The sequence below is a fragment of the Euprymna scolopes genome, chromosome 46 (assembly GCF_053919585.1).
Source record: "Euprymna scolopes isolate OS-2025 chromosome 46, ASM5391958v1, whole genome shotgun sequence".
Taxonomy (NCBI): domain Eukaryota; kingdom Metazoa; phylum Mollusca; class Cephalopoda; order Sepiida; family Sepiolidae; genus Euprymna; species Euprymna scolopes.
The window spans coordinates 191,865,354-191,937,442 of NC_136527.1; the positions used below are offsets into that span (position 1 = coordinate 191,865,354).

General features: G+C 32.4%; 3 protein-coding genes and 1 non-coding gene across 4 annotated transcripts; 1 reads left to right on the top strand and 3 right to left on the bottom strand.

Moving 5' to 3' along the window:
• Window positions 1-1,575: 1,575 nt before the first annotated feature.
• On the top strand, window positions 1,576-1,738 carry LOC145271535 (U1 spliceosomal RNA). Its single transcript, XR_013865946.1, has one exon. It is a non-coding gene; the product is annotated as a U1 spliceosomal RNA (small nuclear RNA).
• Window positions 1,739-17,320: 15,582 nt separating this feature from the next.
• On the bottom strand, window positions 17,321-18,220 carry LOC145270308 (uncharacterized). Its single transcript, XM_080125955.1, has one exon. The coding sequence runs from the start codon at window positions 18,218-18,220 to the stop codon at window positions 17,321-17,323; it is 900 nt and encodes a 299-aa protein (XP_079982081.1).
• Window positions 18,221-18,244: 24 nt separating this feature from the next.
• Window positions 18,245-19,030, bottom strand: LOC145270309 (uncharacterized). Its single transcript, XM_080125956.1, has one exon. It carries the CDS (start codon window positions 19,028-19,030, stop codon window positions 18,245-18,247), a length of 786 nt encoding a protein of 261 aa, XP_079982082.1.
• LOC145270310 (uncharacterized) lies at window positions 19,031-21,802 on the bottom strand. The gene has a single exon (XM_080125957.1). It carries the CDS (start codon window positions 21,800-21,802, stop codon window positions 19,031-19,033), a length of 2,772 nt encoding a protein of 923 aa, XP_079982083.1.
• Between the last annotated feature and the right edge of the window lie 50,287 nt (window positions 21,803-72,089).

Below are 72,089 nucleotides of genomic sequence, written 5' to 3' on the forward strand. Positions count from 1 at the left end.
GGTGGAGCGGCTACATCTGTCGAGGGGGGAAGTTCTCTCGCTGTGGAGTTGGGCGCCTGCCAGTAGCTATATTAACAATGCTGAATTTTCGCTTACGTGGAGGCTAGTCCGAGACGCGCTGCCACTCTTCGGCAAACTAGCCAGGGACGATCATGATAGGGATTATTACTATCCCCCGTGCCCACGCTGCAATGATGAGGAAGAGGAGGAGACGAGAGAACACGCGTTCTTTCTTTGCAGCGGGGTGCGGAGTCTCTGGGAGTATGTCGAGGGGGTAACGGCTCGCATCGACCCCGAGCGGTCGGTGCCACTTGATTTAGCGTACGTAGTCGATAATGTGGATCCGCCGTTTGACAGGGAGAAACGGTTGGGGTTTCTAGCGATCCTAGCGGTGGCTAGGTTAGTGACGTGGGTTTCACGTCTGGACATTGTCTATAGGGGGCAGTCTGTTTCCGATCACGATCTGGTTGTTCGTTTTAAGCATCAACTTAAAACGAAAATCAGATGTGATTGGAAAAGATTGCCCCACATCGACTTTGATAGAAGATGGGTGCACAACACTAGTTTGTGCATCCGACGAGGCGCTAGATTTAAGTTCGTGTTTCCACCCTAGTGGTATTGATCCTAGGGTGCTGAGGTTTCTTTTTTCTCGGAACCCAGCCCAATCAAGACAAGTAATATAAGGTTTACCTTATAATATTGGGTAGTTTTAAGGCTAGATAGGCAGTAACCACCAAGAGTGGATAGCTTGTGCTTTTTATAGGGCCTAGATTAGGGTAGTATGCGTGTGGATCCTGCTCCCATAGCTTTTTATTTTTTGATAGATTGGCACTAGGAGAGCTTCCAATGATGCCCAATAGTCCACTTGTTTTATTTTGTCCCAGGCCTATTTTGCCCATTACGTACATTATCTTGGAAGACGCCATCCATCCCTATTATCCCCAACCCTAATTTATTTTCCATACATGTCCCTAGTTCCTCCACTCCCCTTTAGGGAACGACCTGCTTGCTTTCACCCTTTCCCCCCGGGGGAAGAGGACCGGAAGACAGTGGGCGTTTCATATGACAGACCAGCCGTTAGGTAGGGAGGGTCCCCTTACTAACCCGCCCCCATAGGCATTTTGTTAATTTGTTTTCTTTTTCTTTCTTTTTGGGTGTATTCTAGTTTGCCCCCCTCCCCATCATCTCACCCCCATTTAATTTAAAACAAAAAAAAAACAAAACCTCTTTAGTTTGTACATATTTTTTCCCTTTTTAGTTTTTGTATATAACGTTATATGTGTTTCTTCTTTTTTATCACAGCATGAATGTCGCCTGCCATCCCGTAAGCTGGGGAGCTGTTATTTTAAGTAGGTCCGGGTAAGAATTTTAGGCGAAACAGTGTATGATAGAAACTCTAGTGTAGGTTTTATAATAAAGTACTTGCTATCTTACGCAAGTCTAGCTAAGGACTAGAAAAGACCCCCCTTTTTTCCCCACTCCCCCTTACTGGCCTTTGTGCCTAAGCTTCCTCGTACCCCAAATGAGGCCTTGGCAGTAGATAATGCCAAGGCCGGGGACGAGGGGCTAAATATCATACTTACCTTGCATAGAGGTTACGGCGATCAATAAGGTCGTTCCTCCAGAGTGAGACCCTTCCATTGCACTGCGGTTGGGTTGACCTTTGCGATCTTCCCAAATGTGGACGATTCGGATGCATCATTTCTAAGTGTGGGGTCTGCGTACGCGCTCACCCCGATAAATCAATCAAAAACCTAATTCTGGTCGGTAGGTCTACAACTCTCACCGACGTTGTGCAAAAGCCTCTTAGTTTCCCTTTTCTCCAATCGCCCATCTCTGTACGCGCCACAAAACAAGCGAGTTTTCCAGATCAGTTTATCATATTTTTTATATTAGTAGAAAATAAATGATAAAATACTCAATCTCTTAAGGGTAAGGAATCGGCCAAGGTGTCACCTACAGCTACTGAAACTGTTTTATTTTGATATAGATTGATGAACGGAAACGTCTAACAATCTCCAACAGATTTCGTGTATCTATTGGTTGAATCCCCCACCCATGACCCTACAGTCTTTCATTATTTATTATTAATTGATTGTGAGTTGGATTTGTACCGAATTATTGATTTTTTGTTTAACATTTGCAGTGGCGGCTCGTGCATGAAGCTGTGGAACTGCAGCACCCCCCTCCCAGTTATTTCTACACAATATTAATGATAAAATTAAAAATAATACGTTTGTTTTTAATATTTTATTTTTTCTATGTGTACATTATAAAATCATTAAGTTTAATGTCGGTGTCTAAAGTCATATAAAAACAAAATAAAAATTGCTTGGAGCTGTGAAATTACACTTTCTTAATGAAATTCTCTTGTGCGCATGCGCGGATTAGACGTTTTAGACAGCCGATGAAACCCTCTTGAGGAACTGTCACTTGTCGCAGCTCCGCGTCGTGAAATTCGTTGTTTGCTTAGAGTGTGTGCCTGTATAGATATGATAACATTGTTATTGAAAAAAAAGGGGTTTACTTACATTTTTTTTTAAATTATTATTAAAATCTGCATATAACGTATTCTTGTACATAAAATACTGTGCTTTTTTTCTTTTAGCGTTGCGATTTGATTCGGTAGCAGACGGAAATATATAATATGCAGAAACTTTTTTATTATTATTAAAAGTATTCGGGGATTTAGCAGTGGAGCTAACACGCGACTAAGGGTAAAAATCAAATATACAATAAATAAATCTTACCATAAAAGTTACTTTTCCATCTACCTGCTTTTTTGTTTGTTTTAAGTAGTTTTAAATGCTATTTTTTTTGCAACAACTAAACTTTACAAAAACAAACTGTTTACATTTTCCTACAAGCGAAGAAACAGTTTATGTTGAAAATACTTTTTAGTTAGAAATATTGTTAACTTGTATGTTTTAGATAAAAAGAAAATTAGCATTTATTTGCCTCCAACAAGGACAATGTTAGAAGTTTTACACTTTGAAAAACGGATTTTTTAATTAAAATGTGTTTGTAAGTAAAAAAAAAACACACTTTTATAATTATGCATTTTAAACTTTACATTGAATTTGTTAGTAGATGGGGCAGATAACACGCATTAAAAAAGTAATTAGAAATCCTTTTGGACTGAGACAATTTTAATTTTTTGTTTTGTGGGGGGAGAAAGCTACATTAAAATTCAATGTTTTATAATGCTTATATATGACATCCTATTTTCTTATAATAAATCTCCACTTTATGTCGATCTTTACCGGCATGAGAAGGTCAGTAAATAGCCAAGTTTGTTCTTTTTATATAAAATGCACGTTGTTAAAAGATTTGTAAATAAAATTTTGTATCTTTAAATATTTTTGTTTGTTTGCTCACTATATAAAATTGTAAACTTTTTTATCCTGTATTTTATTTGCAAATACGTTTTGTTATAAATACATTTAAAAAAATAATTTAAAATACGTAAAATGTTCGAAGCAGAACCCCCACTAATCTCAGTCACGAGCAGCCACTAGATACAGGACAAGTTTTAATCGTTTATCTGCCGAAAATTTAGATGTCAAAGTTCAAACGATTTTATCTTTACTGTCTCTAGTAAACTATGTATCCAATTTTGGGTCTAAATAGTTGAAATTTTACATAAAGGGTATTCAGAAATGCAGCAAGCTTATTAATCAGTTTTGTGCGATAATGTAGCTGCCAAGAGGTCAAAGTTGAACAAGTTGACCTTTGCAGACTCTACCAAACTCCTCCGCAAATTCTAGGTTTAAACACTTTGAATTTTAGATGTAGGTTATCTGAACTTGAGTCACACATTTTAATATATAAACATATGCACATAATGTTATGAACAGTATATACATGCAAAGCCGAGCTGAACTGTTAGTAATGAAAAAGTATATGTAAGGTAATGAAATATAAATGAAAATAAAAATATTAAAAATCCCAAAACGTTTGAAAATAAAATTGGTACACATGGAAATTTTACAAAAATTATGAAGTTTTGTTAAAAATCGATGATATTCACCAGATACTTCAATTCATGTAAAATACAATTCAAGTCATGTATTGATAATTTTTGTCAGAATATCGATGATATATACAGGCAACTTCCAACTTAGATTGCCGAGAATATCCACCAGAACCTTCAATATATGTGTGGTGATTATTGAAATAAAATCCAAATTACATTGCATTGTAATTATTATAGATGATGGTTGTTAAAATTCCTTACAATAAAGAGATTGGTGAAACAACCAGAGTTGCTATAAAGAAACTTACTGGATGCTATATGCACGGATTTGTACTTTCTAACCGTCATTTTAAAAGCAATTGAATTTGATTAATCGATTATATTGACCAGTCTTTTGCAATTGATGTCTTTTCTATTTTTCTTTCATTTCGATACATGAACTATCATATGCATAACGAGACTTGATTATACAAACTCTCTTGTTTATAGTCGATTAAATAAAACAGTTCTTGTTTTGTTACAGTTGGAGATGGGGCATCCCACAAGATTCTAGACATTCAGCCACTATCTTATACATTCCAATCGTGAGATCGTTTTTAGATTCTAACCGTCTCTTTAAGCGATTTCTAAAAAGTATCTTTTGCACTTAGTTCATAGAATATATTTGCCAGGTAGTTTTTGAAATGATTATCTCAGTGTTAAATCTCATATGTATGCCTAACCTTTATTTCTCAGCACAGAACTATACACGTGTTGCAAGATTATGACTTGTCATTATTTTTCACAACACTTTATTTATTGAACATGAATTTATTTGCTGAACATGAATTTATTTATTGAACATGAATTTATTTACTGAACATGAATTTATTTACTGAACATGAATTTATTTATGAACATGAATTTATTTATGAACATGCATTTATTTACTGAACATGAATTTATTTACTGAACATGAATTTATTTACTGAACATGAATTTATTTATTGAACATGAATTTATTTATTGAACATGAATTTATTTATTGAACATGAATTTATTTATTGAACATGAATTTATTTATTGAACATGAATTTATTTACTGAACATGAATTTATTTACTGAACATGAATTTATTTATGAACATGAATTTATTTATTGAACATGAATTTATTTACTGAACATGAATTTATTTATGAACATGAATTTATTTACTGAACATGAATTTATTTATGAACATGCATTTATTTATGAACATGAATTTATTTACTGAACATGAATTTATTTACTGAACATGAATTTATTTATTGAACATGAATTTATTTATTGAACATGAATTTATTTATTGAACATGAATTTATTTACTGAACATGAATTTATTTACTGAACATGAATTTATTTACTGAACATGAATTTATTTACTGAACATGAATTTATTTACTGAACATGAATTTATTTATTGAACATGAATTTATTTACTGAACATGAATTTATTTACTGAACATGAATTTATTTACTGAACATGAATTTATTTACTGAACATGAATTTATTTATTGAACATGAATTTATTTACTGAACATGAATTTATTTATTGAACATGAATTTATTTACTGAACATGAATTTATTTACTGAACATGAATTTATTTATGAACATGAATTTATTTACTGAACATGAATTTATTTACTGAACATGAATTTATTTACTGAACATGAATTTATTTATTGAACATGAATTTATTTACTGAACATGAATTTATTTACTGAACATGAATTTATTTACTGAACATGAATTTATTTACTGAACATGAATTTATTTATTGAACATGAATTTATTTACTGAACATGAATTTATTTACTGAACATGAATTTATTTACTGAACATGAATTTATTTACTGAACATGAATTTATTTATTGAACATGAATTTATTTATTGAACATGAATTTATTTACTGAACATGAATTTATTTACTGAACATGAATTTATTTACTGAACATGAATTTATTTACTGAACATGAATTTATTTACTGAACATGAATTTATTTACTGAACATGAATTTATTTATTGAACATGAATTTATTTATTGAACATGAATTTATTTATTGAACATGAATTTATTTACTGAACATGAATTTATTTACTGAACATGAATTTATTTACTGAACATGAATTTATTTATTGAACATGAATTTATTTACTGAACATGAATTTATTTACTGAACATGAATTTATTTATGAACATGAATTTCTTTATTGAACATGAATTTATTTACTGAACATGAATTTATTTATGAACATGAATTTATTTACTGAACATGAATTTATTTATGAACATGCATTTATTTATGAACATGAATTTATTTACTGAACATGAATTTATTTACTGAACATGAATTTATTTATTGAACATGAATTTATTTATTGAACATGAATTTATTTATTGAACATGAATTTATTTATTGAACATGAATTTATTTACTGAACATGAATTTATTTACTGAACATGAATTTATTTACTGAACATGAATTTATTTACTGAACATGAATTTATTTATTGAACATGAATTTATTTACTGAACATGAATTTATTTACTGAACATGAATTTATTTACTGAACATGAATTTATTTACTGAACATGAATTTATTTATTGAACATGAATTTATTTACTGAACATGAATTTATTTATTGAACATGAATTTATTTACTGAACATGAATTTATTTACTGAACATGAATTTATTTATGAACATGAATTTATTTACTGAACATGAATTTATTTACTGAACATGAATTTATTTATTGAACATGAATTTATTTACTGAACATGAATTTATTTACTGAACATGAATTTATTTATGAACATGAATTTATTTACTGAACATGAATTTATTTACTGAACATGAATTTATTTATTGAACATGAATTTATTTACTGAACATGAATTTATTTACTGAACGTGAATATTTACATACTGTACAAGAATATGTCTTTCTTTTTATTTACATCATTTAGAAGAAAACAAGTGATTTCCTCTTGTTGTTACATATATAAATGAGTTTGTGATTATCAGTTTTTATCGGCCGTATCGATGAAAAGTTATTTTCGTTTTCAATGAATAGAACTGACGCTTTTGAAGATTTCAAATATGGCTTGTTTATTTTACAGTCATGAAAATACAAGTGAAAATCACACATAAGAAAACGGTGGGTCAGGATGCATGTGACGTGAATTGCAGAACTCTCGTTCAGTTTGTCTGTTTGTGTCTCTCACTCTTTACTTGTCATTTGTCCGTTTATATTGTCGATTCTTTTTGTATTTTCTTTATTGTTTTCGATTGGGTTTCTTTTGACCAACGTTTCCATTCATTACAATTGACATGTGGGTCTTACTTCCCCTGGCGATTGACGTCATCATGACGCATTTCTCTTGTGATCCAGACACCATAAATAACTTGGTCAGCTTTTCCCTGATGATTGACGTCATCAGGATTCATTTCTCTGACAATCCCGGAACCATGAATATATTGATGACATCATTGTGTCCTGGTGATTCCCAGGTTCACGTCGCTTATATAAATCTCTCTCTCTCTCTCTCTCTCTCTCTCTCTCTATATATATATATATATATATATATATATATATATATATATATATATATATATATATATAAGTTGCTTGGCAAGGCCACAGGAGAGACAACCAAGCAGAGAGACCCCCTAAACCAAATTTATCTTGTAGTTCTGGTTCAGTTCGTCTGCTCTCTTATGTTGCCATCCTTCTGGTCTTGTCTTCAGTTCCCTTTTTGTATACTCCCCTCTCTTCTTTCGGGGTATTAGGGTTACTGGGTTGTCATATTCTTCTATTGTGTTTTCCAGTGTGTTACCACTGAAAATTTCACCAAGCTTTGTAGTTGACGTCTGCTGAGGCAAACATTTGGGGTGATGATTCACCATTTTTATTTTGGTCAGAAGAACATTTGATATATTGGGCCGTGCTTACCATTGAAGCTCGGTATGCATGGTTAATTTAAGTGAGGCCTAAATCACCTTCTGTCCGTGGTAAGTACAGCCTGCCCATGCATTGATGTTTGTAAATGACTTTATGAAGGGCAAGCATTTTCCGAGTTTTTACGTCAAGGTTATTGATACAGTTTTTTTGGCCAATTGATTATGCCAAATCCATAGAAGACAACGGGTATTGCCAATTGATTGATGGCAATAATTTTTTTCAGTGATAGTTCTGATGACAGGATTTTATAACTCGCTTGAAGTATTCTCCTTGCTTTTTTTCTCTCATCTTTCCATGTTCAAGTGTCTTATTCTCCTCTACTCACAGGTATTTATAGACATCATCCTCTTCAAGTTCTTCAATAGAGCCATTGTCAAGATTAAGATGTTCTGATGTTGTCTTTCTTCCTTTCCTTATGGTGTACTTAGCGCATTTGTCGAATCCAAACTCCATGAAGATGTCCTCTGTATAATTTTTAAAAATGCCTATCAGAGAGACAAGTTGGTTCTCGGATTCCGCATAGAGTTTCAAGTCGTATATAAAGAATATATGGTTTACTCTTTTATTTTCCTTCTTTCTGCCAAGGCTTAGATTGTATCACGCATTGGATCGTTTTAGTAGCTCATTTAGTGGATCCATTGAGGCAGAAATGGAGCGGTTAGAGGCTGTCTCCCTGGAATATTCCTCGCTTGATCTTTATGTTTGGGGGCTGTATCCTTCCTTCCGTGTGCTGTAGTGTAATTGATGTGCATCATCTGGGCATTTGTTTTAGAAGGAATGATTTAATATCAGTGTGCACATTGTACAGCTCCAACAAGCGAATTATCCAGGAATGAGGCATAATGTCAAAGGCCTTTTTGTAATCAATCCAGGCCATTGACAGATTTCTTTGTCTTCTTCTGCAGTCTTCTAATATGGTTCTGTTTACAAGGAGTTGGTCTTTTGTGCCAAGCTTTTTCATCGCACACGCCCTCGGCCCACTTTCGAGGTAATCATCAGCAATCAGAAGGTCGTGTGTTGCATCAGGAGCTTGTTTTGAGGCAGCAGCTTTGTCTATATTTGCTAGTCATGTTGATGTCCTCATTTTTGGGAATAAATGATGTAAGCCAACTAGTCAGCTCTTCATCTCCACTGATGATTCTATTGAATGGCTGGGCATAGTGATGATGAAGTGCGCTCAGTTTTTTTAGCCAGAAATTTGGTATTTGGTTTATTCCTGGGGGTTTTAAATTACTGCATTGAGCTACCTTCCTGCAAACAGCTTCCTTGGTAATTTTTAGAGCTGGCATCTTTTCTTTCTCCTTAGTATCCTCTTTGATGGTATTTATCCAATTGTTTTCTTTATGTACTTTACTGTCCCCATAGAGTGGCCTCCAAAAGTGTTCACTCGCCAGTGTGAGTTCTCATATGTCTTACTAAGTTTCGTTTTTCAGAAGAACGATAATCACACACTTTACAAGAATATGGCTTTTCCCCAGTATGTATTCTCATATGTATACCTATCTTTGATTTTTCAGAACAAGAAAATCCACACACTTCACAAGAATGTGGCTTTTCTCCAGTGTGCGTTCGCATATGTCTAACTAAAGAATATTTTTCAGAACAAGAATATTCACACACTTCACAAGAATATGGCTTTTCGCAAGTGTGACGTCTCATATGTCTCACTAAAGATGATTTTCTAGAACAAGAATATGTACATACATCACAAGAATATTGCTTTTCACCAGTGTGAATTTTCATGTGTCTCACTAAATTTGACTTTGCAGAATAAGAATATCCACAAATTTCACAATAATGTGGCTTTTCACCAGTGTGTGTTTTCATATGTGTCACTAAATTTGACTTGTCAAAGAAGGAATACCCACACACTTCACATGAATGTGGCTTTTCTCCATAGTGAGCACTTAAATGTCTGACTAAAGATGATTTTCTTAAACAAGAATATGAACACATTTCACAAGAATATGGCGTTTCCCCAGTGTGAATTTTCATATGCCTCACTAAATTTGACTTTGCAGAAAAAGAATATTCACAAACTTCACAGGAATATGGCTTCTCGCCAGTGTGTGTTTTCATATGTGTAAGTAAAGATGGTTTTTCAGAACAAGAATATCCACAAACTTCACAAGAATATGGCTTTTCCAAAGTGTGAGTTCTCATATGTCTCACTAAATTTGATTTTCTAGAACAAGAATATTCACACACTTCACAAAAATGTGGCTTTTCTCCAGTGTGCGTTCTTATGTGTCGAACTAAAGATGATTTCAGAGGACAAGAATATCCACAAACTTCGCAAGTATATGAAGTGCGTGGATATTCTCCAGTGTGAGTTCTCATATGTCTCACTAACATTGATTTTTCTGAAAAAGAATATCCACAAATTTCACAGACATATGGCTTTTCCCCAGTGTGGGTTCTCATATGTTTCACTAAATCTGATTTTCCAGAACAAGAATATGCGCACAGTTCACAAGCATATGGCTTTTCTCGAGTGTGAGTTCTCATATGTTTTATAAAATTTGATTTTTGAGCACAAGAATACGCACACAGTTCACAAGTATGTGGCTTTTCTCCAGTGTGAGTTCTCATGTGGGTAACTAATGTTGATTTGTGAGAACAAGCATAATCACACACTTCACAAGTATATGGTTTTTCCCCAGTGTGAGTTCTCATATGCGTTACTAAAGATGATTTTACAGAACAAGAATATCCACACACTTCACAAGAATGTGGCTTCTCCCCTGTGTGAGTTCGCATATGTCTCACTAAACGTGATTTTGTAGAAAAATTATTGTTACACACTTTACAAGTATGTGGGTTTTCCCCAGTGTGTACATTCATGTTTTATAGAATAAAGTTATTAACAGTTTTAAATAATATTGTATTCTTTTAATTTTAGTCTCACAAGAGATCTGTCCTGTTACTATGCATAATATTCACACACTTCCCAAGAATATGGCTTTTGTCAGTGTGATTTCTCATATTTGTCAGTAACAAATACTTTTAGTGCTATAGTTTCTTGTAAAAACACACACTTGTCTGCAATTTGTGATTTCATCACTTTATAAGTTTTGAAGTATTTATACATTAAACATATTTCATTACTTTTAGCTTTTAAATGTATGATTTTTTCACTCTTCCAGGAAATATATTATTACATAGCATCAGGAGATGCAAATATGCATATAAAGATCTATTCTGTCTGCCATATAAGCCATAATTTTTAATAGGATTACGTTTAAAGAAAATGATGAAAGTGTTCAAGCTGGAACATCTGAAAATAAAAAACAATAATTTAGTATTGTTAATATCACAGCTCGAAAGTTAGTATTCTCTTTGTTCCTTGTTTCTTCTAATATTATTGGAGTCATGATTAAAATAAATTTCTTGATTTTCTTTGCAAGTGTTGTATTTTCTTTGTTTAGTATGCAAATGACGTAATTAAAAGAATATAGTTGAGATTATAATACGTCGAGGTATCTTTTCCATTCTCTGCGTATTATGGCTCATTGTTGTTTGGCCATAATCTTACCTCCAGCACTTTTTATCGGTGCATCTGATCATCTACAGTAGTTAGCGCTTTTCTTTATTGGGACTTCTATATATTTAGTGCACGAGGTGAGAATATGGCCGAACAATGAGGAGGCAAGGAAGACTGCTTGGCGAATGTAAATATATCTATTACCTATTCGGTATTGATTGACCAACCAACCAAGCTGCAGATTCATTGCTAATTCATATGGATGTAAAATCATTTGTAACCACAAGTATTTACCTTATCAGCATGTTGAATGTTTTTCATTAAATATTAATGAGAAACATATATATTTATTTATTAATCCAAACAATTTTTGACAATATCCGAAACGCATATAGATTGATTCTGTTATTTTCTTTGCTTGGTACATTTTGTATTGCTTTACATATATTTCTCAATTGATCAATTTACAAGCTAATTATTTTTATAGGAAGTATTTGTTGAACTCTAATTCATATGGGAGTTAAAAGTATTTGTAACCAAAAGTATTTAACTAATCATTGTGCTGAATTCTTTATCATTAAATATTAATAAGTATATATATTTAAATTACAGATAATAAACGTTTAACTTCAACATATTATTTACGCTTTATTCAAACAATTTCTGACAATATCCCAAACAGATATAGATTGATTCTGATATTTGCTTTGCTTGGTAAATTTTGTATTGATTTTCATGTATTTCACAATTGATCAATTTAAAGGTTAATGATTTTTAAAAGAAATATCTGTTGAACTCTAATCATATGATCATTTTGCCAAAAATCAAAACATGTTCTATAACAAACCCTAATGCATATGAAGATTAAAATTATTTGTAATCACAAACGCAAATAGATTGATTGTTATTTTCTTTGCTTGTTACATTTTGTATTGATTCTCATATATTTCTCAATTTATGAATTGTATTATTTTAGCTAATGATTTTTATATAAAATATCCGTTGAACTCTAATTCATATGAGGGTTAACACTATTTGTAATCACGAACACATATAGATTGATTCAGTTATTTTCTTTGCTTGTTACATGTTGTATTGTTTCTCATATATTTCTCAATGTATGAATTCTATTATTACAATGATTTTAAAAGAAATACCACTGAACCCTAATCCATATGAAGTTACAATTATTTGTAATCACAGACGTTTGACTTATTAGCATGTTGAATCTTTTATCTTAAAATATCGGTAAGATTTTGTTTTTAAATTACGTATAATAGATAATAAACGCCTAACATGATTTCAGTCAGTTAGCTTCCTTTCATATAGAAATCATTGTTATTTTGGGACGCTTTTTTCAATAGTTAACTTCCATTAAAGACCATTCTCATTCACACAAAACAAGACACATTGCCAGTGAAACGTAGAAAATATTATTTATAGTAAAGGACCATAGTAACACAGGCATGTCGCGATATATTTGTTCATATCGCATTTAAATTTCTGCATGATCATACAGTCAGAGAAACTAGAAAGAGATTTTTATTAACGATTTATTCCTTTCTTCGATAAGTCCTGATGAAAAGGGAAGAAGGGGAAAAACATGAAATTAAAAGACACAGACATTAATTTAAAACATTAAATTAAGGGAATAAAATACGATAAGAAAAAAATATGAAAAGAATTTGTAAGGCTTTGATATTTGCAAAAATTGGTACTTATGCCGTTATCAAACAATATTTCAAAACATGAAAGGAATAAAATATGATAAGAAAAAAGAAAAAATATAATAGGGAAAAATGAAAAAGATTTGATTTTTGCAAAAATTGGTACTTATGCAGTTATTGAACAATATTGGTATAAAAATGTGGCGATTCAGAAGAATGGGCGACCCTTAATCTGGCCATACTGGTGTCAGGTAAAAACTTTGATTTGACAAAAAAAAATTATCTGGTTACCAAACAAATTAGCGTGAAATAAAATGTAAAACTTTAGTAAATAGTTTTATTATATGACGTATATTGTACAAAAATATCAAGTAAGAAAATAACAGGATAATAAATGAAATAATACCTGTTTTTAATAGAATTCAATGTTTTTAAATGGTTTGCATCTGCTTTAGTATCATAAATATTTAATGATGTTTTTATATTTTTTAGAAAAAAAAAGAATTTTTAAAATATTTATTTTGTAAAATAGAATACAATGTTTTTATACGTTTTTGTATTATTATTGCTTTTTTAAATAGATTAAAATGTTAAATTATATTTTTGTATTATTTTTCTTACAAATTAAAAGGTTTTGTATTATGTTCTGGGAAAGTAAAATACAATGATTTTTTTTAAATGTTTTCTATTACTTTTTGAGAAAAATTGAATATTTTTAATGTAAATTTTCGAAATATGAAATACAATTTTGTTTTTGAAATACTTTTTAATTAATAATTTTTGTATTATCATTTTTTTTTAGATAATAGAATAAAATGTTTTTGTATCATTTTTTAGAAAATAAAGTACAATGATTTGTTAAATTATAAAAATAATTTTTTGGAAAAAATGACTATGGTTTTATTTTTCTTAAAAAATAAAATACAATGTTTTTCATTTTGTAAAATAATATTTTTTGAAAAATAGAATACAATGGATATTTTTGTATAATTATTTGTTTTAAATAATGGAATAAAATTTTTTGGTCGAATCTCTTCTAGTATTAAATAAGTATGATTCCAAACGAGACGAGGAGCATGTTCAGAAAGCATGGGTTAACTGTTTTTTTTTCTGATTTATTATTATTATTATTATTATTTTTATTATTATTATTATTATTATTTAAATAATGTAATAAAATGTTTTTCAGTTGTTAATCTGTTGTATTATAAAATATATTACTTTATTAAATATTTATTGATTCCAAACGATATGAGGAACTAGTTCAGAAATATTTAGAAAACTATTCTAAATATAGAGAGAAGGGTTTTTATAATTATTATGTACTTTTACTTAACAATTAAAAAAAATCTCGTAAGAATTGTAATTACAAATACTATTTACAAAAAACATCGTATGCATAAAAAAGTAATGTTGAAATATATGTAAGTCCCAAAAAATGTCAGACATGAGACGGTCATCTTAAGAGTTCCCATAATCGCACAAAATCGAAATTAGAAAAAATACTAGAAAAATCCAATAAATTTCACAATAAAAGGTTTGTGCAAAAGTTTTTACAGTATCTTTTGTTTATTAAATTGTTATCTTGAATTTATTAAATTGTTAGATGAAAGTACAAAACACTTGAAAAGTGTAATCTTTAACCCCCACAAATATAAAAAGTCAAAAATCGACAGGATTTCAGGAGCACTGAAAACGAAAATAACGTTTAAAAGTCTAGGAAACAAGTAGTTTCCAAGTTATGGAGAAATTATAGTTTCAAAAAGTGTGGGATCATTTTTCTATATTAATTTACCTTAAAATAATCACCTGCTTATGGCCACCTCTTATTTGGGAAGGGGGTAAACTTGCCTTCTAAGACTTTTTGGTGTGCTGAAAACGAATATCGCATTTAAATTTTCTATAAATCAGTAGTTTTCCCGATATTATTCAATGTAATTATTTATTATAATTGGTGGTCATTGCTGTACACGTAAACGCACATATTTTTTTGGGTTTGTTTTTTGTTGATCTACCAGGTCACAATTACCAAATAAACACCGCCCTTAAAAAAAAATTACCAGAATCTCCCCACTCCTGAAAAAGGTGACCATAAAGGTGACCGTTTTTACGGTAAATTAATATAGAAAAATGATCCCTCACTTAAAAAAAGAAAACTATAATTTCTTCATATCTTACAAACTATTTGTTTCCTGAAATTTGACACGTTATTTTTGTTTTCAGCACCCTGAAAACCTTTAAGAGTAGTAATTTTAATGGATTTTCAGGGTGGAAACACAATGTACCTTAACCTAAAAAGAAAACAAAAAAAACAAAAAACAAATCAAATGAAAACAAAAAAAAACAAAGCTATTTCGTTTCATTTCGAAAAAAAAATAGAAAATAAATAAAAACATCTAATAAAACTGTTTTGTTCATTTCGATAATAAAAAAAAAACAGAAACATGGGAAAAGGGTAAATGAAAATATCGAAATAAGTTTAAATTGTATGTATTCGTTATGGAATGAAGTTCTCCGAAAAAAAGTTCACTTAATTTTATTAAGTAGTTTTTGTTTTATAGCGAAAAAATCATTTTGTTATGATACCGAGCAAAAGGTTCGATTTTTAAGATGAAAAGCTAGTATTAAAGATGAGGAGGGTGAGGGAGTGTCGGCGCTTTAAATTGAGTTATTGTCGATATTTCCTACCGACGAGTGGGGTGGGGGGAAGAAAAGACGTTTAACTTGCAACGAAAAATTACCTCGTTGCTTACAAGCAAACGTATTCTTTTAAATGTAACGTACTGTTAACAGTTGTCGTACCGGCTTGATAGCTCTCTAACAACGATAAGAACAAAATAAACTACAACAACAAGCCTACCAAGGTGACTGTTTTTATAGTCTCAATCTCTCGTTCAGCGAGACTAAAACGAGACTGGAATGTCTATTTAAGCTATAAGGAATAGACATCCTATTTTCTTCATTAACAAACACCAGGCCGGCCCGTTCACAGCCATGAGTGTCTTTCCCACCGACCCACCCTCGGTAAGTCAATCAATTTAATTATCACATATTCCCCACAAAAAAATAAAAATAAAAAAAATCTTGATTAAGGGAATAAAAGTTCATTTAGACTCCCGATAAACTGGGTCTACCAGGTACAACTCCTTGAGGGTCACAAGTTGAACAGAACCATTGTTCATCTTCTGGTGGTACTTCAGTTAGACCCACACAGCTGAAGTGGAACCAGTCATTACATCTATCGCAGGCTATCATAGGTCTGCTATCCTCAGGTCTGTTACAGGTAGGACAGATCCAAATTGTAGTACTCTCTCTCCGTTGTGGGTCCTGACTCATATCCTGTGAATTCGGAGGTTCCATGCTTATAGAATCGGGTTCTCCAGGCTGTGGAGAGAATTCCAGAGGAAAGAGATGTTTAATAGAATATATGTCTATAACTCCATTACCTTTCCTCACTTTCACCATACGCACCAAATTGTCACTTCCTTGGATTAACTGCAGAACTTCACCTAGAGACCAGAAAGGTCTCGTCTTCAGAGGGCTTTTTATGAGTACTATGTCCCCTGGTTTTACTTTATCTTCAAAAGAACAATCAGCTAGGCTCAGAGCCCTTTCTCTGAGACTCAACAAATAGTCCTCATTCCAAACCTTCCTAAATTTAGTTAGGCTTTCTTCCCGGGAATGCAGGGTTTGAATCAATTCACTTCGACTTAGAGGGTCCATTGTTTCCAGGTCCTGGTTTTCAACCCTCATCATTATTCCCTGACCAATATTTGCATTCATGAGAGAGTTAGGGGTTAAGATATTTAGCTCAGAGTCCTCAGAGCTCCTATATGTCAGGGGGCGGCTATTTACTGCCCTTTGCACGTCAGACAACATTGTAAGTAGGCCAAAATAATCTATTTTACCTCTCCCTATTGTTTTATATAGGCAGGATTTTATGGTCTTGATAGACCTTTCCCAACTACCACCATACCAAGGTGAAAACAGTGGAATCGTACAATGCTTCAAGTCATAAGAACTGAATCTTTCTTTGAATTCGTCCGCTAGCATCCCCCGGTTAATTATTCTGGCAGCAGCATTGAATGTGCGAGCGTTATCCGAATAAAGGTGCGTGGGTATTCCATTCGCGTTCGTGAACCTAATGAATGCTTGAATAAATGATTTTACAGTCATATCTGGAACCAGTTCCAAATGCACAGCCCTAATACTCATACATGTAATCTCTTTCTTGTCCTTTAACATAGATATGACTGGTAAAATCCACACCAGTATGTAAATAAGGCCTGACAAAATTCACTCGAGGGGCTGGTAAGTTGGTCGAATTTGGTACTGAGAAGGAAACGGCATTATATTTTTTACACTTCATACAAGTACCAACCACATTTTTAATAGCCTGTCTGGCTTGTGGTATCCAATAACCGCCTAACCTTATTTCATTCAGAGTAGTGGCTAAGCCTAAGTGTTGGCTTCTCTGGTGGTATTCTTGAATGATCAATTTTGTCAGGTAATGTTCTTTTCCTAATAAAATAGGATTCTGTATTTCATATGGGTGATATTCAGAGTTTCCTATTCTTCCTTTTGATCTTATGATGCCTTTGGGGTCTAGAAAGAGATTCAAGTTTTTGACCAGTTTCGGCATGCTCTTTCCTCCAGGGTCTAGCAGGAAGTCTAACTCTCTTGAAAGGGATTGTTTTTGCATAGTCTTGATCAGGTAGGCTTTTGCCTGTAACTTGGGATCCATCTCCCTCTTTCTTAACCTGTTGATGAATTTAAATACCAGTGAAGTCACACTGATCAACTTACTCAAACTAGAAAATTTTTCCAGTTTGATTTCTGATATAGCCACCTCATTCTCTGCGGCATAATTTACTGGAGCACTAATCCGTTCCATTTGAGCCTTAGAAAGGCAGCCCAATTCACGATGGCACCAGGAGGATTCTTCTTGCTTTATCCATTTAGGTCCCTCATACCAAAGAGAAAGTTTTTCCTTAAATTTTCTGATGGTCAAACCTCTGGTGATGTAATCCTCTGGGTTTTCAATTGTCGATGCATACTTAAAGTTGACTTTTATGTTGAAATCACATTTGATTTTCTCTGTCATTTGAGCTATGTCCTGTAATCTATGTTATACAAACACGTTTTTCGTTTGGACGAAATCGGACAGAATCCAGGACAGAACCACTTGCGCATCCGTGATTACGTAGACATCCTTACTAGTAATGTCCTTTAGTGACTCCTTTATAAAAGGGAGGCACTTCACGGCTAAAAATACCGCTAGAAGTTCTAACGTCGGGAGGGATTTTCCCTGCAGAGGAGACATTTTTGCCTTTGCAAAGACCAAGGATGAGTTCCCATCCTGTACAGCGTACACCGCAAACTCATATGCGGCTTTAGATGCGTCGCAAAAGAAAAATAATTTGGTATCCTTTCCTTCATCTAAAGCTCTCCTTGAAAATGATACAGTGTTTAACGCGGACAGATCCTTTGCCAGCGTTCTCCAAACTGAACTCACACTTTGAGGAACCACATCATCCCAATTTAATTTCTGTTTCCATATTTCTCTCATCAAGAGACGACCTCGCGCTGTCACAGGTAGATGAAGAGACAAAGGATCAAATACCTTGGAGGTCTCAGACAATATTTTCCTCTTAGTAGACGCCTCCACGTCGCATGATGGTGGGCAAACACTTATTGAATCCTGGACAGGGTCATATTGATATCCTAACACTTTTTCCCAACAACAGTCGAATCCTGACAATGTTCCATCTGCCTTCATTTTCTTTTGGAGTGTTACATAGTTGGAATTGCAAGATTGCAAATCAAAATTTCCTTTCTGTAAACGTTCTCTCACAGTAGTATACAAGGCAGATAGGTTTTCTGCATTATTTGCAGTTTTCACCAAGTTATCCATCTAAAAATTGGATTTCAATGTTTCTGAACAGTCATCCAAAGGGAACTTATCCGCATGAAACTTTAATACATAATTTAAAATAAAGGGGCTTGCATTGAAGCCAAATATAATGGTTTTGTACCGGTAGCAATGCAAGTTTTCACCTTTCTTTAGAAAAAAGCAAAATCGATTACGATCCCTTTCAGATGCCAGTCGAATCATCAGAAATGCTTTCCTAATGTCAGCTAGCAATGCGTATCGGTTTGTTCTGAATCGGATCATCAATTTTATCATGTCTGTCATTAGGTTTACTCCAGGATATGCTGCTTCGTTCAATGATACCGAGTCCTTATTCTTATATGAACAATTAAACACTGGTCTCACTTTGGTAGTAGTCTGGTCAGTTAGCTTTAACACTGGCCTATGAGGTATCCATATATAATATTTAAATTGTTCAGGTGGCACAATTATCTCTTCGATAATGCCCTCATCTTCTTGTTGTTGAAAAACTTGCAGATATTGATTATACAAGTTTTTCTTCTCCAGATCTTTGGTAACCCTTTCTAGAACTCGAATAGCAGCATTGTGATTCGAAGGTACTGATTTTATTTTATCGTCATACCACTGAAGTCGCACATGATAAAGACCATCTTTAAATGTGATGGAATCTCGGAATTGCTTAACTTTCTCTTCATCCAAGGTGGAGAATTTCTCGTCAGTGGGCAATCCAATGGATTCAAGGTTGAACATGTTCTCCAACCCTCGCTGGACATTACTTTCTTCGAACCAATTTTTTAAAGGGTCTGGGTAGGATTCCTTTGGGTGAACCACATAATTGATTCTGGCAGGTGGAAGTTCAGGAGTTCTAGCCAACACTTCTGCATAATTAAGCTGTGTTCTTTTTTGGGTTTTAATCTGGTATTTATAGAGAAAAGAACACCTGTTTCCAAAGGGGATTAATCCTTTTTGTGTCTCGAATGCCACTCCATACATGCAAGGGATTACCTTTAAAGGTTCCAGGTACTGGATTGCGTCGAGTCCTAGTAACCTATCTATTATAATCAAATCCCTCTTGGCATCAAACTTTGCAGCCAGCCTGCGATTTTTTAAATTGCCAAGAATCTGAGTAAGTCCTTCAAGGCGATAGGATAAGTTCAACTGGGTTGCTAGAATTGGGAGAGTATGAGTTCTCCCAGTAACCAAATTTAATCCCACAGAGATTTCCTTAAAATTTTTAGGACTACTGCCTAAAAAGGTTTTTACCTCCATTTGTTTATCCTTGGCTAAGGAGAGGCAATTCAGCTTTTTTAAAATTAAAGTGTCAAAATAAGTCCGTTGACTGCCAGTGTCCAACAAGCAGTTCACCTTCACCTTTTTTTCGCCTCTTTTCACTATTATGCCAATTATGGGTGACAGGAAAGCATCATTATAGCCCTTTGTATGCAGGCAAGTATCAACCTGCATACCTCTTGTAATGGTTGAGCACATAGCAGTTATGTGTCCCTTCGAGTTGCAATGATGACAACAAATTTTTCTTGATGTTTTTAATGGACACATATTCCCCCAGTGAGACCTCTTTAGGCACCGAAAACAGAGACGCAACTCTCTACACCTTGTTATCCTTGCTTCATGAGTAGAATAGCTGTCACAATCTTCAGACAAATGTTTATTCGTTTTGCAAAATTCACATTTTGCCTCGGATATTAACTTAGTATTAAAGGTTTTGAGAGACGAGGTTTCAATTGTCTGCTCTGGCTTAAACTTAGGTTGGAGTCGAGTTTTGGCCATTAGTATCTTGGTCGGCTTCCTGGCAACCAGCATCCATTTTACTATACTTAGGGTTTCCTTCAACAGTGTAGACAATGTTGGGTATGAACTCCCGGAAATTCGTAAGAGTTCTTCCCTTATTTCAGGAGGGAATTTCGTAAATAACACTTGTGATATTATTATCGTTCCAGCTGACTTATCGTCATATAAGTCACAATTATAAGAGGCCCTTAGTTCCCACATATCTGCCTGGGTCTTGATCATAAATTTTTTTAATCCTTCCAGGTTTTTGGGATTGTCCAACTGAAAATCTAATATTTCCTGAATTATTTCCCCTCTTATCTCCTCCTCGTCTAAATACTGGTCCTTCAGTAGCTTCAGGGCCATTAAGTAACTTTCGTCAGAGGGTGAAAGATGATTTATAAGTTGGAGTGCTCTGCCTTCCAAGGAACATCTAAAAAAATAGAGTTTTTCAGTGTCAGACGTAATGGACTTGGCACAATTTTCAAATTTTGTCAAAAAGTCCTTGAAGCTCCTATTGTTGGTCTCAAAGTCCTTCTCATCAAAGCGTGGTCCCTTCAATTTTAATTTGAATGGCTCCACTGAAAATGAAGAATGGGCTTTTGGTTCGAAGGGTGGTAATCTTTCAGTGTTTGGAGTAACCGGGTTCTCCTGACTTGGAGTAGAGTCAATATGTCCTTCCATAAAAGTGGCTGCTGGGTTCTCACTCTGGTCAGCTTTGTGCAGAAAACTTAAACGTTGCCTGGCTTCATATTTGAAGCGGAAGGAAGCTAGACTTAAGCTTGCCAACGCTTCTGCTTCTCCCCTTACAGCAAAGTGTTCCTCCATGCCAAAGGAGACTCCTTCCAGCTCTTCTAACCAGTCCTCTATTTCACGTTTAAATAGAGAAACCACTTCTTCAGAACTCTTCTCCTCCTTTTCTAACCCTTCCAGGGTAGTCTGTATTTTTCGTTGAAGAAGTTTCTGTTTCAGCGTCAGTTCCTCCATCGAGACTGAATCCTCCATGTTGTTAATTCCGACTTATCTCGAGAATAATTAAATTCGAAAGTTGGTTGAAATTCACAGCCGGACGATTTTTTCGTTGCAATGTGTCGATATTTCCTACCGACGAGTGGGGTGGGGGGAAGAAAAGACGTTTAACTTGCAACGAAAAATTACCTCGTTGCTTACAAGCAAACGTATTCTTGTAAATGTAACGTACTGTTAACAGTTGTCGTACCGGCCTGATAGCTCTCTAACAACGATAAGAACAAAATAAACTACAACAACAACAAGCCTACCAAGGTGACTGTTTTTATAGTCTCAATCTCTCGTTCAGCGAGACTGAAACGAGACTGGAATGTCTATTTAAGCTATAAGGAATAGACATCCTATTTTCTTCATTAACAAACACCAGGCCGGCCCGTTCACAGCCATGAGTGTCTTTCCCTTCCCACCGACCCACCCTCGGTAAGTCAATCAATTTAATTATCACATTATCTCTATGTGGTGTTTCTAAACTTCAAACAAAAATAAATAAAAAAAATCAAAGATGTCTGCCTTCAATGCGCTCTCATTAAAACGTGTTCTTTTCCGTTGAAAAAACAAAAACAAAAAAAAAAACTACTCGATCAATTAAAGTGAGTTTCTTCAGTTCAAAACGGATGCGTACGTACGTTATAACCTTTTTACGATATTTTCATGTTTTAATGTCTTGATTAAACTGCACAAGTACCGAAAAAAACGAAAAAAAAAACCAAACAAAAACGAAATGTTTCGTTTCGTTTCATATTTTCATTTCCGGTGCGGTGCGATGCTTTTGCTGTTTTAATTCGAATTCAAGGCAAACTATTTCCTTGAACCGAATTACACCCATGATAAGTAACCAATCAAGGTTTCCATGTTTTTTTTTTTTTCATAACAAATAAAAACCGAAGAAGCAGTTTTTACGATCAGTTGTCTAACAATTCAACCAACTTTGAATTAAATTATTGTATTGATGGCAAACATTATTATTTTCTCAGAAATCACAAAAGTTTTACTAAAAATTGCGTATATTTTTTACCAAAATATAAATCTAGAATTAGATAAAATATATTTTAGATTTTTTAATCGGGAATTTATATTTTTTTATAAAGCATGACTGAATTAATACTTTTATAGGGTTGCAAATTAACACCAACAACAACAACAACAACAATAACAACAAACACTTATATTAAAGTTTAAGATTATGTTTTAAATTATTAAATGGAATTTTTAACAAGTCTTAAAAAACTTACCTTTTATTCCAGGAATTAAGCTCGATTTTTCATTTCTGTTCAAAACAGGAAATTTGTTTTGTTTGTTAAGATTTCTTTAGTAAATTGATACAACTTTTATTTTGTGTGTCCAATTCATTAAGAAATAAATTATATGAAAATATAAAAGAATAAAATTAAAAAGTTAAAAACACGATTTAAACGTGACATTATTTTTTAAAGAGAAAATCAACTGCTAAAGAACAATGAATTAACGTTATAGTAACACGGTGTAATCGTTATTTCGTTCCTCGTGTAAACAATTTCCATTCATTAGTTAAAATAATCTAAAAAAAAACAAAAACAACTCATCCAAATGAAAATTACACCAGGAAAGTTGCAACTTATTGTTATTAAACCTGCCTTAATAAAATTTACGATAGATTTCCTGTTTTTGCTTCTTATGTTCACGTGAGACATGTTTCGCATTATCTTAAATCTGGCAGAGATACACAAAGGCTTTACTTGTCATGAATCGCACATTTCCAGGCACTACCTCCTCCTTTGAAAGAAAACTAGCTGAATTTTAAAAGCTGAGACGCCACCACTCAACGCTGCGTCACCGTAATTTAATCATTTTTTTTTTTTTCAGCTGAGAATGTCTCCTCAAGTAAGTAGCTCGTTCTATATGAAACGTTGGGTGTGTTTAACTGTACACACGTATTCGAAAAAAGTTGTCACAAAACAAATATATAACAAATAAACATTATCCAAGGCAATATAAGTTACTTTTCTACCTAACTGGATATGTTTTTAGTGTTTATATTTGATGTAACATGTTTATTCAGCTCGAAAAACATACAGTGTTTTTACCCATGTATTGGAAAAATTAAAATGGTGGCCGACTCTCTCTCTCTCTCTCTCTCTCTCTCTCTCTCTCTCTCTTTCTCTCTCTCTCTCTCTCTCTCTCTCTCTCTCTCTCTGAGACGGTAAGTTTGGGAAAAGGAGTTATAAGTAAATAAAAAAAACAGTCAAAATATTGTTAAACACTCGCCGAATATATGTCAGCGTATGTCACAGTAACATATATTGAGCGAGTTTCTATTTGGTCTATGTTTGTTTTGTGACAACTTTTTCGAATCTATGTGCACAGTAAAACAAACCCGAAATGCTAAATGGTTAAACTGGGGTGGGGGGCAGGTAAGTACTTTTTGATGGACCGCCTTTTTAAAAATCTACCAAAAATCGGGTAATTATCCGATCAATACGAAATTTTCAGCGATTATTAAGAAAAGAATAAGCTTTATAACAGTGTACTAATTTTTCATAAACGAAATTTATATATATATATATATATATATATATATATTGCTTACAAAACCCCCTTGTTTTGAGGGGGTACAAATATGCTTAAAATAATCATCTGAAACTGAACACAACATATTGTGTTGTTGTAAGGGACAGAATTATAGATTTAAAAAAAAATTGTTTGCATACCTTATTTTGACGTCTGAATATCAGAACTTCGATTGTGTTTAATTATCCCGCTTTTAAGTTTTGAAGTGTGAAATTCGGTTAATATATTACGTAAAATAAGTAATTTAAGTTAAGCAAAACAACAACAAAAATATTATAATATTTATACGAAAAAAGGCCATTTTAAAATCTTTGATAAATAAATTAACAATTTTGTTTTAGCGAGTTGAATAATGCACGAGTGGACGACCATTATTAAACAGGGCTTGCTTTGAAGAATCGATACAAAAAAAAATAAAAATTCGATAAATATTGTGCTCTTTGTGTTAAAAATAGCATCATTTTTTTCGATCCCGTTTGAAAACGTTTGCCGCCTTTCGACTACGGTGGACCAAACGCGCTGAAATTTTTTTTTCTTCTGCTTTAAATTGCCCCCCCCTCATTTTGGGGAGCCTGGCCCTCACACACATACACATTAAAAACCAAACTCATACAAATGGTCACCCATCTGGTACTGGCCAGCCTCAGCGTTAATAATAAATTGAAATTTTCGTCACTGAAAAATAAGTTTTTTTGGCCTGTTTGGTCTTCCATAGTTTGCTTTTTACCAAATACAAACGTATAGACTCTAGATCGACGCGAAGTAACTGGTTGCCTATATGAATAAGTGGAATTATGTGAAATCCAGGTACTTATATTATAATATTTTTGCATATTCTCATAGAAAATCGCCATAAATCTTAGTTAAACAATAAATAAACAAATTATTTCAAACCCCCTTTTTTTTTTAATTTTTTTTTATTTTAACTATTTATATACATTTTTTGTGCAATACAAAAAATATCAATTGTTAACTTTTGGGGAAATTTTAACATTTAAAATTTAATTAAAAATAGTAGAAAAAGTTTTACATTATTCTGCTTTCTATATGATAAAATTCAGGGTTTTATCTTTCTGGAAAAAAAAAGTTACTCAGAAATCATGGATTTTAATAAATGTAATTTCGTTTTAAAAAACAACAACAACTTGATTTTTCGATCATTTTTTGGCGGTGCCTAGTTAAATATGTTTAATCTTCACAAAATCATACAATCATAATAACCAATTGTTTGTGTTTCTTTTTTCTTTATGGTTTTTAACCTTTTTTTTTCACGGTTAATAAATTTGTGTTTAAAATAAATTATGTTTTAATGTTTTTGATTGTTTTGAAATGGTTTTGAAATTTGTTTATTTGACTGTTGATGTTTGTATACGTTTTTATGAAATGTATATATGTAGTCGGATACAGAACAGTAAAATGAAAGTATAGTAACTGTTCCTTGTCTGTGTACTTATAACAACCATGTTTAGCATGATCGTTATTATTGCAAATTAAGGCTTTTCTTGTTTAAATCGGACATAATTTAGCTGAATCTTACGGGTTGTATCATCCTAGGCATTATTTCCTCCTTTCACATGGAGATGATTACTTAGAAATATAAAACGACCATGGTTGTTTGTTATATATTTTTTGTTCATGTGAAAATGTCATGCCAGTTAAATTGTCTTTTCGCCATTAAATGATTTTGTGATTCATTTTTATATGTCATGAATCGCACATTCCAAGGTATTACCTCCTTCTTTTAAAGCTAAGACGCCATCACTCAATACGTCAACACTGCTTCTCGGTAATTTTTTTTTTCAGGTGTGGACCCCCCTTCAATTAAATAGCTCGTTCTATATGAAACGTTAAATTGTTAAATATATTAAATTTTCACAAAATCGTAAACTCATAAAAACAATTGTTTATGTTTTTTCTTTCTTTATTGATTTTAACCTTTTTTCACGGTTAATAAATTTGTGTTTAAAATAAATTATGCTTTATTGTTTTGAATTGTTTTGAAATTGCTTTGAAATTGTGTCTTAATTTCATTCTGGGATTTTCACGTGCGTATTTAAGTTGACCTAATTATTAACGCTAACTTTCGCGCTTTTTGTCTGGGTCAGTTTGACCTTGCTTTTCAAATTTAAACTTTCACCGTTTTTTTGTTTTGTTTTTTAAACCTTAATTTACTTGATTCTTCCGGCCTTGCCAGACGTGTTTTAAATATTCTCTCCAGTGCCTTTTCTGTGACAATTTGAACTTTTCTTTTAATTATTTTGAACTCATTCCATGTGTGATTTTTTCCAAGGAATTCTGCCTTTTGGATCATTTTGGACCATTCGGAACTTACCTGTTGGATTGAAAGTTTTTAATTCGACCGTGTTTGGATTTTACCATTCTTGGATTTTTTTACCCTTCACCGGACTATCCATTCATGTGAAATCTTTTTATCATTTTTTCTTTTATTTCACCTTTTTTTTTTTAACCAAGTAAGATCTGTGACTTACTTGTGGTTTCATTAAATACTTTTACATGCAAAATCCGATCCCGCATTTTGCTAATTCCTGACCTCTGATTAGAAGGAGAGTATTTCTTCGAAACTCCGCGGATTAAAGACTATCCACTTGTGTTTCCTTTTTAAAATTAAGTATGTTTTTAACTCTTCTTCAAGATGTTTTTTAACATGTTTTATTAATCATTTGTTCATATATATATATATATATATATATATATATATATATATATATATATATATATATATAGCGTGTCAGCAGGCGATGAAAAAAATCCAAGAAAGTGCTCGATCGTGGATGTGAGACCTGAAGATACAATATTTATTTCAACACTCTATATATATATATTTCAAAGTGGCTGAATCTAAACTTCTACCACCAGATAACCGCGCACGATTGTTGGATTATCGCGTTTTTTATGTAGATGGTGTTTATTTGTTTTTGTGTGCGATATTTTTGGATTAAATTCAAACAAAAACAAATGTTATACACTGTTTCTCTAAAAAGGTGTCTGTTGTGTAATGTGTACATGAATATGTTCTATGACGACGTGCAGGTTGAATAGTGGGGTTTATCTTTTTCTGTATATTCATGTACGTGTAAATGTGTGTATGTATATACGTCGTTGATCATTTAGTTGATCGTCCAGTGTGTATATTTTAACATTTATGCAACAGTTCTAACAGGAAACGATTGAACAACAACAACAACAACAACAGCAACAATAATAATAATAATAATAATAATAATAATAATAATAATGTTTTGACCCTTGGCCCCGCTTGCCACAGTTAACTCAGATACTACGCTATGATCACAGCCCAAGGTTCACAACATTACACAAATAAAACATCTACATAAAAAAATGCGATATATCTAGCAGTCGTGAGAAATGGCCCAGTGGTAGAGGTTTAGGCTACTTTCGAATCACGATTTCGAATCACGCTTGATTCAGCCACTCTGATGAGTCGTAAATGACGAAACACGAGTCAATTGACAATTTTAAAAACAATACATATGCCGCTTCGGGGGTAGCAAATTGGTCAATGGGAAAATTATTCCCAACTTGCATTCTTCCGTATAAATAATTTTAATGTCCACGGTTTCGCAGAATTTTCAAAAAATCATGTCTCACATGTGATTTTCAGGTGAACTCAGGCACCATAAAATCAGGTTGCTGGGGGCTGAAGCGTTCAATTATGTGTAGAGTTAACATCGTCACTTTTTTCCAAACTTGTTTACATTGGACTTGAAAGCAAGGATATTGTAGCCACAACAGTGTTCCATAGGCGGGCAGTTCTAACAAAGAAGCGTTCAGACCTGTATAGAGTAAACATCGCCAGACTTTTCGAACTTGTTTACATTGGACTTGAAGGCAAGGATGTTGTAGTCGGTCAAGAAGCAAGTCAGCAGAACAGTGTTCCATAGCTGGGCAGTTCTAAGAAAGAAACGTGTAGAGTGAACATCGTCAGACTTTTCGAACTTGTTTACATTGGAATTGAAGGCAACGATATTGTCAAGCCAGCAAAACAGTGTTCCATGGGCGGGCAATTCTAAGAAAAAAGCGTTCAGACCTGTGTAAAGTGAACATCGACGTGCGGCTCGTCAGACTTTTCCGATTCAAACAAAAAAGAAATCATCCAATTTTTAATTGAATTGCCTACAAAGAAAGGTAATATTTTTATAAATATTTTATTTGCTAACTTTTAACAATCCAATACATTTTAAATCAGTGTAATTTTTTGTATGTCAATCTTGATTTCCCCGTTGTCCGTAGACAGCCTTACTTAAAGAAATTTAAACGGTAAAAATGTGTAGTTTTCCATTCAAAATGGCTGCCGACTGTGAAGTCACTTTAACGTTTTTTTTATTTAAAATCGGTGCCTCCAAAATATATATACACGGATTAAAATCGTTTTCTCCAAAATATGTACATGAATTTATATAAATCAATTCGCTAAAAAAATGTTCCTTTTTATTTTAATTTTATTATGAAAACAAAAAACAATCGTCTTATAAATTGATCTGAAATTGAACAAACATTAATTTAAAAAACATTTTTCTTCTTTCAAATTAAATTACAATTTAATTTTTTGGTACTTATACAAAACACGAACCGTGCTGAAATAATAACGTTATCATTTAGAAACATATGCTGAAAAGAAGGTTGCTGGGGGGTTAGAAGCGTCCAGATCGGTGTAGACTTAACATCGTCAGAGTTTTCCGAACTTGTTTACATTGGACTTGAAGTCAACGATATAGTAGTCGGTCAAGAAGCAAGCCAGCAAAACAGTGTTCCATAGGCGGACAGTTTAAAGAAAGAAGTGTTCAGATTTGTGTAGAGTGAACATCGTCGTGCGACTCGTCAGATTTTTTCCGATCTAAACAAAATAGAAACCATCCGATTTTTTATTGAATTGCCTACAAAGAAAGGTAATATTTTTTTCAATATTTTATTTGCTGACTTTTAACAATTCAATGCATTTTAAATCAGTGTAATTTTATGTCAATCTTGATTTCCAAGTTGTCCGTAGACAGCCTTACTTAAAGAAATTTAAACGGTAAAATGTTTAGTTTTCCATTCAAAATTCCTGCCGACTGTGAAGTCACTTTAACGTTTTCTATTTTAAATTAGTGCGTCCTAAAATATGTACATGAATTTATAGAAAACAATTCACTATTAAAAATATATTAATTTTTTATTTTATATTTATTAGGGAAATAAAAGTAAGTGCGTCTTATAAACTGGTCTGAATTTGAACCAACATTTATTTTAACAAACTTTTTCTTCTTTCGAATTAAATTACAATTTCACTTTTATGTTCTTATACAGAACACGGACCGTACTGAAATAGTAAGGTTATTATTTAGAAACACATGCTTAACATGGTGAGAGGGAACATAAAACATTAATCTGTCGTTTCATGAATTTAACTTGAACATCTTATCTAAAGTAAAAGACAATATAATCTGTATAAACATAATCTGTCATACACGCACATTCTATAGATACGTTACACACGTTTAAACACACACACGTAAATATATATACTCTTTATATACACCCAAATATATAACAGTGGTTCCATAGCAAATAAATCAACATAGCTAATTAAACTCCTTTAAATATAATTTTCCCTTCGATTACAGCTCTCCACGTCAAAGTGACAGTGTACGTTGTTTGGGGAGAAAGCGCAATAAAAATATTTTTTTCAATTATAAATATATTTTTAAATATATGTATATTTATAAATATATACCTTATAGTATATCTGATTATATAAATAAATATGTGTTTTAACACACGCACGCACGCACGCACACACACACACACACACACACACACATATATATATATATATATATATATATATATATATATATTAAAATATATGTAAATATATCTATACATATTTAATTTAAATACATATATTTACATATTTAAACACCCCCCCACAGACACACACACACACACACACATATGTATATATATATATATATATATATATATATATATATATATATATATATATATATATATATATATATATATGTATGTTAACCGTTAACATAAAACTAACGCAGAACAGATGCCTTAGACGTATTCGATTCACCACCGTTATTCATCATAGTTTTATGATTGGACAATACGTTCTAAACTTGATATGAAAACATTTCATCACACGTAATTAACGAACTTTTAAAAATTGACAACGTTTTATTATAATATTTTTATTGTTTTTTGTTGTCTTTTAATCTTTTTTAATCTTCATATTTTTATATACTCATTGTATCCTTACGTTCTTCGTTCAGTTATTTAAAAAAAACACGTTTGGATCAATTTATTAAAGAAATACAAATCGACCAAAGTTCCTGTTTTGAACACAAACAAAAAACAATTCATCCGATTTTTATTCATTTTTAATTTAAAGGTAAGATTTTTTTTTTGTTTTTTATTTCCTAACTTTTAACAATCCAATGCCTTTTAAATTATTGTATTTTGTTCCATAACTTTTAACGATTCAATGCATTTTAAATAAAGTTTGTTTTTTAAATTGTATTCCTATGAAATTCCCATTTCCCCTTTATCGGATGACAGTCTTGCATTGATTTAAATTTTAAATTTAAATTTTAAACAAAAAAATTTAAATGATGAATTCGTAGTTTTCCACTAAAAATGGCTGCCGACTGAAGTCACAATGTTTTCAATATAATTGTTCCAACTCATGTTTCCTGTGAACGTTAGGCCAACCAGTTTGAAAGATGTACTCTCAAACAGGGAGTTACTGGCCATTGCTATTGGTGGCAGAGAATGTTTCTTGTAATTATTGAAGAAAACCAGTTTAGTCTTGACAGCATTGAATGTGACCATCCATTTTTGTCCCATTCCACTACAGATTGAAGCTAATACAGTCATCCGCGCTATTTTTTAAATCGTATTTCCACGTTTAATTAAAGTTTTATGATGTTTTTTTTATTCAATTGTGTAAGGTATAGAATAGGCACAAATCAACCTCCCCCTCCCCATGTTAAGAATGGCTTTTTAAATACTAACGTTATTTCAGAACGGATCACTCTCTGCATAAGTACCGAAATGTGTGTTTATGACCATTTTCATCAAATTCTATGTATTTCCGCTTTATTGAATGACAGTCTTGCATTGATTTAAATTTTTATTTTAAACAAAAAAATTTAAATGATAAATTCGTAGTTTTCCACTAAAAATGGCTGCCGACTGAAGTCACTTCAACGTTCGCTCAAAAAAAAATGTACATGGATTTATAGAAATAAATTTACTATTTTTAAAAGAATGTTCCTTTTTATTTAAAATTTTATTGGGAAAATAAAAATCTACTTGTTATATAAATGCATGCGAAATTGACCAAACTTTAATTGTATACACTTTTTCATCTTTCGATTTAAATAACAATTTTACTATTTCGTACTTATACAAAACACGGCCCGTGCTGAAATACTAACGTCCTTATTTAGAAACTCATGCTTAACATGGTGAGCGGGAACAAAAAAAAAAAACTATGCCGAAGTTTCATCTAAAATTTAATAAACAACAGAGGCCATAAGAATAGAATTTAATCTGAACATCATATCTAAAGTAAAAGGCAATATAATATGCAAAAAAAACTATTCATATGAAAAAAATGGTCCGATTGTGACTAAGTGTTTCCCATTCTTAAAGAACAATCATAAAAAGTTTATAAAAATTTAAAGTTATTTAGCAACGAAGACAACAAACAAAAAAAAAATTAAAAATTAAACAATTAAAAAATATAACAAACAAATATAAGACAAAGTTACTCTTCTACATAGCGGAATTGTAATTTAACCTATTTTAATGTTTTCTAACGTATTTTAATGTGTTATTTGGTTCGAAAAACAAGCAATGCTAAATTGCAAGGTTAAAAATCAAACATGTCCGGCAAATATAAATTTCTGTTTTGTTTTTATGATTTGATCAATTATCGAAACATTCCAATTGGATGTTTGAATGTCGGCCATCTTGTTCTAACTTACCAATTTGTCGCTACTTATGTTTTGAATTAAATGTTTTAAAATATGTTCTACAACACCAATCTTATCCAGGTAGATGAAATAATTTATTTTGCCTTTGGCCATATTTAGTTGTCTAGATTTTAATTTTTTTTACTTATTTTTTATTTGTAGGTTTCTCTTCCTAAATATATTTAAAATCATGTTATTATTTAAATTTAGTGTTTGATTTTTTTTTAATTAAGTGTTTAAAAAATATATTGATTATTAAAATGTCAAAGAATATGAAATAAATATATTAAAAAAAAATAATCATTCTATTTATATAACAAAATGTTTAAGAATATTCTATATGGGATGGGTCATTTTTAAAAAAGTAATTTTATTGCTGTTTTTTCTAAAACTATTTCAGAATAGATGATCTAAGCTACGGCAATATTATTAAAATATACGGAATACGGCATTACTATAAGGTGATATAAATAAATATATATATATATATATATATAACAGCTTTTTTCTTTTAATTCGGAAAAATGCTTTTTATAAAACTTTTAAATTGAAATAATAAGGTTATTATTTAGAAAGAAAAGGCAAAGGTGGACATAACATGTTTAGCCTTTATCGACAAGGAGTTAAGCAGATTTGATAAAACTCCTGTTCAAAAAGGGGATGGCTGTTTCTGAGGGCGAAGCTGTTATTCTGAATGAAGGTGACTGCGAACTAAATAGACACTCTACACGTTGCAATTTTAACGTTCACCAGCTGACTAAACATATGTATAGAACATGTTCCTGTTTCCCTGGAACGTGTTTCGTCGTCTACGACTCATCAGAGTGGCTGAATCTAGAGCGACCCGAAATCGGGACTCCATGAAAAGAAGCCTAAACCTCTACCACCAGACCATCGCGCAAGACTGTTGGATCATCGCGTTTTTTTCTGTAGACGTTATTTATTTCCTTTTGTATGCGATCATTTTGGAATAAATTCAAACAAAAACAAATAAACAACATCTACATAAAAAAAAACGCGATGGTAGAGATTTACGTTTCTTATAAAGATTGCGAATCACGTTACATTCAGCCACTCTGATGACTGGTAGACGACCAAACACGTGTCAGTGGATAATTACATTTTAAAATCAATGCATATTATTCCCAACTCGCATTTTGGTAAAAATACAATTTCGTATAAATAATTTTAATGTCCATGGAGTCGGACAGTTCCCGAAAATCACGTCTCACACGTGATTTTGAGGTGCGCCATGTCACCATGAAAGCAGGTTGCAGGGGGACAGAAGCGTTCAGACCTGTGTAGAGTGAATATTGTCAAACTTTTCGAACTTGTTTACATTGGACTTGAAGGCAACGATATTGTAGTCGGTCGAGAAGCAAACCAGCAGAACAGTGTTGCATAGGCGGGCAGTTCTCAAAAAGAAGCGTTCAGACTTGTGTAGAGTAAACATCGTCAGACTTGTTCAAACTTGTTTACATTGGACTTGAAGGCATCGATATGGCCAAGCAAGTAGAACAATGTAAAGTGAACATCGCCGAGCGACTCGTCAGATTTTTCTGATTCAAACATAAAAGAAATCAACATATTTTTTATTGAATTGCCTACAAAGAAAGGTAATTCTTTTTTCGATATTTTATTTGCTATCTTTTAACAATTCAATACATTTTAAATCAGTGTAATTTTATATGTCAATCTCGATTTCCCCGTTGCCCGTAAACAGCCTAACTTAAAGAAATTTAAACGGTAAAATGTGTAGTTTTCCACTCAAAATGGCTGCCGACTGTGAAGTCACTTTAACGTTTTTTATTTAAATTCAGTGACTCCAAAAATCTATACGTGAATTATAGAAATCAGTTTGCTAAAAAAATATGTTCCTTTTTATTTTTATTTTATTATGAAAATAAAAATAATTGTGTCTTATAAATGGATCTGAAATTGAACAAACATTAATTTAACGAACTTTTTTTCCTTTCAAATTAAATTACAATTTCACTTCTTGGTACTTATACAGAACACGGACCGTACTGAATAGTAACGTTATTATTTAGAAACCCATGCTTAACATGGTGAGAGGGAACATAAAACGTATAATGTGTAATATACGTATGATTTTTTTTTTGTCGTTTCATCTAAAATTTATTAAACAACAAAAACATTTGAATTTAACATTAATGTCTTATCTAAAGTAAAAGCCAATATAATCTGTATAAACACAATCTTTCGGTTCATCTACAATTTAATAAACGAAAACCATAAGAATTGCATTTAACCTGAACATCCTATTTATCATGGAAAAGTTCAAGTGTAATGTAAACATATATCTTGTTGCTCAACTCCCTACATAGTATTTTTGTAATTATGTCCCAGTTCTTTACGGCAAAGTGACACTGTGCTTTGTTTGGGGAGAAAACGCAATAAAATATTTTTTCAATTATAAAAATATATGTAAATATACATGTATGTATATTTATAAAAATATATGTAAATATACATGTATGTATATTTATAAAAATATATGTAAATATACATGTATGTATATTTATAAAAATATATGTAAATATACATGTATGTATATTTATAAAAATATATGTAAATATACATGTATGTATATTTATAAAAATATATGTAAATATACATGTATGTATATTTATAAAAATATATGTAAATATACATGTATGTATATTTATAAATATATACCTTATAATAGGTCTGAATATATAAATAAATATATGTTTTTAACACACACACAAATATATATATATACACACACATTTTAATGAAATAGATATATTTACATATTTAAGCACCCACACACACACACACACACACAGATATATATATATTCGTTAACCGTTAGCATATAACTAACGCAGAATAGATGACTTAGACGTATTCGATTTACCACCTTTATTCATCATAGTTTTATGATTGGACAATACGTTCTAAATTTGATATGAAAACATTTCCTCACACGTAATTAACGAACTTTTAAAAATTGACAACGTTTTATTGTTTTTTGTAGCTTTTATTAATCTTTTTTTTAATTTTTATATATTTTTATTCTATTCTTACGTTCCTCGTTCAGTTATTTCTTTTAAAAACACGTTTGGACCAATTTAGTAACGAAATCCATTCAAATCTATCAAAGTGACTCTTTTTAACACCAACAAAAGTCATCCATTTTTTTTTGGCTTTTTTTTTCTAATTTAAAGGTAAGATCTTTTCGCTATTTTATTTCCTAACTTTTAACAACCCAATGCCTTTTCAGTCATTGTATTATTTTCCCACAACTTCTAACGATTCAAAGCATTTTAAATAAGTGTTCTTTTTTATTCCCATGAAAATCCCGATCCCCTTTTATCGAAGGAGTCGCTCTTTTATTTAAATTTTAATTTAAATTTCAAACAAGAAATTTTTATTTTACTCAAAATGGCTGCCGACTGCGAAGTGACTTCAACGTTCGATATTGAAAACTGGTGCTTCCAAACATTGTGTACATGGATTTATAGAAAGTAATTTCTTATTTAAAAAATGTTTCTTACTATTTTCAATTTTATTGGGAAAATAAATATCCATTTGTTTTATAAAATGGATCCGAAATTGAACAAACTTTAATTTTACAAACATTTTTATTCTTGCAGTAAAATTTTAATTTAACTTTTTGGTACTTTTGCAAAACAGAGACCGTGCTGAAATACTTACGTTCTTATTTAGATTCTTATGCTTAACATGGTGAGCGGGGGAGGGGAAACTGTTCGATATTTTATTTCCTAACTTTTAACAATCCAATGCATTTTAAATCAGTGTATTATTTTTCCCATAAATTTTTACGATTCAACGCATTTCCAAAGGTGGAGGTTTTAAAAATTTCATGGAAATCTTGATTTTTCCTCTTTATTGGTTGACAGTCTTGCTTTTATTAAAACGTTAACTTAATATTTAAACAAAGCAATTTAAATGATAAATGCGTAGTTTTCCACTCAAAATGGCTGACGATTGTGAAGTCAATTCAACGTTCGCTATTTTACCTCAAGATGTGTGTACATGGATTTATAGAAAGAAATTTGCTATTTAAAAAATGTTCCTTTTTATTTTCAATTTTATTGGGAAAATAAAAATCTGTTTTATAATTGGATGCGAAATTGAACAAACGTTATTTTTACAAACTTTTTTCTTTCAAATCAAATTTAAATATTTGGTACTTCTACAAAACACGGGCCGTGCGGAAATGCTAACGTTCTTATTTAGAAACCCATGCTTCATATTGTGATTTGGTAAAAAAACTATCCTGTAGTTTCATCTAAAATTTAATAAACAACAGACCATAAGAGTAGAATTTAATCTGAACATCATCTCATATAAAAGGCAATATAATCTATAAAAAAAATCTAGTTTCATCTAAAAAATGGCCTGCTTCTTACTAAGTGTTCCCAATTATCATAAAAAAACTATCATAAAAGTTTATAAGAATATAAAGTTATTTAGCAGAGAAGAAAGCAAACAAAAAAGGTTTAAAAAAATTAAATATAAATTTAACGAAAGGCAAAAAAGTTACTCTTCTACATAGCGGAATATGTTTTGTATTTTAACTTATTTTAATGTATTGTTACAAGTAATTAAAAAAGAAAACAACGTGCGGCAAGTAAAAATTTCTATCTTTTTTTTTGTTGTCAGTATACATTTCTATTTTTACCCTATGATTTAATCGATTACTAAGACATCCTAATTGAATGTTTGTTTGTCGGTCATTTTATTGCAGTATTTCTAAAACTATTGCAGAATAGATTATGTGAGATACCGCAATATAATTAAAAACATTATATAAAAAATATCAATATAATTAAAAAATTTATATAAAATAGCAATATGATTAAAAAAATATATAAAAATAGCAATATGCTATATAGGGAAATGGAAATAATGAGGTGTTAAAAACTTTAAATTATAAATGTTTTGCTTGAGAAATACTGTTTTTAAAATCAGATTTTATTTAAATAATTATTTCATTATTTAGTAAAAAAAAAATAATTTAATATATATTTACATTAACAGAAAAGATCCTAAAACACACACACATACACACACAACCCTAATAAAATTTATATCATATGGAATACGACATTACTATAATGTGTAATATACGTATGATTTTTTTTTTAATTTGGAAAAATGCTGTTTATGAAAACATAGATTTAATAAATTTTCTGTTACGTAAATTAAAAAAATTAACAAGTTATGTAAACGAAACAATTGTAAATTGAAATAATAGCGTAATTATTTAGAAAGTCAAACCGAAGAAGACGGGGGGGGCTTTATTTAACTACTTTGTACATTCACCTGACAATAAATACGATATATTTGAATTTAACCTGAAACCCCTATCTAAGAAATAACACGGTTCGTAAACCGCAGCAGTTCTGAAGGAAAAGTTTAACTTTTCTTTTTTTTATCGAATTATGCATAAACCCTTATCTCTGAGTGGCTTCCGGGCCTTGATAAGTAGTGATCACCTTGTAAAAAAACAAAAAAAAGAAGAATAAACTCCAATAAAAAATAATGGCAACTCTAAAAATCTGTATTTTGATTGAAAATCTGAACTAAAACTAGTACGGTCCGTATTCTGCATATACTGAGGAAAGATGTAGTATTTTTTTTACATAAATCCCAGCGTCGTATGAAAAACAATAAACTAAGGAATATATATTTTATAGAATACTGTATTACTATCAGGTGTAAAAAAATATATTATGAATTTTTTTTAATCTAAAAAAAAAATGTTGTTTATGAAAACATAGATTTAATAATTTTACTGTTGTACAAATTAAAACTCTATGAAACAATTTGTTAAATTGAAATAACGTAATTATTAAGAAAGCTAAAGGTAATTGGACGGGGGCTTTATTTAACTATTTTTTAATTTCATCTAACCGTAAATACTATAAATTTGAATTTAACCTAAATAGCACGATTTATAAACTGCAAAACATCTGAAGAAAGAGATTTTACATTTTTATTATTCACCTGAAAATCGAAATATTGAACTTTAACAACAAACAATGGGATCTATTTTGTCATATCGCAGTAATAAACTTATCCGAAAATTACGAAAAACGGTGAAGTAGAAAACTAATGATTATCTAGCGGGACATGTGGACATTCCACAGGGGACACATTCATCTTCTCTATATAAATAAAATAAACTCATTTTTCCCGTCGGATTTTGACCTTAATAGGATTAAAAATCAAAATATTTCATGCAAATATAATATGCACAAACGGCAGAACAATATCTGAGGTGTGTTATAGGCTTATTATTTCTCAAATTCCTCGATAATCTTAGATTTCTATACTTTTTCTGCTGAGAAGTCACGGCCAAAATCGGTTAAGATCAATGGAAGTGGTAAAATATTTTCTCTCTAATAAATTCCTCCTCCCCCTGCCACCACTTAACACCGTTTGGGGGATCGTTCACAAGGAACAGTTGAGAAGAGAACACCGGTTTGGCTTCGTAGTTCTTTCAGGTGAAGTTATTTAAAATCACTAAACTAAGCTGCAGTGCTCTGTGGCGTAGTGGTTAGCGTGCTGGACAATTCACATTATATTTTCACGTTCGCGCCGACCTACCGTAGTCGTTTTTTTTTTGTTGTTTTTTTTCCCTAAACAACTGGAATGGACTTTTCTTGGTGGCCGAACTGTTAACGTTGCAGATGTTTTTTTTTTGTTTTTTTTTTCACACTTTATTTTCCTACTTTTACTCATGACTCCGGGTTTGATCCTTCCTACTTACCTACCATAACATTTTTAAAACTCCCCCCCGTCCCAGAAACAAACACTCGGGCAACGCCGGTACCCCCGCTAGTATGTAATATATTGGTGTTCACATTCTGTAGATGTTCAGTTCAAATTGAGACGCTCTGATATTGTAGCTTTTTTGTTAAAACTGAAAAAGTATTTATCTAAGTTAGAAGGGACGCGCGGCGTAGCCCGGTCGTAAAATATGCTTAAATATATTTTAATTCTTGCAGATTTCCTAAATATTACTATAGAGTTAATGTTCTATGCAAATAAAGAAAAAAATTACGAAACAATTTGCTGAATTGAAATAATAGCGTTATTATAAAAAAAATCAAAAGAGAAGGTGGAACCCAGCCAGCCTGAATGATCGGCCCATCATCGGCCCATTACATAACCGACGATCAGCCGACAAACACTGTAATGGGCCGATGATGGGCCGATCATTCAGGCTGGCTGGGAAGCGTCATTTAACTATTTTGTACTTTCATCTAACAATCAATACTATAAATTTTAATTTAATTTTCAACTCCTACCTAAAAAAAAAATAACCCGGTTCGTAAACTGCAGATGTTCAAACGAAAAAGTTGGTTAAAAAATGTATTTCCATCTAAAATATATCTAATTTTCTATTTTTGTCTTTTAAATATTTTTATTTTGTTCAACAGATTTTTTATCGAATGGTCACTAATCTACCAGATTATCCAAAATAAAATTTAAAAAATCAATATTTAACATTTTTAAGATGTGATCTGTTTCTAATACAAAGTTTTAGTAAATCCATACGTTATTTGGGGCCAAATTTAGCCTTTTATTGGTAGGTTTTGAAGGCTGCTTTTTTTTAAAACTTGGAACTTGTACACTATAGGACGAAATTTTGTAGTCGACAATTGGAGTTTTCAGATGAAAAGAAAATAGTTTCTACTTATTTTTTTTGTAAATTTTCATAAATGACAATGATAGCTTTCAATTTATGCAGTCGAAATTACCTGAATATTACTGACTTATAAAAAAACAACTTTAATTATGTTAAAAAAAAACAACTTTAATTATAAGCAGGTGAAACATTGCAACCATCTTGTTAAAATCGAAACTGAAAAATTACTTCCTTTTTGAAATCTCTGTATTATCGTTTTCATTCAAATCTATGTATTATTTTCTTTAAATAATTTTCTACTTTCTAGATTTTCGTAATTTTTTAATATAAACATCTAAAAGATACGAGGAAAACGTAGATACTACTGGTTTCATGTGAAATTCAGTATTACGATTTCCACAATTTGACTCAATAGTGTAGAAGTGCCAAAAAGTCTATACTTGTGAACATTTGCCGAAAAAAAATCGATGTTTCCAAAATGGGGAATCTATTTACGAGTACGTTGTATTAGAAACGAGAATTGATCTTTTTGTTTTGGATAATCTGTGATCCTTCGGTGTTGAGAAAATTAAAAAAAAGTCACACGTGCGAAAACATTTAGTCATACGTGCGTCATATATATAATTTTTAAAATCGAAATATTGAATTTTCAGTAAAACCAATGGAATCTACGTTAGTCATGTGAAAAAAAATCACGAAAAAAAAGTACAAAATTATTGAAAACAAATTTCGAAGATAATTAGCGAATCTTTATTTCTGATGAAATGGTTAAGATTTACAAAACTTTCAGAAAAACAGCTTCTTTGTTACGATTACATTTTTTATTTTTATTTAGCAAATCTCTTTTTTTTTTCGTTTTTTTTTTCGTATTCGAAACGTAATTTCCTTAATTTCCTTACCGTTTTTCGTTATTTTTTATATGTCCATCACTGTTACATGATAATTAAGTGTACACAATTGGTTTTACTTGAAAGTTTATAGTTCGAATAGAGATCTAATAAAAAGCAACTTATCAACTACAAAATTCTGTTTATGAGATTTTATTATTTAACAATTTTGAGAAAAAAAAAATAAATTTGAATTGTATTTTGTATTTATGATCCGGTTATGGAAACCCCCACTAATTTATTTTATTGTGAAACTAGCAGGGGTAACCGGCGTTTCCCGGTTGTTTGGACATGTGTGTAAGGGGGGTAAAGTAAAGAAAAAGCGGTGTAATAACCCTGGTTAACTATTTTAAAAAGAACCGCCCCTCCCAAAAAATAGCGAACAAAAGTATAACTTTTTTTAAAAAAGAAATTGGAAAAACAAAAATCCAAAATCAATGGAGGAAATACGGAAAAAATGGCATAAATAACCCTTCCATTCGCTTAAGTAGAATAGTGCTTTTCACCCAGTAGAAAATGAACGTTAAAATTCCATTCTAGTTTTTTTAGTCAATTACAAAACCAAATTAAGCGTAAGAAAAAATGGCATAAATAACCTTTCGATTCGCTTAAGCCCATGGTGCGTTTCAGCCAGTTGGGGGGGGGGATGACGAAAAGGAAAAAAATTACATTCCAGTTTTTTTTGGTTAAGCAATTACGAAGTAAGGAAAACCCAAACCGGTGTTACTTCGTACTGAGAACGATCCTGCAACGGTGTAAGTGGTAGCGGGGGTAGCAGGAATTTATTAGAGAGAAAAGAGTTTACAACTTACATTGATTCTAACCGATTTTGGCAGTGAACTCTTAGCAGAGAATATAGGAATCTACGAACATCGATGAAGTGTAGAGATAATAGGCCTATAACACACTTCAGGTAATGTGCTGCAGAATGTGCATATTACATTTGCATGAAATGTCTTGATTTTCAATCCTATTAAGGTCAAAATCAAAGGGGAAAAATGAGTTCATTTTATATATATTTTATTATTGTGAAAAAAATTTACAAAATGAAAGATTTTCTAATAATAAATTGTTTTCTCTAATCAGCAATTGTTTTCTATAATAATTATTTTTATAATCCAGAACACAAATTTTTAGGGACAAAAAAGTTTTAAAATAGTTGCCAACAATAGTGAATGAAACCGTTTCAATTTAACATTTATATTTCTGGTATAAAAATGTTTTTTTCCAGAATTCCCCTACATTGAAAAAGTCAAGCTGGTTCTTGCGTAGATTAGTGATTTTATAAATTCATCTATTTCAGATAAAAACAGAATTACGTACTTTCCTGTCATGGCAAAATAATTATAAATTCCAAAAATTACGAAATCCATTAAAAAAATTATTTCAAGTATAATAGAATTTCTCAAATTATTGCGTTTTATGGTGAAGAGTTATGAGACCAATTCAGTATGACAGTCTTATCTCACTTGACACATTGACTAAAATTAAAGGGTTCGTCCTTTTTAATCAGAACGTAATTTGAGGTTTTTTTTTTGGTTTTTTTGCTAAAAATACATCTAGCACATTTAAAAATGAATATGTACGCATTTAAATTAAATAATTTCACGAATAAGCTATATGTTTATATTGTTTTTAAAGGTTTATGTTAATATTAAAATGTCAAGGAATATTAAAAAATATATTTAAAAATATATTATTTATATTAAACATTCTTTAAGGCATATTCTAAAATAAGATATATTATTAAAAATCATTTTATCTCTTTTTATATAAAAATATTTTAAAATATTCTATATGAGATAAGTCATCATTATTAAATGATAATTTTATTTCTATTTATATAAAAATATTAAAAAATATTCTATATGGGATAAGTCATTATTAAAAGATAATTTTATTGATGTTTGTACAAAAACAGTTAAGAACACTTACTGATCCGCGCTTCTTCCAATCGTATTTCCAAGTTTAATTAAAGTTTTATGTTTTTTTATTCAATTGTAAGGTTAAAGTATAGAATAGGTACAAAACACCCTCTCCCATGTTAAGAATGGCTTTTTAAATAATAACGTTATTATTTCAGCACGGATCAATAAGTGCACTAGTCCAAAATTAATTATACGGCAATATAACTATATATCTAAAAATAGTAATGTGTGCTGTATGGGATAGGAAAATAATGTGGTGTTAAAAGTTGGAAATTATAAATATTTAACTTGAAAAATACTGTTTTTTTTTTTAGCGCTTCTACATTGTAGGGACGAAATTTCAGAAATTCTAAAAGTGAATTCCACACGAAAGCAAGGGTATCTACATAGTCTACGTATTTTTACGATGATTATATAAAAAATTACGAAAATCGATGAGGTAGAAAATTATTTATTAAATAAAATACAAAAATTAGACTTGATCAAACTGATCGTAAGATACAGGAGAGTTCAAAAGGGAGATAATTTTCCGTTTCTATTTAAACAAGATGGCGTCAATTTCCCAACTGTTACCACCGTAATTTTTTTTTTTTAATAATTCAGTAATATTCGGGTAATTTCGACTGACTAATTTGGAAGCTATCATTGTAATTTCTTAGAATTGACAAAAAATCAGTTGCGACCATTGTTTTTTTTTTTATCTGAAAACTTCATTTATCGACTACAAAATATTTTCTTAATAGTGTAGAAGCGAATCCAATTTAATTATAAAAATAATTTTATTATTTAATAAAAAAACATTATGTAAAATATATTCTCATTAGAAAAAAAAAAATGGCAACCATAACAGAAGGGCATGAGTGTTTTTTTTTTTGTTCTCAATAAACAAAAATATACGGCAAAATCTTGAAAATCCTGACTAAAACAAAAACGGTTCATATTTTGCATATACTGAAGAAAAAGGTAACATTTTTTTACAGAAAAAAAAATACGATTTATTCAGGAATAATCATATGGATTACATTATTACAATTAGTTGTAACAAAAAATAAAGGGTAATGTTTTACATTACGTCCACAATGTTCTTTAAAATGACGACTTACAAGGTTTTCGACTGATTACGAAAATCGCATTGAAATTTTGGAGAGATAATAGTTATCGAGATATAAAAAAAAACTGTATTATTTATTGTATTCTTTAGCGGCCATGTTTTTACCAAATCTACTTCTCTACAACCGACAGTGCCACCTAGCGGAAACATGAGACCCCTCCCCCGCTACCTACCGGAAGAAAAATACGGCGGATCTGTACGAGATTTTTCATCCTCTAAAATACGTGTTTTACAATTTTTTTCAAAAAACTTTCTTTTGACCATTATCACAAATGACACTCTTAATAAGAAAAAAAAATTCTTTAGACTATTATCAGAGATGACACACCTAATAAAAAAACAAAACTTTCTTTTGACGATTATCACAGATGACATAATAACTTAATAAGATACAAAATTAATGAAAATCTACTTCATTGCTACCTTACGATCCATTTCTTTTATAGGTCCGGACAAAAATGGGCGGACAGAAATGAAAAAAAGTTTTGAAAGCCGATTTATCAAATTTGTTTTAAGGTTTCCGACTACTTTTTGATGGTGTTTGAAAGATTAAGGACTGAACTTAATTTCCAAAAAGAAGAGAAATATTTGTACACGTGGAAAAAGTTATGAAAATGTTTTCACGGCGAGCTACCTAATTCAGCTAAATTTTTAAGTTAAATAAATTCATTGTAAAAAAAAACTTTAAAAGATAAATGGTAGTTTTCAGAGTCTATTTATAGGATAATTAGTAAAGTCCGAAGATATTGAATTGAATGAAAAAAAAACACCTTGTTTGTACAAAACCTTAATTAGCACCAAACCGATTGATTCTGGTGTTCACAAAACACAAAAAACTAAAATTTTGTGAACACGAAAATTACGAAGGCCCAAAATTTCAGGCAGTTGAAAGATTGTGAAAATGACGTCATGTAGTTAAAAGGGAGGAAGTTCTTCCCCCCCCCCGTAGCGCATCCGTACATTCCATTTCTGAACGATTGTATTAATTTTTGCATTTTTTAATTTAATTATTTTTTCAGGTTCCTATTTTTAAATTATTATTTTTTCTTAATTATTGTTCAATATTATATAAACACATATGCTACGCCGAAAGTTTCACATTCTTGCGGGCAAGGAAATTATTAAAATCTTGCATAAAAAAATTATGCAAAACCCGTAATTTAAAAAAAAAGTAGAAATATTGTTTTACAATTCTAAATCCGTATTAATGAATTCTATATATAGAATTAATTAATACGGATTTAGGGGTTATTTCGTAATGTTCCTATGAAAATTTTTTTCTATTGTTAAAAATTACGATGGTTTATTTACATAAAAAAATAGTCTTGCGTTTTTTATTTACTATTGAAAACTATAACTTTAGTAAACGTATTTTTTGTTTAAACAAAATAATACATTTTCACTCAGATTTAAATAAAAAATAATTAGTTCATTCTATTTCGCGATTATTTTTTGGTAAATAATGAAAATTTCATAAATATTGGTTATTTCCCTGATTTTTGGTGATTTTTTTTTTTTTAAGTAAATGGAAAGGTCAAAATGTTTATACATTTTGAGCATCGGCATTCATTTTGCCCGTAGTTATCTTTTACCGACCTGTCATGTAATTAGCATCCCTTCTTAAAAGGCATTACTTTATTTTTCAATTTTTTTTTTGTTAATTTGATACTTAAGTCTAATTTATGATAATCGTCGTTAGAAAAAAAAACGGTACTTGTACAGGTGCAAAAAACATGTACAGTTTAATCAAGACATTAAAAAATGAAAATATCGAAAAAAAAAGGTTATATTGTCCGTCGTTAGAAAAAAAACGGTACTTGTACAGTTTAATCAAGACATTAAAAAATGAAAATATCGAAAAAAGATTATATTATACGTATCTGTTTTGAACTGTAGATCTCCGATAAAAATTTCACTTAATTTTATCGAGTATTTTTTCTTTTTTTTTTTTTTTTTACAACGGATAAACACGTTTTTATGACAGCACATTGAAGGCAGACATCTTGGATTTTAAAAAAAATGTTAGTATTTTTGAACACTCCACTGGAGATAACTCCATGTAAAGCGCCGATACTCCCTCCCCATCTTTATTCCTAGCTTTTCTCCCTTAAAATAGAACCTTTTGCTCGGTATCATAAAATTATTTTTTCGCTGTAAAATAAAAATTACTTGATGAAATTAAGTAATTTTCTTTCTGAGAACTTCATTCCATAACGGATACGTACAATATAAACTTTTTCGATATTTTTGTTTTTTAAATGTGTTGACTAAACTGTACAAGTACCAAAATAACTTTTGAAAAATAGTGAAAGACTTTTTTAGGGGATGAGCATTCTCGTACAGGTCCGCCAAAAATCCGCTTTTCTGAGAATGACATTGCCCCATCCATAGAATTAGCACTTTTTTTTAAAACCAATATTTCGATATAGATTTAATAATTTTGTTCTTTAAAATCTGCCTAAAATCATCAAATTCCGTCGATTTCTGGGGTTTCGCAATCCCCGTTGGATCATGTCCGTAATAATCATTAGACCTTACTATGATTTAATCAATGTTAAACTAAAGTTAGTTTTCTTATACATTTTAATAACATCAAATATAAACTTAGGAAAAAAAATAGCACAGACAAATATGGCATAAAAATGTAAAAGATTATACTGTCCAACGTTTAAATCACTTGGTAAGCTGGGATTTTACTTTTGTAAGCGATTACGTGTTAATACATAATTAAAAACGTGGTATCTGGTGAACAAAAATGCAGCAGTTCTCCGATACTCATAAAATTTGATTTTCTTATTTTCAAAGAAATGTACATGTAGCATTTAATTGATATATATATATATATATATATATATATATATATATATATATATATATATAACCACAACTGTTCTTTAGCGGAGAAAAATATTGAAAGGTCGTCAGACTAGATACAAAAATAGAACGCGTTTCTAGTTTGTTTGCGCATTTATGCCATGTGTCGCGTTGTCGCCATTCTGACTTTCCTTGTCATGTTTTGCGCCATCCCATGCATTACCTCCTCCTTTCATAAAGAAGTAGTGCAATGTTGTAAAATTTCCTCATGTCCCCACTCGCGGATGGGAATATGAGACAAAATATGCAGAACACAAATCGATAACAACATTCAGATCGCCTTGTAATTTGCTTGCACCCTAATATATATATATATATATATATATATATATATATATATATATATATATATATATATATATTATTCAGGCTAACATTATTAAAAACAACAAATACCTTGCTTAATGATTCTTTTTTTTTCATTTTTTTCGATCTTTCGTAAGATTTTTTTTTTTTTTTTACTTCAAGATGGAAGGTATTTACAAATGTTCCATGGTTCACACAGGCGCTTTCGATTCTTTCTTGAATCATCATCAGGTGGAGATAAAATATTAAAAATAGAAGTGAATTATATAGTTATGAATGATAAAAAGAGTCAATGAAAAGTCGATTAAAATATACATTTACGAGTGGAAAAAAACACTATTAAAAATTAGGATAAAAGGAAATGTTAGTAAAACCAGTCCTATACTGGTTATGCTAAACATTTCAGCACATTATTGCTACTTTCAAAATTAATGCTATTTATAGATGGGTGCTTGGTTTTTATATATAGTGCTTCAAGTATTTTTAATTTTTTACAATTACTTTCTCGTTGCAAAATCCTTGTGTTGTCTATATATATATATATATATATATATATATATAATGACCACAACTATTCATTAGCCGAGAAAAATGCTACAAAGTCGTCAGACTAGATACAAAATAGAACGCATTTTTAAAAATTTTTGTTTTTATTAAAAACAGATGGTTTTTATTTAATCATATTTTCACTTATCTTCCGGGCCTTGATAAGTGGTGATCAACTTGTAAAAAAAAAAAATCATAAAAAAACCTAGACACCTCAAAAGCATGTGGACCCGATCTCATCCCAGCTGTGCTATTAAAAAAAGCTCCGCTGAGGTTACTCCAGTTCTATCTAAACTTTACAAGAAATGTCTCAACGAATCTTGCTTTCTTGCTTCTGCGGTGTGGTGCTAGTTTCCAGAATTTTGGCGAAAGAACTGATACAGTAAATTATCGCCCCATTAGCCTTCTCCCGCTTTTCACCAAAATATTTTAGTCTTTAATTAATCAACCTCTAGTCCATCACCGTACAGCTGCTAAACCCTTGACCGACAATCAATATGGATTTCTGCTAGCCCATTCCACGGCAGATATCCTAACTGTAATCTCTGAACGTATATACTGTTAACTGGACAAAACACGGGGGTGGGATAGAGCGGTAGCTCCCGATATATCTAAGGTTTTTGACAGGGTATGGCACAATGATTTTTGAAGGAAGATTAGATTATATGGTATCACTGGAAGAATACATAAAGTAATTATATCCTTCTTAAATAACAGAAAACTCTAGGTTGTCCTTGACGGTTGTAACAGACATGACAAAAATTCACAAACACGGTATCATATCGAAGCCTCATCCTTCGCTCGAAAAATATTGAAACATTTGCCAAAAACGTTCATTTTTCACCCTGAAATCGATAATTTTCGACAGGATGGGTAAACAAAAACGGTCCTCTCGTGACGACGAGCGGTTCTACGCATGTGCCAGATGACGTCATGACCTGATTTACTTTAAATAGGTGAAAAACTGAACAAATTTAATGTACGTCGCGTTAGGTCAGTCGATTAGAACGTTGGCTCATTATCTAAACGTTTTGGGTTCGAATCGTGGTGTGAGATGCCTTTTGTTTTCGATTTTTTAAATTTAAATATTGAACCAGAGTTATTTAAGCAATTTTTCACGTAACGTTCGTTTTTCTGATTTTTTTTTTAACTTAGATTTTCCAGCGCCGACCACACACACCAAAACACCCGGATACCCACCGATTTTTTAAAATTTAATATCGAAACAGGCTTATTAAAGCCATTTTTCACGTGTTCGTTTTTCTGTTTTAATCGTTCGTTTGCCTTACGTTAGTTTTGTGTTTTTTCCGAGGTTTTGATTACCCCCTGCTTAATTAAAACGTTTTCTTTTTTACTTCGCTTATAACAAACAAACCTTCTCTCGTCGTCATAACGCTCGACGACTTCCTGGCGCGCACCTGTCAATTTGGTTTTTACTTAAATAAATTCAAACATCTTTCAGTAACTCATTCTGGCTGGCCGATTTTATTTTCAAACTTCGCCTCAGGGCTTCGGGTTCGATCCTACCCCCCCCGGTTTCTTTTTATTAAACACCACACACACCTACAAACACCCGGGCAACGCCGGGTACCCCCGCTAGTACTTTAATAAATCAGTCCGTTTTCTGTAGGCTGTTTTTGAATCCAGTCAACGACGGGTACTTTTGCTAGTATGATATAAATGCGAGAGTACCTCATGGGTCTATCCTTGGACCTTTATTTTTCTTGATATTCATGAATGACCTCTGATAAAATTGTTTCGGAGATGGGTATATTTGCTGATGACACCACACTCTATACCAGGCACGAGGGAAAAACAAATGAACACATATCTAAGGAAATGGTAGAAACACTAGAGGATGGTTTCCAATCTGTAGTGGACTGGGGACAAAAATAGAGGGCCACATTCAATGCTGCCAAGACTAAGCTTGTTTCCTTCAATAACTACAATAAACCTTCTCTACCACCAACAGCAATGTTTAAAACACATTACCCTAAAGTACTTCCTTTAAACTTCTCGGCCAAACATTTACAGGGAACATGAACTGGAATAGATACATTGTGAGCTTTTCCAAGGCTGCTGCCAAAAAGTGGGCTCTCTGTACCGTGCTAGAAAACTACTTATGCCTTAAAGTATCTTATACCTCTATGAGGCCACCATTCGTCCATGTATGGAGTACTGTTTTCACAGTTGGGCTGGTGCATCTGCTATTTGGCTCTTACTTCTTGACAGGGTTCAAAAGAGAGTCGCAAACCTGATATGCCGAAGCTTAGATGACAGTTCAGAACCTATGTCACATAGACGAAATGTTGCATCGCTCTGCATGGACTAAAACTACTTTAATGATGAATGCTCTGACGAACTACAAGCACTTGTACGCCTCGACGTGAGCACCCCCGACAAACGCGGCAAGCACCTAAATGTCATCCCTTCAAGGTAGAGATCAAAAGGTGTAAAAAAAAGCCTTCTACTCCAATAGTTTCTTCCCCAGGACTGCTAGACTTTGAAACTCGCTCCCGGGTTTCTGCTTTCACAACTATACTGGCATGCAGAAGTTCAAGTGTCATATAAACAGACATCTTCCCACTCATCTCTCTTCATAATACCCTAAAACATGTCCCCGATGGTAACCCTTACTAAAAAGGTGCACTCTACCTTGTTTGGGGTGAAAATTGAATAAACATATACATAAGATATTCATCGTAGTTATGATTGTATCAATATAAAAGATATTCATCGTAGTTATGATTGTATCAATATAAAAAATATTCATCCTAGTTATGATTGTATCAATATAAAAGATATTCATCATAGTTATGATTGTATCAATATAAAAGATATTCATCATAGTTATGATTGTATCAATATAAAAGATATTCATCGTAGTTATGATTGTATCAATATAAAAGATATTCATCGTAGTTATGATTGTATCAATATAAAAGATATTCATCGTAGTTATGATTGTATCAATATAAAAGATATTCATCATAGTTATGATTGTATCAATATAAAAGATATTCATCGTAGTTATGATTGTATCAATATAAAAGATATTCATCATAGTTATGATTGTATCAATATAAAAGATATTCATCATAGTTATGATTGTATCAATATAAAAGATATTCATCGTAGTTATGATTGTATCAATATAAAAGATATTCATCGTAGTTATGATTGTATCAATATAAAAGATATTCATCGTAGTTATGATTGTATCAATATAAAAGATATTCATCGTAGTTATGATTGTATCAATATAAAAGATATTCATCGTAGTTATGATTGTATCAATATAAAAGATATTCATCGTAGTTATGATTGTATCAATATAAAAGATATTCATCGTAGTTATGATTGTATCAATATAAAAGATATTCATCGTAGTTATGATTGTATCAATATAAAAGATATTCATCGTAGTTATGATTGTATCAATATAAAAGATATTCATCGTAGTTATGATTGTATCAATATAAAAGATATTCATCGTAGTTATGATTGTATCAATATAAAAGATATTCATCGTAGTTATGATTGTATCAATATAAAAGATATTCATCGTAGTTATGATTGTATCAATATAAAAGATATTCATCGTAGTTATGATTGTATCAATATAAAACATATTCATCGTAGTTATGATTGTATCAATATAAAAGACATAATACGTAGTTATGATTGTATTAATATAAAAGCGAAATCTCAAAATAATTGTTCTTAAACAGTCAAACAAATTCCATAACGATGAAAATTTAAAATATTTTAATACAAATCACTTAAAATGATATTGGCAACAATTAATAACATTATATTTATTTTTTCTTTGCAGATGTTCCTGCTTGAACGCTTGTGTTGAATCTGAACGAGTCTATATTTTCTTTAATATTTCCTACAGAGAACATCATATTCGTGTTTGAAGATATAAACTGTCATCTGTGGCAAAACAATCTCATATTTGTCAATATTCAAGTTCAGAGAAACCAAATCTAGCGACGCATATGAGTACTTACACTGTAGAAAACCCATATTCATGGGAACTATGGGAAAATGTCTTTTCTGAGAAACCAAATCTAGCAATGAATATGAGTAGTAACCCTGGAGAAAATCCATATTCTCGTGAACAATATCGATATTCAAGTTCAGAGAAATCAAATCTACCGATGTATATGAGTATTCAAACGGGGGAAAAGTCGTATTCTAGTGAACAATTTCAATATTCACATTCTGAGAAACCAAATCTACCGATGCATATGAGTACTCACACTGGAAAAAAGCCATATTCTTGGGAACAATGGGGATATTCCAGTTCTAATAAACAAAATCTAGCTATGAATATGAGTACTAACAGTGGTGAAATTCCATATTCTCGTGAACAATATCAATATTCAAGTTCAGAGAAACCAAATCCAGAGATGCATATGAGTACTCACCCTGGAGAAACCCCATATTCTTGGGAACAAAGGGAAAATGCATTTTCTAAGAAAACAAATCCAGCGATTAATATGAGAACTAACACTGGTAAAAAGAAATATTCTTGCAAACAATGTCCATATTCATCTTCATATAAGCATAATCTAACGACACATATAAGGACTCACTCTGGAGAAAAGCCATATTCTTGTGAAGTATGCCACTATTCATTTTCAGTTAAATCGAGTCTAACGAGACACAAAAGAATTCACTCTGGAGAAAAACCATATTCTTGTAAACTATGTGATTACTCAAGTGCATACAAACATAGTCTAGCGAACCACATGAAATTTCACGTTAGGGGAAACCCATATTCTTGTAAAATATGTGTATATTCATGTTTTAGTAGAAAAGATCTGACGAAACATAGGAAACACCATAAAATGTTAAAACCATATTCATGCGAACAATGTTAATATTAAAATTCCCGTAAACAATATCTTGCGAAATATTTCAGATCTCACACTCGGTAAACTTGTATAAGAATAAAAATAAACTTATTGTTTACATCATCTTTATTGAAACATAAAATTTTACTCTGAAAAATAAATGCTTGCTGAAAATAACTGAAATTCTTACTTAACATCATCCTCGGATGTCTTCAGGATTTCTTTATAGTTTTTTTTGGGGGCATGCAATGCGGATACTTCTCATTATAAAGTAGCTATTAATCAAAAAGTCGTAAACCATAAGCTAATCATAAAAAAAACAATATGAAAAAATACAAACAAATGCCGGCACCCAACATAAAGGGGAGAAATGAGACGATTTCAGATATAAAGTCTTGATAAAATCTATGCAGATCCGTTTATTTTCATCATTTGTAGCAACAAAGAATAGAGAATTAAGAACTCATAAAACCCATGGATTTTTATCAAAAGAAAATGTTTTGCTATCACTAATCCAACTTTGTAGCAAATAAAATAAAATCCTGGCTGAGAATATTTAAAGAAAGTGACGTCATTGAAAAGAAAAACAATAAACTGGTCCGACCTAAAAATAAACTGTCAGCGATAGAAGTCTCTTTGTTTTTAATGAAACAAAAATATCATCTCTCATAATTAAAAAAAAGAGAATCACAATTGGCTTCATTCAACAATGCATCAGAAACACATGTTAAACTACACTGCCATTCATTGGTTGATTCATTCGAACAGTTTTGATCATGCCATCTCATCACTTACAACCATGATTTTATTTGCTAATTGACTCCCCTATACGTCCCTTATCATCAACAGCCAATAATGCAAAACTATCAAGCCGTCACTTGTTACCATCAGTGGCAAAGCTATTGCAAACAACGTGTCTAAAAATGATTTAACATACCTCCCTCATTCTCGATCCATTTACAAACATTGGTTTTTAATTAAAACACAAATACCAGCTCTCATAATTAAAAAAGAGAATCACAATTGGCTTCATGCATCAGAAACACATCTTAAACTACGCTACCATTCATTTGCTGATTCATTTGAACAGTTTTGATCATGGCATCTCATCACTTACAGCCATGATATTATTTGTGAATTGACTCCCCTATACGTTCCTTATCATCAACAGTTAATTATGAAAAACTCCCAAACGGTCACTCGCTGGTTCATCCTCGCTACTTCTAATGGCAAAGTTATTGCAAACCATTGGACAGTAACCTTAGAAAGTGCGAAACCCGATTGTCAATGACCAGGGTAGAGGAATGTAGAGAAGAGCCAGGTTGTCAAACTACGAGAATTACAAGGACAGAAATAAAGATTTTCTGATGCTATTCAAAGTTGTAACATCCAACCCACTTCATCTGCAGCTTAACCAGATATCTTAAGTTGCAGGACTCTAAATTATGAGTCTCGCAATTAAAAACAAAAAACAAAGGCCGTCCTGTGCAAAAAAAACTCCAAAAACAAAAAAAAAAGAACAAGACCACATATTTATAAAGGAAGCTCCAGAATCGGCTGAATTTTTGGCAAAAAAAGAAATTGTTGCAGCTAAAACAATTTATCGCCTCTTACAGCGTTGAGGCGGCTACAGAAGAGAACCTACATTATTTCATAATCTTGCATATAAATAATATAAGAGACGCAATTTTCCCTATCTGGACGAAACTACATTAGATTGACAAAAGATGGCACATAAAACCTTACTACGTTTATGGCATTAGCGATTACGTTATCGAACTATAGACCGCAATTACATACCCATTAGTTCGTTATAATAAAAAATTACACACCATTCTACACAGAATACTTTCATACTTTTACATACTTTTCACGACTACAGCTTTCTTTACACATTCGCATATTCTTACCCCTTAAATCCGAAAAAATAATGATTTCTCCCTGTTAAATATCCGGCGCCGCTGATTGGATTAGAACTATTCATTCTACAATACCAACATTCGGTTATTCCACCAAATAAACAAACACTTATCAACTATTAAACACGTCGCCATTTTTTCGGTACGTGCACAATAATCTTACGTTTTATTTATTATTTATGGATTTGTTCCGCTTTTACACTCTGATCTTCTATTATTTACTTGTGAAAATGTTACACTCCCAAAACATGAATGCTGACCAGCTACGCGATACAAGTCCTGTTTATATACACTCGGAGTGAGGGACAGTTACAGATAGAGAGATAGATAGAGTGGGAGAGATACGGTGTGAAATAAGCCGTTTTTATTTTTAACGGAGCTGACATCAATGTTTACGCTTGTAAATCAAAAATAATTGTGTGATAAAGCTCTGCCTGTCGTACCGGTGAATTATATTTTATAAGGATTGAAATTGAATAATGTTTATTTTTACAAGAATGTTTACACATTTAACTTGCGTTAAAATTCCAAATTATACAACGAGAATGGAGTTGGCTTTTTTTCGTAAACGAAACTGACTTTGCATTGATAAAATTTTGTTTGGCATACCGTTGATCCCCCCCCCAAAATAATAAACTTTATTAAAGTTTATTATTAAAATACTGTTAATACATTTGTAAAGCAAATAAAAATATATTGGAAAAAAACATGTTGAGTTTTTTTTTTTTTACAAAATCACATGCAACGGGGATAGTTTATTTTTACAAGAATGTTTATACATTTGTCTATCGATTAAACATAAAAATATACAGGAAAACCACGTTTGCTTTTGTGACAAATTCATGTGACAATTAACTTCATTCCATTTATTTCTTGCTTGTGTAGGCAAAGTTATTTGTGGATTTTTCTTACGACCTGCCCAACCGAAGTATGAATACATCCAACCACTCCATGTTTAAAACGGCTTACGAAATAAACAGCCCGACCTCCTTGTGTTAAGAACGGCTTCTGAGGTTAGGAGGTGTTTATTCCGACAGCCATTCTTTACATAGGGAGGCTCGGGTTTTTAGTAATACGTGGGCTTAATGATACTCTGTCGTTTCTTTTATTTTTCTTATTAAAATCATTTTTTTTTACTTTTTATTTAATTTTTTTTAACGTCTGTTCGTTCGCGTTTATTTTTTTGATCGATCGATATAATTTAATATAATTCGCCGGTTTTTGTCGTTCGCTGGGCATTGCCCAAAGAGAATGCCGGAAAAAAGACCCTACTTAAATCTGCAGAAGTACCTAAGATTAAAAATGAGTACATGTTATTTTTTTAATATTAAATGCGTTGAATAATACAAAGTACAATTTTTGGTACTTATGTATTTTTGGTGTTGAAATAATATTGGTTTTTATTTACAAAGCAATTTTAACCTTCGGAAGGTGTTTTGTCATGTTGGTTTTTATTTACAAAGATATTTTTAACCTTTGGAAGGGGAGAGTGTTTTGTCAGTATTACAAAATAATTTTTTGTTTTTGTTTTATATATTTTAATTTGAATTCATTATTGAGATGTGGCAAGTTTTAACGCACAAGCAGAAAGGCTCGACATATAAAAACACCAGACGGTTCTTTGATATGACAAAAAATGACAAAATGAATATTTCTGTTCAGAGCACAAATGAACCAAGATATTTGTCTTTTGTATATTAAACTTAAATTCAAGCCATTATCACCACCCAAGCAGAAAGGTCCGGCGCATAAAACCAACAGTGGTTCTTTGACGTCACTGCGGCGCGTTCGAAATGAATGATTCTATTTAGATCACAAGTGAAGTATGATACTTGATTTTGCATTTAAAATTTTAAGCCACGTTTTAGCCAAGTGGCGCAGTTGATAGAGACTACGGTTCCAGATGAGCATTGTCTGAAGATAGCGGTTTCAATCCTACCCAAAGCCGGCCAGATGCTTACTTGGCCAAAACGTGGTGAGACGACAATAACTACAGATGGCAGGGATTGCTGAGAATGCAGTTAGGAGATTCAACGTTTCTATTCGTCGCGGTTACCACCTGAGGAAGGCCAGAGGAATAGTTGGCCGAAACGTCGTGAAACAACAACCAATAAAGATGAGAATAAGTCCGCAATAAATATTCTTTTGTTTTGCTTGTGTATGCAAAGTTATTTCTATTTTTCTTACGTAGTATAAACACATCCAACCTCCCCATGTAAAGAACGGCTTTCGAAAGGAACACAGTCCAACCTCCATGTGTTAAGAGCGGCTTCTGAGGTTGGTGGTGTTTACTCCGTAAGCCGTTTTTAATATGGGAGGTTGGGTTGTTTATAATACGTTGACACAATGATACTCTGCCCTTTTTTATATATATTTTTCTTATTAAAATCATTCCTTTACATTTTTCTGACTATTTTTATCGCCTGTTGGCTCGTACTCGTTTCTCTTTGCGCAGTCTGTATAATCTGCCGGTTTCCATCGTTCCCGGACGTTGCCTACCGATAATCACGGGAAAATCTACTAAAAACTGAAGAAGATCCGAAGTTTTACAATGAATACATGTTCTTTTTTATTATTATTAAAAACGTTGAACGATGCAGCATACAATTTTGGGTACATATATATTTTTGGTACCGTGCTGAAATAATATTGTTTTTTTTTTTTTATTTCCAATGCGATTTAAACTTTTGGAAGGGGGGGGGGTCAGTATTAAAAAAAAAATAGGGTGAAACTTGAATTTTACCTGAAAACACTATTCACAAATAACCCGGTACCAAAATGCATAACAAATGTAGAGGATGCATGATTTTTTTAGATTTCTTAAAAAATGAGTATGTCTATGGCTTCAAAAACATCAATACACAGGAATGATTTTTGTTTTGCATTTACATTATTTTTGTATGTTGTTAAAAAGTATTAGCAGTTTTCTTGCGTATAGGGACCAGATCAACGAAGAGTATCATCACGGTTATTCCATAAAGCTTTTAAGTCGGCAGTTATAGCCGGTGTTACGATGTTGATGGTACGTTTTTTTAGTCCATCTACACAATCCAAATATTAAAAAGATGTCTCAAAATCAGTTACCACAACCAAGATCGATAGGGACTGCCAAAATTCACCACATAATTACCCTGTATGTAACACGATGTAACTTTATTATAAATTTATATTATCAGTATAACTTTTGTACCATTTAAAAGAACAAAATAAACCAGTAATAATTAAAAAAAAATAATGAAATTGCGAGACGAAAATCGTGTTTACATAATTGGCGCTTTAAAATAATGTTCCCATGTAGTAGACATCCCGAACGTGTAAACATACCCGTATTTAATAAATCTAGCAAAAATCAGCTAATGGTGAGATTTTCGATACTTATCCACTTTAGAATGAAATTACATATAACATGCAGGTAAAATCCATTGATAGCGTATGGTGGTTCTATGAGAAAATAAAGCTGTGTACGAATTATAAATGTTTCTTTTCTGTGTCTTATGTTATACATTAGTACATTAGGGGTCATTTCGAGTTAAAAGTTTATTTACTGCACCCATCTGAACTAGGGAAAATCATGATTTAAATGTGTATGTCTCGTGTAAATTACTAACGATGAATATCTAATATGGCCGACCAGACGAGTGATCAAAAAGTCAGATTGAGCGTACCGGAAACCGAAATGAAACCAAATTGACAACTGACCTTTTTTTTTTTTTTTTCGTTATGTTTTATTTTCTTAGTATATATATATATATATATATATATATATATATGACCGTGATTTTTTTAAGGTTTTTTTTTTTTTTTTTTTTTTTTTTTTTTTTTTTTAGGAGTACCTTTCATTTTCTAACCCTAACCCTGACTTCACTGTTTGTGCAATTCCTTCCTCTTATTGGATTTGTTTATGTGAAATATTTAGTTTTACCATTTTTAATATGAACATTATTTGGATTATTATTCGGAATACTGTTCTCATTTCGGACGTTTACAATAATTCGACTAATCCAAATAATAATGAAATGTTTTATCTAAAAAAATAAACCTGATTTTTAAAGCTTCATATATTTTTTTAATGAATTGAATACGACATATAAATTTACAATAGAAATACCTCAAAAGGTTTAAGAATTGACAAATATAATCTAAACTTTATAGGAAAACAATTCGGACATTTTTACACGAGGAACGAAATAATTATTTTACCGTGTTATTACGATGACCTGAAGTTCTTTGGTCTTTAGCAGTTGATTTTCTATTTAAATAATTTCACGTTTAAATCGAGTTTTTCATCTTTTAATTTTGATTCTTTTATATTTTCATATATTTTATTTCTTAATGAATTGGACACACAAAACAAAAATTGTATCAATTTACTAAAGAAATCAGAACAAACAAAGTTTCTGTTTTGAACATAATAAAAAAAAAACGACACTTTTCTCGTATTTAATTCCCTGAATGAAAGGTAAGTTTCTTTTTTTTTAATATCATTTAACAACTTACAAATACTTTTAAATATTAAAATGATTTATTTTTTATTGCAATCCAATATAAAAGGTAAGTTATTTTTACGACTTTAAAACATTCGTTTGAATAACTTTTAGAAATAATCTGAAACAGAAAAGCAGTTTATTTTTTGCACCTCAGATTTTTTTTTTTTAATGAATACGAAATATAAAATTACAATAGAAATACCCCAAAAGTTTTAAGAATTGACAAATATAATCTAAACTTTATAGGAAAACAATTCGGACATCTTTACACAAAATCTTAAAATGAAAGGTAAGTGTCTTTCTTTTTTTTTTTTAATATCATTTAACAACTTACAAATACTTTTAAATATTAAAATAATTCATTTTTTATTGCAATCCAATATAAAAGGTAAGTTATTTTTACGACTTTAAAACATCCGTTTGAATAACTTTTAAAAATAATCTGAAACAGAAAAGCAGTTTATGAAAAGTAAGTTATTTTGACGCTTAAAAAAATCCCTTTGAATACGTTTTAAAATAGTTTATTTTTTGCACCTCAGATTTTTTTTTAATGAATATGAAATATAAATTTACGATAGAAATACCCCAAAAGGTATTAAGAATTCACAAATATAATCTAAACTTTATAGGAAAACAATTCGGACATTTTTACACAAAATCTTAAAATTTAAAATGGTTTATTTTTTTTGCAATCCAATAAAAATATTGATTCCGCCATATAATATGAATCTCCGGTACTTGTACAGTTTTATCAGACATTGAAAAATTAAAATATTGAAAAGAAGGTTATATTGTACGTATCCGTTTTGGACTGAAGATCTTCGAAAAAAAATTTCACTTAATTTGATCGAGTAGTTTTATTTATTTTTTTTTTTTTTACAGCGTAAAAACACGTTTTTATGAGAGCGCGTTGAAGTCAGCTATTGTGAAATTTATTGAACACGCCACGGGGAGATAACTCTAGTTAAAGCACTGACATCCCCCTCTCCATTTTTATTACTAGCTTTTCTTCCTAAACATCGAACCGTTTAGTCGGTATCAGAACAAATTGGTTTTTCCCCCTGTAAAAAAAAAATAAATAAATAAAAAACAATGCTTATGAAATTAAGTTAATTTTTTTTTTTTTTTGACAACTTCGTTCCATAACGGATCCATACAATTTAAACATTTTTCGATATTTTCATTTTTTTAATGTCTTGGTTAAACTGTACAAGTACCGAATCTCCGATTAAAAAATAAAAAAAATCTTCCGGTAAATATGAAGAATTACTCCACCCTCGAAAATTCATTTAAAATTACAACTCATATAGGTTTTCGGGGTCACTGAAAACGAAATTAATGTTTAAAATGATGGCAAACGGGTAGATTCCAAGATATAAAGAAATGTTAGTTTTAAAAATGTAGGGGATCACTTTTCTATATTAATCTAACGTAAAATGAGCACCCACTTTGTGGCCACGAGTTTTTTTTTCGGGGGGGGGGCTTTCTTTCCACCCTCGGAAAATCTTTTAAAATTACCACTAACTTTTAAAATTCCAGGAAACAAGTAGTTTCTAAGATATAAAGAAATGCACTTACTTCATGGTCACCTTTTTATTTTTTTATGGGGGGGGGGGAGACTGCCGGTTTGTTTTTAGTTCTTTTTTGGAGGGGGATATTCAATTATAGAACTTTTATAATTTTTTAACAAGTGCTTATGCAGTTGTATTAACTGGTTTGAGCAGCAGAACTGTTAAATATTTTACAAAAATTCTGTTTACATTTAGTGGAAGGCGGTGGAGGGGCGGGGATGTTGTGGCGGTCATGCCCCCCCCCTGCACCGCCTTCCACCAAATGTAAACAGAATTTTTGTAAAATATTAAACAGTTCTTCTGTTCGGTTAATGTCGGCGTGTTACTTATGTTAAAACGGTTAATTAAACTGCATAAGCACCTATTAAAAAACTATACAAGTTCTATAATTGAATATCCCCCTAAAATTGCGTCTGAAAAGGCATTAAAAAAATATCCCGAAAACTAGAAAAAAATCAAATTATAGATATTTAAGACTTTGTTATATAAATTTAACATAAATAAAGCACCTACTTCCTGCCCAAACTTCAGTCAAAGAGACATGTAATCGTTCGCAGTTTCAAAGTTTTATGGCAGGAAAAGGGAGAGGGAATTCCTTGTATCGATTTTTGTTTTGATTTTAGAAAGGTAGGATTAAAACCCACATGTTTTTAACTATTCTCTACGTTCACCTAACAATTTATTTGTCAGAAAAAGTGATGCACGACATTTATTTGCGACTGTCTGGAAAAGCTTAAGCAAAGAAAATGTTTGTTGGAATGTTGATTCTTTTTATGCTTGAGGTAGCCATTACGTCCGACTCATTTGATTGGATAATTTGGGTATAAAAAGTCACATGATCAGACTTGCTTCCCTAGCGCACTCAGATATCCATGCTAGTTTTGCTGACTAACCCACTCAGATATTCCCGCTAGTCTCACTTCTTATCCCACTCAGTTGAAAAATACCACATAATTCTAATAAAAAAAATTGGAATCTTATCACCATTGAGATGACATTGTGAGTTCCATCATTTTCATTCATGTTTTCTAGAACTCAACTGGCGCCATCTTGACTGCTGGCCTTCTCTCATGCAAATCACATTAACCCCCCCCCCCCGATCCTTAAAGTTAACCTCATAAACCTAGAACCAGGCTAGTTTCGCTTCCTAGCCATTAAAATATCCCTGCTAGTCCCACTTCCTCACCCACTCAGATATTCCTGTTAATTTTGCTTCATAACCAGTGAGGTTATACTTTTTGTGTTACCTACGACACAAGTCGCAACAATCCATTGTGGCAAACCTAAGATAACCGACACTCTACAGTGGAAAAATACCACATAATTCTAATAAAAAAACTGGAAACTTGTCAACATTCAGATGACATTCTAAGTTCCATCACTTTCATTCCTGTTCTCCAGAACTCAACTGCTGTCATCTTGACTGCCGGCCTTATATTCCCTCATTCCAGTGTCAAGCAAACTCATTGATATGCAAATCACATTAAATCACATTTCCACCCTGGTCCTAAAAGATCACCTCATAAACCTACAACCTTGCTAGTCTCACTTCCTGGCCCACTCAATTATCCCTGCTAGTCTCGCTTCCTAGCCCACTTAGATATCCCTGCTAGTTTTGCTTCCTAGCCCACTCAGATATCGCTGCAAGTCCCGCTTCCTAGCCCACTCAGATGTTCCCACTAGTCTTGCATGCTAGCCCACTCAAATATTCCCGCTAGTCTTGCTTCCTAGCCCACTCAAATATTCCCGCTAGTCTCGCTTCCTAGCCGACTCAAATATTCCCGCTAGTCTTGCTTCCTAGCCCACTCAAATATTCCCGCTAGTCTTGCTTCCTAGCCCACTCAAATATTCCCGCTAGTCTTGCTTCCTAGCCCACTCAAATATTCCCGCTAGTCTTGCTTCCTAGCCCACTCAAATATTCCCGCTAGTCTTGCTTCCAAGCCCACTCAAATATTCCCGCTAGTCTCGCTTCCTAGCCCACTCAAATATTCCCACTTGTCTTGCTTCCTAGCCCACTCAAATATTCCCGCTAGTCTTGCTTCCTAGCCCACTCAAATATTCCCGCTAGTCTCGCTTCCTAGCCCACTCAAATATTCCCGCTAGTCTTGCTTCCTAGCCCACTCAAATATTCCTGCTAGCCTTGCTTCCTAGATCACTTAGATATCCCTGCTAGTTTTGCTTCCTAGCCGACTCAATTATCCCTGCTAGTCTCGCTTTCTAGCCCACTTAGATATCCCTGCTAGTTTTGCTTCCTAGCCCACTCAGATATCGCTGCAAGTCCCGCTTCCTAGCCCACTCAGATGTTCCCACTAGTCTTGCATGCTAGCCCACTCAAATATTCCCGCTAGTCTTGCTTCCTAGCCCACTCAAATATTCCCGCTAGTCTCGCTTCCTAGCCGACTCAAATATTCCCGCTAGTCTTGCTTCCTAGCCCACTCAAATATTCCCGCTAGTCTTGCTTCCTAGCCCACTCAAATATTCCTGCTAGTCTTGCTTCCTAGATCACTTAGATATCCCTGCTAGTTTTGCTTCCTAGCCCACTCATTTATCCCTGCTAGTCCAGCTTCCTAGCCCACTCAGATGTTCCCGCCAGTCTTGCTTCCTAACCCACTCAAATATTCCCACAAATCTTGTTCCTAGCCACCTCAAATATTCCTGCTAGTCTTGCTTCCTAGCCCACTCAGATGTTCCCGCCAGTCTTGCTTCCTAACCCACTCAAATATTCCCACAAATCTTGTTCCTAGCCACCTCAAATATTCCTGCTAGTCTTGCTTCCTAGCCCACTCAGATGTTCCCGCTAGTCTTGCTTCCTAGCCCACTCAAATATTCCCACAAATCTTGTTCCTAGCCCACTCAAATATTCCCGCTAGTCTTGCTTCCTAGCCCACTCAGATGTTCCCGCTAGTCTTGCTTCCTAGCCCACTCAAATATTCCCACAAATCTTGTTCCTAGCCCACTCAAATATTCCCGCTAGTCTTGCTTCCTAGCCCACTCAGATGTTCCCGCTAGTCTTGCTTCCTAGCCCACTAAGATGTTCCCGCTAGTCTTGCTTCCTAGCCCACTCAAATATTCCCGCTAGTCTTGCTTCCTAGCCCACTCAAATATTCCCACAAATCTTGTTCCTAGCCCACTCAAATATTCCCACTAGTCTTTCTTCCTAGCCCACTCAAATATTCCCGCTAGTCTTGCTTCCTAGCCCACTCAAATATTCCCGCTAGTCTTGCTTCCTAGCCCACTCAAATATTCCCGCTAGTCTTGCTTCCTAGCCCACTCAAATATTCTCACTAGTCTTGCTTCCTAGCCCACTCAAATATTCTCACTAGTCTTGCTTCCTAGCCCACTCAAATATTCTCACTAGTCTTGCTTCCTAGCCCACTATGTATTCCCGCTAGTCTTGCTTCCTAGCCCACTCAAATATTCCCGCTAGTCTAGCTTCCTAGCCCACTCAAATATTCTCACTAGTCTTGCTTCCTAGCCCACTCAGATGTTCCCGCTAGTCTTTCTTCCTAGCCCACTCAGATGTTCCCGCTAGTCTTGCTTCCTAGCCCACTCAAATATTCCCACAAATCTTATTCCTAGCCCACTCAAATATTCCCACTAGTCTTTCTACCTAGCCCACTCAAATATTCCCACTAGTCTAGCTTCCTAGCCCACTCAAATATTCTCACTAGTCTTGCTTCATAGCCCACTCAAATATTCTCACTAGTCTTGCTTCCTAGCCCACTCAAATATTCTCACTAGTCTTGCTTCCTAGCCCACTCAAATATTCTCACTAGTCTTACTTCCTAGCCCACTCAGATGTTCCCGCTAGTCTTGCTTCCTAGCTCACTCAAATATTCCCATTAGTCTTGTTCCTAGCCCACTCAAATATTCCCACTAGTCTTTCTTCCTAGCCCACTCAAATATTCCCACTAGTCTTGCTTCCTAGCCCACTCAAATATTCCCGCTAGTCTTGCTTCCAAGCCCACTCAAATATTCCCACTAGTCTTTCTTCCTAGCACACTCAAATACTCCCGCTAGTCTTGCTTCCTAGCCCACTAAATATTCCCGCTAGTCTTGCTTCCAAGCCCACTCAAATATTCCCGCTAGTCTTGCTTCCTAGCCCACTCAAATATTCCCGCTAGTCTTGCTTCCTAGCCCACTCAAATATTCCCGCTAGTCTTGCTTCCTAGCCCACTCAAATATTCCCGCTAGTCTTTCTTCCTAGCCCACTCAAATATTCCTGCTAGTCTTGCTTCCTAGCCCACTCAAATATTTCCACTAGTCTTGCTTCCTAGCCAACTCACATATTCCCTTTTATACTTGCTTCGTAGCCCACTCAAATATTCCCGCTAGTCTTGCTTCCTAGCCCACTTAAATATTCCCGCTAGTTTTGCTTCCTAGCCCACTCAGATGTTCCCGCTAGTCTTGCTTCCTAGCCCACTCAGATGTTCCCGCTAGTCTTTCTTCCTAGCCCACTCAGATGTTCCCACTTGTCTTGTTCCTAGCCCACTCAACTATTCCTGCTAGTCTTGCTTCCTAGCCCATTCAAATATCCCTGCTAGTCCTGCTTCCTAGCGCACTCAAATATTCTTACTAGTCTAGCTTCCTAGCCCACTCATATATTCCCTCTAGTCTTGCTTCCTAGCCCACTCAAATATTCCCACTAGTCTTTTTCCTAGCCCACTCAAATATTCCCACTAGTCTTGTTTCGTAGCCCACTCAAATAATCCCGCTAGTCTTGCTTCCGAGCCCACTCAAATATTCCCATTAGTCTTGTTCCTAGCCCACTCAAATATTCCCACTTGTCTTGCTTCCTAGCCCACTAAGATATTCCCACTAGTCTTTCTTCCTAGCCCACTCAGATGTTCCCACTAGTCTTGCTTCCTAGCCCACTCAGATGTTCCCACTAGTCTTGCTTCCTAGCCCACTCAAATATTCCTACTAGTCTTTTTCTTAGCCCACTCAAATATTCCCACTAGTCTTGCTTCCTAGCCCACTGAAATATTCCCGCTAGTCTTGCTTCCTAGCCCACTGAAATATTCCCGCTAGTCTCGCTTCCTAGCCCACTCAAATATTCCCGCTAGTCGTGCTTCCTAGCCCACTCAAATATTCCCACTAGTCTTGCTTCCTATACCACTCAAATATCCCTGCTAGTCCTGCTTCCAAGCCAACTTGAATATCCCTGCTAGTCCCACTTTCTCGCCCACTCAGATATTCACGCTAGTCTTGCTTCCTAGACAACTCAGAAATCCCTGCTAGCCTCACCTCCTAGCCCACTCAAATATTCCTGCTTGTCTCACTTCGTAGCCCACTCAGAAATCCCTGCTAGTCTCACCTCTTAGCCCACTCAAATATCCCTGCTCGTCTCACTTCCTAGCCAAATCAGAAATCCTTACTAGTCTCACTTTCTAGCCCACTAAAATATCCCTGCTTGTCTCGCCTCCTAGCCCACTCAGGTATCACTTCTAGTCCCGCTTCCTAGCCAACTCAGATATCACTGCTAGTCTCGCTTTGTAACGCACACAGAAATTCCCGCTAATCTTGCTTCCTAACCCACTCAGATATCCCTGCTTTTTCTGATTCCTCGTCCACTCAAATATCCCTGTTAGTCGTTCTTACATGCCCACAATACTTGGCTAGACACAGCTAAATACGTGAGGACTCCTCCTTAATACGACAAAACTGAATCACATTTCCAAAATTCTTCATTTTAAAACAAATTTTTAATTACTTCATTTAAGAGCGACAACATTTTTCAGCAGATGCAACAAAATTTCTTTTTTACATTTCTCATTTAAATATGACAACATTTTCCATACAAGTCAACTGAATTGCATAGAAAGTTCTTTTAACAGCAACAACTATTTTGTTCAAATACAATCGAATTTAAAATATAACCGAATTTCAGCATAACGCACTCGAATTACCATTGTAAGTTCTATAGAATGATTAATTTTAAAATTTTGACTTGCATGTGCAAATAACAAATTCTCTATAGTCCGACAAATCATCACAAGTCCGAGCTTTGAATGCATATTTCACTTCTTAAGAGCATCAATTTTTTTTTCAAAGTCCAACTTTTGAATACGTATATAAAATCCACAGCATGACGAATTTGCATTTTGACTTTTAAATGTGCATTTAACATTCAACCGAATATTTTTTTAAAAACGTTTGTTGTATGATGACAATAAAAAATTCCAACGAATTTTTCACTTTGGATATTAAATTGTTTATTAATTCGTTATATTGTTATTTCACTTTGACTTTTAAATGTGCATTTAACATTCAACCGAATAATGTTTTAAATACGTTTTTTTGTATGATGACAATAAAAATATCCAACACATTTTCACTTTGGATTTTAAATGTTCATTTAACATTTAACCGAATAATTTTTAAATACGTTTGTTGTATGATGACAATGAAAATCTAACGATTTTTCACTGTGACTTTTAAATTGTTTAAAAATTTGTTAGATGAAAGTACAGAACAGTTTACATGAAGACTCTAATTTCCAAAATTGTAACAAACGCATCTTTTGTTTATTTATTTTTTAGGTGAAAGTACAGAATAGTTAACAACATGTAAACGCTAATCTCCCAAAACATAAAAAACGCATCTTTTGTTTATTAATTTGTTAGGTGAAAGTACAGAATAGTTAACATGAAGACTCTAATTCCCAACAACGTAATAACCGCATCCTTTGTTTATTAATTTCTTAGATGAAACTACAGAATAGTTAACAACATGTAGACTCTAATCTTTGATCTGTAAAAAGCTGCAACCGATATGCTGCTCTTATACCACTATCAGTCAGTCACTGAGGTGTATGACCGACAGACGTGTTATATTAAATGTCTTAAAGTTTTATCGGGGAGACGTAAAGATGGGCCAGTCATTAGGGTCTTTGTATCAAGAAAATCATACCTGCTATGTTGAATGTGCTTTCTCCCAGGAAACGTCTTGACCTCTTCACCCTTGGTGACGTTCTGACTGGAATTTTTTTCTTCATTTTCCAGACCGCTTCATTGTTTCAATGAAGGCATGTTTGAAGGCATTCATGGCAGACACAAGAAAAACGACACGCAGCACAATTGTAATATATATAAAGCATAACTATTTTATTTTACAAAATATATTTTACAAAAACTTTTACAATTACAAACTGGACAATAGGCTTTTCAAAGCTAACTAACCTAACTAGTATTGAGGGAGGGGGTTATCCCCCCATTTATGGAGAAACAGAATATGCGTCTTCACTTTGTGGTGGTCGTGCAGGAAAGAGACAGAAAGATAGCAAGGGAATTATGGGAAGGGATTTTTTTGTATCTATATACATATCAATATCTCTCTCTCTATATATATATCAATATATATATATATATCAATATATATATATATGCATATCAACATATATATGTATATCGATATATATATCGATATAAATATATCAATATATATATATATCAATATATATATATATATATCTGTATATTTACATATATATACAGTGATGATCATATTTATTGGCACGGTAAAATAAAAGTTAAATTTTGTCTAATACATTCTAAAAAAGGGATTAAATTAAAGAAAATAACAAAGTATATTATGTATTTTTAACTGGCCTTTCCGATGCAGCAATCGGATTTTAGAAAAAATAAATAACAAAGGAACAACAAACATAATTGCAAAAAACCCTTGTTCAAAATTATTGGCACGGCTTTGTTTTTCTTTTAGTATCAGTATAATATCAATCAATTTCCGGTTTACGTGCTTTCTGAACTTTTTTATAGCCATATTATGCTTGTTTAACGCTAATTCAGTGAATATTTTTTTTCAGATAATTTTTAGATAGCGATTTATTTAAACTATTATAAGTGACTAAATTATAATTTTCAATCGCCATGGTTAAAACTAAGGAACACAGCGAAGACGTCAGGAAGCTTGTTGTAGCATGCCATACCAATGGGGAGGGCTATGATAAGATTTCAAAGAAGCTAAACCTTCCCAAATCCACTGTTAGAGCCATAATAAACAAGTTCAAATCGCAAGGCCACGTTATGAGTTTAGAGGGTAGAGGGAGAAAAAGGATTCTTTCCCCAAGAGATGAACGGAAAATTGTTCGACAAGTAAAACAAAACCCAAGGATCTCTGTTGGGGAGATTGTTGATGAACAGAGCACCTCTGGAGTGAATGTATCTCGACATACAGTTGGTAGAGTTTTGAAGAGAGCTGGTTTAAAAGCATGTCGTCCGAGAAAGACTCCCTTATTGAAGCCTATGCACCTGAAAGCAAGGCTAGCCTTTGCAAAACGTCATATTGATAAAGATGTTGCATTCTGGAAACGTGTTCTATGGACTGACGAAACGAAAATAGAGTTATTTGGCCATAATAAAGTGTCTTATATTTACAGAAAATCTGGCGAAGCTTTCCTGCCTAAGAACACCATACCTTCAGTGAAGCACGGTGGCGGCAGTTTGATGTTTTGGGGATCCTTTGCTGCCTCTGGACCAGGGAGACTTGTTAAGGTCACAGGTAGCATGAAAAAGGAAGATTATGTTAAAATATTGGATGAAAACCTGAAAGACTCTGCTAAAGAGCTCTCACTTGGTCGTCGTTGGTGGTTCATGCAAGATAATGACCCAAAGCATTCGGCTAAACTGACTAAGAAATGGCTTGAGGACAATCATATTAATGTTTTGGAGTGGCCATCACAAAGCCCAGACCTTAATCCAATTGAAAATTTATGGAGAACATTGAAATTGAGGGTAATGCAAAGGAAGCCTAAGAATCTTATTCAATTGGAGGATTATTGTCAGGAAGAGTGGGCTAAAATTACTACTGAAGAGTGCAACAACTTGGTTGTAAACTATGAAAAGCGACTGAGGAAGGTAATCAAGGCCAAAGGCTATACAATTGATTATTAAATAAATCGTGCCAATTATTTTGAACAAGGGTTTTTTTCAATTATGTTTGTTGTTCCTTTGTTATTTATTTTTTCTAAAATCCGATTGCTGCATCGGAAAGGCCAGTTAAAAATACTTTGTTATTTTCTTTAATTTAATCCCTTTTTTTAGAATTTATTAGACAAAATTTAACTTTTATTTTACCGTGCCAATAAATATGATCATCACTGTATGTATACCAATATTTCTCTCTTTATATATATATATATATATATATATATATAAATGTTTCTCATGTTTTCACTATGATGAATATCATATAAACTTCTAGGTGTAACTCTTTCTAAAGTATATGTTAAAAACCCTGTATCGACTCTTTCTGTGTCAAATTATAAAACATGCGATTACTTTTTTCTGTGTATCATATTAAGGTTTGAGTAAACAAGATTTAATAATAAAACAATATATAAACGATGATACGAAAATATTGAAATTCATTTATTTCTTTTATTTACAGATGTTCCTGTTTGATGATTGTTATAGAAAATTATTTATATGAACGACAACACATATATGTATGCGAATATGTATATATATTATTATATATTATTACATTTTCATGGATCAGTATGTTTTACAATAGAAAATTATTGATGTAAAAGACAACACATATGTATGCGAATACTACTATTCAAACTAATTATTGGAAATAGTGTAGAAAATCACACACACCTTGAAGATAATATTCACATATGCGGTATATGTGCTTAATGTTCAAATGAATGAAAAGCTATGAACAAGATTATCACAAATCACAGAAAAATATGCGGTTTTTGAAAAGACAAGATTGTACAATATTCGATTCCATTTAATAGCTTTTCCATAGGTAAAAAAATTATTTTATTCTTGTGAAGGAGAATATTTTCGAAATAAAGTCTAAAGTGAAATACTGTAATATTCATAAGAGTATACATAATAATGACCAAGGATAAACTTAGTAAAACATGCAAGTACACAGTAAGGAAAGGCCACATTCTTGTGAAGTGTGTGGATATTATTTTTCTGGAAAATATTCTTTAATAAGACATATGAGAATTCACACTGGGGAGAAACCACATTCTTGTGAACTGTGTTGCTATGCTTGTTCTTTTAAATCATATTTAGTGGCTCTGGAAAATATTCTTTAATAAGACGTATAAGAACTCACAGTGGGGAGAAACAATATCCTTGTGAAGTGTGGAGATATTTTGTCTCGAAAATCGTCGTTAATGATACATATGAGAACTCACACTGGAAAAAGCCACATTCTTGTGAGGTGTGTGGGTATTCTTGTTCTCAAAAATAGTCTTTAGTGAAAAATATGAGAACTCGCACTGGCAAAAAAAAACACAAACTTGTGAAGTGTGTGGATATTCTTGTTCTAAAAATCAAATTTAGTGACACATGAGAACTCACACTGGGGAAAAGCCACATTCTTGTGAAGTGTGTGGATATTCTTGTTCTGTAAAATCAGCATTAGTGAGACATAAAAGAACTCACACTGGCGAAAAAAACACATTTTTGTGAAGTGTGTGGATATTCTTGTTCTGAACAATATTATTTAGTAAGACATATGAGAACTCACACTGGCGAAAAACCACATTCTTCTGAAGTGTGTGGATATTCTTGCTTTCAAAAATCACATTTAGTGACACATATTAGAACTCACACTGGGGAAAGCCACATTATTCTAAAGTGTGTGGATATTCTTGTTCTGGAACATCATATTTAGTGGCAAATATGAGAACTCACACTGGAGAAAAACCACATTTTTGTGAAGTGTGTGGCTATTCTTGTTCTAGAAAATCAGATTTAGTGACACATATTAGAACTCACACTGGAGAAAAACCACATTCTTGTGAAGTGTGTGGATATTCTTGTTCTACTAAGTCACATTTAGTGACACATATGAGAACTCACACTGGAGAAAAACCACATTCTTGTGAAGTGTGTGGATATTCTTGTTCTAATAAGTCAGATTTAGTGACACATATAAGAACTCACACTGGAGAAAAACCACATTTTTGTGAAGTGTGTGGCTATTCTTGTTCTAGAAAATCAGATTTAGTGACACATATGAGAACTCACACAGGAGAAAAACCACATTCTTGTGAAGTGTGTGGATATTCTTGTTCTAAAAGGTCAACTTTAGTGACACATATGAGAACTCACACTGGAGAAAAACCACATTCTTGTGAAGTGTGTGGATATTCTTGTTCTAAAAAGTCACATTTAGTGACACATATGAGAACTCACACTGGAGAAAAACCACATTCTTGTGAAGTGTGTGGATATTCTTCTTCTTATAAGTCACATTTAGTGACACATATAAGAACTCACACTGGAGAAAAACCACATTTTTGTGAAGTGTGTGGCTATTCTTGTTCTAGAAAATCAGATTTAGTGACACATATGAGAACTCACACAGGAGAAAAACCACATTCTTGTGAAGTGTGTGGATATTCTTGTTCTAAAAGGTCAACTTTAGTGATACATATGAGAACTCACACTGGAGAAAAACCACATTCTTGTGAAGTGTGTGGCTATGCTTGTTCTATTAAATCAGATTTAGTGAGACATATGAGAACTCACACTGGAGAAAAAC

Excerpts from the sequence above, each read along its gene's own strand:
- LOC145270308 (XM_080125955.1), bottom strand. The coding sequence starts at position 18,220 with ATGACAGAGAAAATCAAATGTGATTTCAACATAAAAGTCAACTTTAAG.
- LOC145270309 (XM_080125956.1), bottom strand. The coding sequence starts at position 19,030 with ATGGATAACTTGGTGAAAACTGCAAATAATGCAGAAAACCTATCTGCC.
- LOC145270310 (XM_080125957.1), bottom strand. The coding sequence starts at position 21,802 with ATGGAGGATTCAGTCTCGATGGAGGAACTGACGCTGAAACAGAAACTT.